The sequence below is a fragment of the Salvelinus fontinalis genome, chromosome 42, assembly GCF_029448725.1.
Source record: "Salvelinus fontinalis isolate EN_2023a chromosome 42, ASM2944872v1, whole genome shotgun sequence".
Classification (NCBI taxonomy): domain Eukaryota; kingdom Metazoa; phylum Chordata; class Actinopteri; order Salmoniformes; family Salmonidae; genus Salvelinus; species Salvelinus fontinalis.
In genome coordinates this window covers 19209554-19281642 of record NC_074706.1, presented here as the reverse complement: position 1 = coordinate 19281642, position 72089 = coordinate 19209554, and the positions used below count along the sequence as shown (strand labels likewise).

The 72089-nt window shown below is 43.9% G+C and overlaps 2 protein-coding genes across 3 annotated transcripts; both read right to left on the bottom strand.

The window, feature by feature from the left end:
• Positions 1 to 9588: 9588 nt before the first annotated feature.
• Positions 9589 to 18929, bottom strand: LOC129841436 (uncharacterized). The gene is made up of 7 exons (XM_055909699.1): positions 17917 to 18929; positions 17427 to 17557; positions 17081 to 17254; positions 13926 to 14078; positions 13424 to 13535; positions 13070 to 13197; positions 9589 to 11630 (listed from the first exon to the last, which is right to left on the bottom strand). Exons 1-7 carry the CDS (start codon positions 18191 to 18193, stop codon positions 10722 to 10724), a joined length of 1884 nt encoding a protein of 627 aa, XP_055765674.1. The 5' UTR covers positions 18194 to 18929; the 3' UTR covers positions 9589 to 10721.
• Positions 18930 to 30773: 11844 nt separating this feature from the next.
• Positions 30774 to 62105, bottom strand: LOC129841434 (uncharacterized). 2 transcript variants are annotated; one of them, XM_055909697.1, is made up of 7 exons: positions 61587 to 62105; positions 61054 to 61184; positions 60683 to 60844; positions 52239 to 52403; positions 51760 to 51868; positions 45803 to 45927; positions 30774 to 37037 (listed from the first exon to the last, which is right to left on the bottom strand). In XM_055909697.1, exons 1-7 carry the CDS (start codon positions 61861 to 61863, stop codon positions 36111 to 36113), a joined length of 1896 nt encoding a protein of 631 aa, XP_055765672.1. In that variant the 5' UTR covers positions 61864 to 62105; the 3' UTR covers positions 30774 to 36110. The 2 variants fall into 2 exon arrangements, with proteins under 2 accessions (XP_055765672.1, XP_055765673.1); XM_055909698.1 differs by lacking the exon at positions 30774 to 37037 and having other exon boundaries at positions 44573 to 45927.
• Between the last annotated feature and the right edge of the window lie 9984 nt (positions 62106 to 72089).

The window sequence follows — 72089 nt, the reverse complement described above, 5'->3', positions numbered from 1 at the left end:
CATCTGATGAAAATAATCAAAGGTTAGTGATTCATTTTATCTCTATTCTGGTTTTTGTGAAGCTATCTTTAGCTGGAAAAAATGGCTGTGATTATTGTGGTTTTGTGGTGACCTAACATAATTGTTTGTAGTGCTTTCGCTGAAAAGCCTATTTGAAATCGGACACTTTGGTGGGATTAACAACAAGATTACCTTTTAAAATGATATAAGACACATGAATGTCTGAGGAATTTTAATTATGAGATTTCTGTTGTTTTGAATTTGGCGCCCTGCACTTGGACTGGCTGTTGTCATATCGGTCCCGTTACCGGGACTGCAGCCATAAGAAGTTTTAAGGAGCTCCTTTAGCACCTCGGACTCCGTGACTGCCTGTAGGGAGAAACTTTGTAGTGGGGCAGGGGAAAAGAGGGAGAAGCATCGGGGATAGTCGCATTAGAAGGGGTGGGAGATTAGGAAATGTTGGAAGGGCAGGGAGGCATGGCTGAGTCAAATAGGAATCCTGACTTAATGAAGTGGTGATTAAAGAGCTCAGCCATGTGCTTCTTGTCAGTAACAATCATCAATATTAAGGGACATGGGCAGCTGTAAGGAGGAGGGTTTATTCTCCAGGTCTTTAACCGTTTTCCAGCTGTCATGAGTGGCTACTTTGAAGAATCTTAAATATAAAATATATTTGGATTTGTTTAACACTTCTTTGGTTACTACATGATTCCATATGTGTTATTTCATAGTTCAGTTTCATACTACTATTATTCTATTATTCACTATTATTCTACGAAGACATCAAGGTTTATGGCCATAGGCTTTACGTTTGTGGATAAATTACCAATATCTACAATCTGAGTTCTAGCAAGGTGGGGGTCAAATACAACAACCTCAGATTTTTTTATTATCTTTGAGCCGGAGAAAAATGGTAAAATACCCAACATTTGATGTCAGCAAGATACTTGTGAAGGGTAGGTACGCTAGCTTGGTCACTGATTGGTAAATAGAGCTGCATGTCATCCGCATAGCAGTGAAACTGAATGTTATGATTGCGGGTGATGTCAACCAAGGGGAAGCATATACAGGGAAAAAAGGATGGGGCCCAGAATTGACCCCTGAGGTACACCAACAACATGCTCAATTGTCTTAAACAGAATTTTCATGTTGTGGGAGTTCTTAGAGATCGGGGTTAAGAAGTAGATCAGGGTAGAGAAGTAGTTTAGTGTAGAGAAGTAGCATAAGAGCAACATTATAATTTCTTCATTATCCTTCATTATCTCATAGAATACTTGAAGTTTGCAGCCCTTCCATTTATGTTCAGCCTTTCTAAGTTCATTTTTTCAACCACGAGTGTATTCATTTAATTTGGGTGAGACACTTGCAGACAATTTTAACTGAGTCTAAAGCAGCCTGACATACAGTATGTCATTGAAACTGTTCACCAAATCATCAGTGTGAAGAAAATAACAGGATCAGTGGTAAGGGATAGAAAAGCATTTGTAAATTTACAAGCAGTTGTGGAGTTAATGATGCGAGAGCGAGTGAGGACAGACATGTTTAGGAGGAGGAGGAGAAATGCAATGCCCCGTCGGGTCCTGGGCGGCGCTGGTCAGGTCTTCCGTGGCTACAGGATGCGCTTCAGCAGCTTCAGTCTGGATGTCTCTCCTTCAGTCCTCTCCTGCTTGACCAGAGACGATCCTCCAGGACCTGCAGCCTATGCAACTGCAGACTGACAAGAAGAGAGGAGGTTATTACCGGTACATGAGTTGATTGACTTCAATGAAAGTTAACCAGAGACTCTGATGAACCCTACAGGACGATCGAGGATTCCAACAGAGAAGACAACAACGACATATGGGCGTAAATATATATACATTGCAATTATTCTTGAATGAGCGGCCGTTCATGTGAAAAGGATTAGCATTTCAATTAATATAATTGTAGACTCCATGTCGTGAATCCATGTTGTCTTTCCCGCTCTTTCTCAGTCCACACCACTTTCCCTTTGTCTAACAAGCCGTCATATCGGCTTAGCCCACTAGGGACTTTTCTATCATTGTTAGTAACCAATATCTACTGTTTGTTTGTTATGTATTCTGTGATTATTTAGTTAGTTAGTAAATAAATAATTAAGCCAATTTGTATATTGCGGATTCATAATTTATACTAGGGTTTGTGCAGATAACCAAGAATTTTACGATGTTCCGATGAGACTGATAGAAGGTAAAGAATAATTAATGATTGACTGCTATTGATATAAAATATCGTCAGATCTGTGGATTCGGAAGATAGCCGCTCTTTTTAAACTAATGCTTCCGTGGTGCCCCGGATTTTTAATGAGTTAGTTATTGCCTGATTAATTTAATCAAATAATTAAACATTAGGTAATCGATTTGAAAATGTCATCTCATTTAATCACAGTAAAGACACAACACTACTGTCAATGCTCAAAGTTATATTGCACACTATTATTTGACACTGTCTAGAATTGGCAAGGATGGAAGGTACACTTCGCATTACTTCTTGATATACTATTCATAGATCGATTGATTATGTTCCATGCATCATATTGTTTTAAATTAGTAAATAATAGGAAATGCAGGTAAATGAAGAATGTGGTTAGAATATGATATGGTGTGTTTGTGCAAGATCGCAAAGTAATCAGGGGAATTATTGCATACTATCCAAAAACTGACCAAGACCCAACTCTGGTTAACCATATGTGGTTAACAACTGGGCAATTCCACAGTAACGGAATTGCGCTGAGACTTAGAATTTTCCGCTAAAATGTATGCCAAACAAAAACCATTGATTGAACAGTTTAACAAACCATACAACTCTATGCATAAGGACTACTTTTAACAATGTATAGGAACATTTGTACAAAAACACATTTACTGGAGGAACTGTGCAGATGAAAAGTTAAGTAAAAGAATTTCGGGAAAATCTCCCTCAGTTTGTGTGACCACGTTTTCCAAAATCATAAATATCTGCTTCAAAGATGTCTGCAGAAAGAATGGGGTGTCAGCTATGACATGACACCTTGAGTTGAGAAAAAAAATATTTTGGTTTTTGAACCACAGTAAGTGAAGTGGATTTATACCCGGTAACAGAATTGCGGTAAATTAATTTCATCATGGCTCTACTAGCTATACAGAAATGCATATTTATTGAAATTAATGTAATTCTCTTCATGGTGATGTATCAAATTGGTTCACTGAGATAGAAATAAGTAATATCCTCCTTTGCATATTTGGGTATTATTCTACATACAGGCCATTATTTTAATGAGCTCTGCCATAAAACAAGACCAAATTGGTTGGTCCAGCCCAGATCAAATCTGAACCAGCTATTGACCTCTATGTTTCACAAGTTTGAACATCAAAGTACAACACAGTAGAGCTCAATAGAGTACAGTACATTAGTGTACTCAACTCCAGTGTGCTCTTCTGAACACTACAGGACTGAACTATACTCTACTTGTATTTACTGTGCTCTACTGTATTGTCCAAACTTGTGAAACATAGACGTCTGTGACTGGTTCAGAATTGGTCCGGACGGGACAAAATCTGAACCAATCATGAACGTCAATGTTTGGAAAAATGAAGGCCGGTCCAGACGTCTACGGACATTAAAATAAAGGCTGGTCCGGACAGGACCAGAAACTGGCGTCTGTGGACTTTGAAATCAAGGCCAGGTAAGACAGAATAAATTTAGACATCCGGTGTCAGTCAGTGCTCAGTGAGTGAGCAAGCTGGTTACAGTAAATGGAAAGAGGGGCCTCATGGGTAGGTGTCAGTAAGAGCCAGGAGGGGTGACATAAATTGGAGATTAATGTCAGACTATTCACACACTTACTTTGACCACCAGGTGTCAGAAAGAGAAAGAAAACAGTTATCAGCTGAACATAACAGTATGCCACTGGGAGGACAGTAGCAGGTGACTCGACTGTGGTTTGTGACAACTAGGATATCTCATTGCAGCCAATTCAATTGCCGAAATTCCATTAGTGACTTTATATATCGAGTTTTAATCACTTAATAATTCAGAAACAAAATTGATATCAGTAAAAACAATAAATAATTGATAGGTCTACCTTCACTTATTACTTTTGAACTTTTATTTGATCCTCGCTCCTCATGAGGGAGAGAATATCTTAAAGATGTTGGTTTTTAGTAACGGAATTTCAATCCACAAGGCAATGTTGGCATGGGTCTTCAACATCATCGTGTTTTGATGTATTTCTAATACCTTTTAAGACATTCTGGTAGACATTTTCTAAGGCCCCTTATCCATCTGTTTGACAAGAAATCAAAGCTTTTGTTTATTCAACATTTTGAGGTTGGAAAATTAGTGAACATGTATATATGCCTTAATTTCAGAAAAATATAGACAGCTTTCATTTGACATGCTCCTATGAACGTCACATGTTGGTGCTCATTGATCCATGCAAGTCACACATGCGCAAGAGGCCCCGCAACCTGGTCGTCACTAGTTACCAAAGCCACAAAGTCATAACCCCACCCCCCATCCTATTTCTACAATGTATCTTCTTAAAATGTGATTTTAAACCTAAACCTAACTAGAAATTAAGATCAAAAAGCACATTATTGTGTTTATAAATTGTTACAATATTGACTTTGTGATTGTGGTAACTAGTGGAAATGCCACAAGTCGGCCTCGGCCTTCCGCAAAATGTACGAACCTCTGTCCATTCCAGGTGGCACGGGAGTTTGCAGGGGACAATGCAAGAGCCCGTCATCCCAGTAGTGTCAAGATCCTCGGTATCTCCTCCAATACCGAGGATCTTGACACTACTGGGATGACGGGCTCTTGCATTGTCCTCTGCGAACTTCCGTGCCACCTTCAGTTCCAGCAGCTGTAGTTTACTCCACAACACCCTGTTATGTTTCACTATATTGAATCACTCCGATATACTGGTATCACTCTGCGACAGAGGGATACATCCAAGGCGAGGATTTACTCCGGTGTACACCTGTGTCACGGCTGGGGTCCGCCCCTATATATAGATTCCATGGACGCGACACACGTTCTCTTTCATTTTCTCGGCGGACGTTCATATGGTTTGAGGTACAAACTTCCTGAAGTTCGCTTGGTAAGTCACTGGTAAGTGTAATATGTGTAAGTGTATTAATAATAATAAGTGTCTTAATATCTTGCGTGGAAGTAAACTCACTGGCTGTTTGCAGCTGGCCACGTGGCCAGCCCCTCTTGAGTGCTCCACTTGCTGCGCACGGTTGATGTGTTTCTTCCGCAGGTGGTTTGTCGTACTTGTGTTTCGTTAGAGTCCTGTTCACCCAGCTCATTGGTAGTACCTCCGATTCGCTTTTGAAGGGAAGGCTTACGAATTCAGGATCTTCCCTTTGGGCTCACCTTGGCACCCCGCACTTTCACAAAGTTCATGGATGATGTCCTGGCACCTCCCAAGTCCCGAGGATTGTTGATCCTCAATTATCTGGACGGTTGTCTGGACCCAGGTCCTGTCAGACAGAGACATGCTCCTGACCCACATCGGCGGGCTGGGCATTACTGTAAACGACAAGAGTCATCTAACGCCCACCCAGAGGGTTACCTTCATTGTCATGGAGCTGGACACAGTCCTCATGAGCATGCCTGCCCTCCAGAAGGGTTCAGGTGAACTTATCTTGTCTCAACCACTTTTAGCAGGGGTGGGTAGAATCCGCCTTGACCTGCCAACGCCTGTTGGGCTTGCTGACGGCGGCCTTGTTGCTGATTCCCCTGGGCCTGCTTCAAATCCGGCCTCTTCAATGGTGGTTCAACTCACACTGGCTGCACCCGAAGCGCCACCGCACAGTGCTTCAGGGCATTGTTGAGGTGGCGCTGTCGCTCCTTTCTCTCAGGTGGGGTGGAGATGCTGAGGATGTGCCGCCGGGAGCTGGTCAACACAGACGGGCAAGGGCACCGGCTACAACCGCGGCATACCAGTTGCGCTGGCGGTTGTTCTGCTCTTGGTGCACTGGTGTGGAGGTTGTGCCCGAGTCATGCGTGGTGCAGTATGTCCTCCAATACCTGCAGTCTGGTTTGGATGAGGGCTTGGCAGCCTCTACACTGAGGGTATTTGGCTGCTATATCTGCCTGCCATGTGGGGTGGATGGACAGGCCAGTGGGGTGCCATCCCTTGGTCTCCAGTTTTATGAAGGGGGTTTGTCACCTGCGTCCAGCTAGGACCCTCTCAATGGTGAGCTGGGATCTGTATGTGGTCTTGGCAGCTTTGGCAAAGCCGCCTTTTGAACCAGTGGGAGTCTGCCACCCTGAAACACCTCTCTATGAAGGTGGCTTTCTTGGTAGCGATTACTTCCATGAAGAGGGTGGGTGAGCTCCATGCTCTTTCGGTAAGTTCTGAGTGCTACCGGATGGACCCCGGTGGGAGGAGTATATATCTTCGCCCCAACCCTTCATTCCTCCTGAAGGTTCTGTCAGACAGGGATGCGAACATCCATTTTATCCTGTCTGCTTACGACCCCCCGGCAGTGGCGGGGGAGTCTGGGCCTCCCTCCGGCATGCTGTGCCCTGTGCAGGCACTGGCTGCCTATGTGGAGCAGATATGGTCAATGTGAACAACAGACCAGCTCTTTGTCTGCTATGGTAAAAGAGTCCTGATGCCTGGGCTATCAAAGCAGAGGCTCTCTCACTGGATCGTGGACACGATTACGACAGCATACCGCCTGGCTGGCAGGCCAGTGCTGGGATCTGTGGTGGCACAATCAACACGAGGTGTAGCTGTGTCCTGGGCTCTACTGAGAGGAGTGCCCCTCTCTGATATCTGTGCTGCGGCCAGCTGGGCTTCCTCTTACACCTTTGCTAGGTACTATCGGGTAAATGTGGCACCTCCCTCTGCGGTTTGTTCAGCAGTCCTCGGCGTCGCCGCATCGTCCCGGGACTGTGCCGGGACCCCCCTTCCACATTGACGGCTCTTGCATCTCGATCCTGGGACTTCGCTGCTGGCTGGCCAGGTCCCTCTAGCACCGACTAAATCGGGTACGGGTATACCAATATATTGTAGTGATCCAATATAGTGAAACATAAAAGGTTACGTATGTAACCACGGTTATGTGAGCTATATGGGTTACTCCAATCCTTTACGGTGCTAGTGGCGCCTCAAATTATGTAGAGAACGTGTGTCGCGGCCATGGGGTCTATATATAGGGGCGGACCCCAGCCGTACACAGGAGTAAATCTGTAAATCCTCATCTCGGATGTATCCCTCCACCACGTAGTGATACCAATATATTGGAGTGATCCATATAGCTCACATAACCGTGGTTACATACGTAACCTTCGTTATTGGTTGGCATTGTCACGTTCCTGACCTGTTTTCTGTTGTTTTTGTATGTGTGTGATGGTCAGGGCGTGAGTTTTGGGTGGGCAGCCTATGTTTTCTGTTTCTATGTTGGTTTTGGGTTGCCTGGTATGGCTCTTAATTAGAGGCAGGTGTTTTGCGTTTTCCTCTAATTGAGAGTCATATTTAGGTAGGGTGTTCTCACTGTTTGTTTGTGGGTGATTGTCTCCTGTGTCGTCCATGTCTGTACCATACGGGACTGTTTGGCTGTTCGTTCGTTTGATGTAGTCTGTTCCTGTCCGTGAGTTCTACGTGTAGTTATGTAAGTTCATGTTCAGGTTTCGTCTACGTCGTTTTCTTATTTTGTAATTTTCCAAGTGTTTTCGTATTCGTCTTTGTGTTTCAATAAATATCATCATGTCATCATACCTTGCGGCGTATTGGTCCACTGATCCTTCTCTCCTCTCCTCGTCTGAGGAGGAGGAGGACAACAGCCCTTACAGAATCACCCACCAAACTAGGACCAAGCGGCAAGGGAAAGCTCAACAGAGCAACCAGGACTCCTGGACTTGGGAGGAGATCCTGGACGGTAAAGGACCCTGGGCTCAGCCAGGGGAATATCGCCGTCCCAAGGCGGAGCTGGAGGCAGCGAAGGCAGAGAGGCGCTGGTATGAGGAGGCAGCGCGGCGACGTGGTTGGGAGCCCGTGAGTCAGACCCAAAAATTTCTTGGGGGGGGGGGCACACGAGGAGTGTGGCAAAGCCGGGTAGGATACCTGAGCCAACTCCCCGTGCTTACCGTGGAGTGAGAGGGCGTCGTACTGGTCAGACACCGTGTTATGCGGTAAAGCGCACAGTGTTCCCAGTACGCGTGCTTAGCCCAGTGCGGGCTATTCCACCTTGCCGCACTGGGAGGGCTAAGTTGGGCATCGAGCCGGATGTCATGAAGCCAGCCCAACGCATCTGGCCACCAGTGCGTCTCCTCGGGCCGGCATACATGACACCAGCCTTACGAATGGTGTCCCCGGTTCGTCAGTATAGCCCAGTGCGGGCTATTCCACCTCGCCGCACTGGCAGGGCTACGGGCACCATTCAACCTGGTAGGGTTGGGCAGGCTCGGTGCTCAAGAGCACGTGTCCTCCTTCACGGTCCGGTATACCCGGTGCCACCTCCATGTACCAGTCCTCCGGTGGCAGCCCCCCGTACCAGGCTGTCTCTCCGGGTTCTCTCTCCAGCTGTTTCCTCCTCTCCAGTGCAGCCAGTGCCTATACCACGCACCAGGCTGTCTCTCCGTCTCCTCCCTACAGAGCTGCCCGTCGGGCCAGAGCCGTCCAGCCAGGACCAGCCAGAGACGTCCAGCCAGGACCAGCCAGAGCCGTCCTGCCATGACCAGCCAGAGCCGTCCTGCCATGACCAGCCAGAGCCGTCCAGCCAGGACCTGCCAGAGCCGTCCAGCCAGGACCTGCCAGAGCCGTCCAGCCAGGACCTGCCAGAGCCGTCCAGCCAGGACCTGCCAGAGCCGTCCAGCCAGGACCTGCCAGAGTCCGTCCAGCCAGGACCTGCCAGAGTCCGTCCAGCCAGGACCTGCCAGAGTCCGTCCAGCCAGGACCTGCCAGAGTCCGTCCAGCCAGGACCTGCCAGAGTCCGTCCAGCCAGGACCTGCCAGAGTCCGTCCAGCCAGGACCTGCCAGAGTCCGTCCAGCCAGGACCTGCCAGAGTCCGTCCAGCCAGGACCTGCCAGAGTCCGTCCAGCCAGGACCTGCCAGAGTCCGTCCAGCCAGGACCTGCCAGAGTCCGTCCAGCCAGGACCTGCCAGAGTCCGTCCAGCCAGGACCTGCCAGAGTCCGTCCAGCCAGGACCTGCCAGAGTCCGTCCAGCCAGGACCTGCCAGAGTCCGTCCAGCCAGGACCTGCCAGAGTCCGTCCAGCCAGGACCTGCCAGAGTCCCTCAGCCAGGACCTGCCAGAGTCCCTCAGCCAGGACCTGCCAGAGTCCCTCAGCCAGGACCTGCCAGAGTCCCTCAGCCAGGACCTGCCAGAGTCCCTCAGCCGGGAGCTGCCAGAGTCCCTCAGCCGGGACCTGCCAGAGTCTCTCAGCCGGGACCTGCCGCCCCTTATCCCGGTGCTGCCCCTTGTCCCGGTGCTGCCCCTTGTCCCGGTGCTGCCCCTTGTCCCGGTGCTGCCCCTTGTCCCGGTGCTGCCCCTTGTCCCGGTGCTGCCCCTTGTCCCGGTGCTGCCCCTTATCCCGGTGCTGGCCCTTATCCCGGTGCTGGCCCTTATCCCGGTGCTGGCCCTTATCCCGGTGCTGGCCCTTATCCCGGTGCTGCCCCTTATCCCGGTGCTGCCCCTTATCCCGGTGCTGGCCTTTCATTTAGGGGGTTTTAGTTGGAGGGTGGTCATTGGGAGGGGAATACAGAAGCGGGGAGTGACTATGGTGGTGTGGGGACAGCGTCCGGAGCCTGAGCCACCACCGTGGTCAGATGCCCACCCAGACCCTCCCCTGGACTTTGTGCTGGTGCGCCCGGCGTTCGCACCTTGAGGGGGGGGTTCTGTCACGTTCCTGACCTGTTTTCTGTTGTTTTTGTATGTGTGTGATGGTCAGGGCGTGAGTTTTGGGTGGGCAGCCTATGTTTTCTGTTTCTATGTTGGTTTTGGGTTGCCTGGTATGGCTCTTAATTAGAGGCAGGTGTTTTGCGTTTTCCTCTAATTGAGAGTCATATTTAGGTAGGGTGTTCTCACTGTTTGTTTGTGGGTGATTGTCTCCTGTGTCGTCCATGTCTGTACCATACGGGACTGTTTGGCTGTTCGTTCGTTTGATGTAGTCTGTTCCTGTCCGTGAGTTCTACGTGTAGTTATGTAAGTTCATGTTCAGGTTTCGTCTACGTCGTTTTCTTATTTTGTAATTTTCCAAGTGTTTTCGTATTCGTCTTTGTGTTTCAATAAATATCATCATGTCATCATACCTTGCGGCGTATTGGTCCACTGATCCTTCTCTCCTCTCCTCGTCTGAGGAGGAGGAGGACAACAGCCCTTACAGGCATCATAGTTCAAAGGTGCAGTTAAATGAAAAATGGATGCGTGCTGTTCTTGGAAGTATGGTACTGCTTATTTTGTTACACATCAAATCTCCTATGAGAAGTACTGTATCTTTCAAGCTGAGAGCAGACTTGTTTAGAAAAGTATAATTACTTTATTCCATTTACATTACCTCAGTAAGGTAAATATTAAACTGTCTTTGTTCTATCCTAGATGTACTGTCTCTTAAAAACAAGTATTTACACAAGCCTGTTTTTAAATTACAATTTAATGAGGGGTATGTGATTAATTATCCTCTTACCCCAAGACACTTCACATGAGAACTATATTTCAGCTAAAGAATAGTTCCCAGACATCCCCTGCGTACTTCTCAAGCCACACTGCTATGATTTTTCCCCTTTGTGGACACTCTTATGTCTGATAAGGCTAGTCAAGAAGGAGAAGCTCTTGTAACATAGTTTGCACTTGAAGGGCTTCTCCTTGGTGTGAACGGTCTGGTGCCTCTTCACATAATTTGCATCAGCGAAGCGCTTCCCACATGTGGGGCAGGCGTATGGCTTGTCGGCGTCCGTCCTAATACTCAGCCTCCCACATTGTGACCCAATGACACTAGAGGTAGAAGCAGGAGCGACCACCCTCAGGTGGTTAGTCTTTGAGTTCCCTCCTTGACCTCTAGCCATTGTTTGGGTATTGTTGGGATTGTGTGCTGTGTTATAAGCTAGATACCTCTTGTGATGAACACCCATTCTGACCCTTTCTGTATTGGTGGGGTAACCATGAAGTAACTGAGGAAGCCTAGATCCAGGTCCAGACCTTCTATGAACCAAGTCACCAGGCATTATATGAAACCCTGAAGGAGAAGACAGACCTGCTGATAGACTACCACCAGGGTAGTCTCCCACTGCTCTCTGTGAAGGCTGAAGCCCAGGGTGACCTGCTCTGTTCCTCATGGATACTGTGGTGTTTGTATCATAGGAACAGGAGGGTCGATCTCTATCAGCCCCAGGCCCTGTATCATCCCTGCACTGAGACTGTGAAGAGAAGGGTCTGGGCTGCAGACTGGATCCCTGACTGGAGCCTCTGTCTTTTTGATATCCACCAGGACTGAGGTTGTTCAGTCCACCTGTCCACTGGTTTTGTTCTGTGTGGTGGTGGAGTCTCTGTCCCTTGTGGTTCTGTCCTGGTTTCAACCCGGGAAGGAAGAGCGATGGCTCCGGACCCAGGGTTCTGATCCGGGGCCAGTCTCTCCTACAAGCAACACCAGATATCAACTGGTCCTCGTGGACTGCAGACTGTAAACACAAATTGAACAGAAAAGCATAAAGGTTTATATAAGAAACTCTTTGTTGTACATACAGAAACATGACATTATAAAATGGTAACCACAGTCAAACACATCCCTAACACTGATTGAAATACTGTACCTAACAATATGGAGCCATTGGTGTTTATTATAAAAAACAATTCCATATGCGTTGATTCAAGAATTAAGTATGTTTTGGTTCAACTGAGAAGGAAAACTCAGTCCCTGCAATGATCCATAAATAACCAAGTCAGTCAGCACAGACTCAGTTTTGTATTAAATTTCATTAACTTTGAAGAACAGTACTTTTATTGCACAAAATGATACGTGACAAGTAGAATAACTTTTCTCACTATGGTAACACTTAACATTTTCTGTAAATATGGTACCCTCGCAATGATAAAATTAATTTTAGAATACTATGGTAAAGGTTAAACATTACACTCACAGCTTCACCACTTCATGCCAAATAAACATGAATTAAGGCACTATAATTTCCTCATTATAAAACACCAGCATCAACCAACAGGATAAGGTTGTAACTTTTCATTAGTGAAGAATTTTTATAGACATCATCACCATATCATCTACTCTACCTCATCATACTCATTCTTTCCTCAGTTCACCTCATCCAGTTCCCTATACCTCTAAAACCAAACTAATTGACTACAAAGTAACTAGTTCATGTCTCCCGTGTGGACCATTCAGGTGCATCTTTAACTGGTGCTGGTGGGAGAACCTCTTCTCAAACTGGGGGCAGCTGTAGGGTTCCTTCCCTGTGTGGACCCTCTGGTGCCTCTTCAGGCTGGACGATTGGGAGAAACTGCCCTGGCACAGGTGGCAACCAGATGGTTTCTCCCCCGTGTGAATCCTCTGGTGAATCTTCACCTGTTGGGGGAAGCTGAAGGCTTTCCCACAGAACGAACACGGGAACTGCCTCTCTGTGGCGCTGCCACCTTTACGGATTCTGTCTCTACTACTGTTATTTGTCAATGGGCTTGTGTAGCTATTTAATGTTGAGGTACTGACATTGTCTGAGGTCTGGTTTAACATTAGGAGAGTGTGAGGAGAACGAAGGCCAAGAAGTGTCTGTGTTGTCGCAGGGTCCATGTTCCAGTTGCTAGATCCTATAGAAGGCAGGCTGAAGGCAGCACCTGTTAGGGGGTTAACCTGAGATGCCATCAGTCTCTCTGAATCACAACTATAGGAGCAGGATGGAGCGTCGCTAGCAGAGTCTGTGTCTGTTTTCTCCCGCCACATACCGACACCTCCCCGTCCCCGCAGACCAAATCGACACCTCACCCTTGCCTCAGACAATCTGTTGTCATGGATACTAAGTTTGGTCATTGTTTTGTGTTCGACAGTCTGTTTCTGGTTAACAGTGTTGTTCACCAGCCCAGAGTTGAGGACACTGTCCCATCCACTGACCTCCACTCTGTCGTCACTGGTCCTGGCCTGCTCAGTGATGTTGTCCCCTGGAACCTTAGCTGCACCGGTCGGGGTCTGGAAATCCAAGATGGCCGCCCAGTCTCCTCTGTTATTATCCAGCCAATCACCTGAAGGTTACAAAATAGACTTTACAAACATGGCAGAGAACTGTACATATGGAGTTTTATGTTGTTGTCAATTACCTGGTGAAGTTCATACATTGTGTGTTTTAGTATGTAAACATACATTTTACTGATTTCATTTTATGAGTGAAGAAAAAATAATAGCCAGGTGCGTCACTATTCCTATTGAAGATCTATTACTGTATGTAGGCTAAATGTATTTCTATCTTACCTTGCTCCACCATCTTTAGTCCACTCAGCAGGTCAATGCTCTCTGGTCCGTCCTCTATCGTCTCCTCTTTGACCAACAGCAGATCAATCTTCCCATCCTCCATGTCTACTGACTGTAAGAGATACAGAGTGAGAGGATGTTGGATCAAGAAATCTGATATGAGCACCCAGCTATGGAGCATCTTCTGATTGGGCAATGAGGGATTGATGTGATACTATGCAAACGTGTTAGTTGAATTGATTACTTGACACTATTGGTTTGATAATTGAAAGGCATGGTCCCACACTTAAGACAAAATTAATCAAGACCTGGGCCCTTATCAATAAACAGTCTCAGCGTGGGAGAATTGATCGAGGATCAGGTCCCCGCTTGTCTATATAATATTAGTCATTATGATCTAAAAGGCAAAACTGATCCTAGATCAGCAATCCTACTCTGAAAGGCTTTGTGGATACGGGCACTGACCTAATAACATTCAGACTGTAGTTTACAGTGGGCTTACCTCTGTGAGACTGTGTGTTGTCCTATGCTGCTCAGCTGGGCGTTCAGGAGGAGGTGTAGTCTGGTTGTCTTCCATGACAATGGTCCCCTCAGGGTTTTCCAGACCCTCATCACATCCCTCCTCCTTCACCAGCAGCACCTCTGGACCCTCATCCTGGAAGAGACAGCTTATACAGATTACATACATACACTCCCTCAGGTATGTACATATACACACAGATAAAACACGCTTTCAATATGGAGTGTTTACCCATCCCCACTATGTTTGAGTCCTATACTGTAGTTACAGAATGACTTCATGGGAGACATACAGTGCCAGTCAAAAGTTTGGACATACCTACTCATTCAAGGGTTTTTCTTTATTTTTACTATTTTCTACATTGCAGAATAATAGTGAAGACATCAACTATAAAATAACACATCAAATCATGTAGTAACCAAAAGTGTTCAACAAATCTAAATATATTTTATATTTGAGATTCTTCAAAGTAGCCACCCTTTGCCTTGACAGCTTTGCACACTCTTGGCATTCTCACAAGCAGCTTCATGAGGTAGTCACCTGGAATCCATTTCAATTAACAGGTGTGCCTTGTTAAGTTATTTTGTGCAATTTCTTTCCTTCTTAATGCGTTTGAGCCAATCAGTTGTGTTGTGACAAGGTAGGGGGGAATACAGAAGATAGCCCTATTTGGTAAAAGACCAAGTCCAAGAACAGCTCAAATAAGCAAAGAGAAATGACAGTCCACATTACTTTAAGACATGAAGGTCAGTCAATCTGGAACATTTCAAGAACTTTGAACGTTTCTTCAAGTGCAGTCGCAAAAACCAATCGAGCTATGATGAAATTGGCTCTCGTGAGGACCGCCACAGGAAAGTAAGACCCAGAGTTACCTCTGCTACAGAGGATAAGTTCATTAGAGTTACCAGCCTCAGAAATTGCAGCCCAAATAAATGCTTCAGAGTTCAAGTAACAGACACATCAACATCAACTGTTCAGAGGAGACGTCATGAATCAGGCCTTCATGGTCAAATTGCCACTACAAGAAACAACTACTAAAGGACATGAATAAGAAGATTTGCTTGGGCCAAGAAACACAAGCAATGGACATTAGACAAGTGGAAATCTGTCCTTTGGTCTGATGAGTCCAAATTTGAGCTCTTTGGTTCCAACCGCTGTATCTTTGTGAGACGGAGAGTAGGTGGACGGATGATATCCACATGTGAGGTTCCCACTGTGAAGCATGGAGGAGGTGTGATGGTGCTTTGCTGTTGACACTAAGTGATTTATGTAGAATTCAAGGCACACTTAATCAGCATGGCTACCACAGCATTCTGCAGCGATACCCATCCCATCGGGTTTGGGCTTAGTAGGACTATCATTTGTTTTTCAACAGGACAATGACCGAACACACCTCCAGGCTGTGTAAGGGCTATTTGACCAAGGAGAGTGATGAAGTGCTGCATCAGATGATCTGGCCTCCACAATCACCCAACCTCAACCCAATTCAGATGGTTTGGTATAAGTAGGACCACAGAGTGAAGGAAAAGCAGCCAACAAGTGCTCAGCATATGTGGAAACTCATTCAAGATCGTTGGAAAATCATTCAGGTGAAGCTGGTTGAGAGAATGCCAAGAGTGTGCAAAGCTGTCAAGGCAAAGGGTGGCTACTTTGAAGAATCTAAAATATATTTTGATTTATTTAACACTCTTGGTTACTATATGATTCCATGTGTTTTATTTCATAGTTTGTCGTCTTCACTATTATTCTACAATGTAGAAAATAGTAAAAAATTGGGAAAACCCTTGAATGAGTGGGTGTCAAGTTGACTGGTACTGTAAATATGACGTTGTTGGTCAAGTCATCAGACAAACCTGACTAAACTATTTTAACATGTACAGTAGGTGTTTGTTAGTGTGTGGGTCTAGAGTCAATGAAAGTCTTAGAATAAAAAGTTACATTTTTTGTTTATTAAACAAACAAGTGTTAAATACACCATATGAAAACCACACAACCACACAACTAAATCAGCATGAACATGATAACATTCTCACTAATTTTCTTGGGAAGGTTTGAACATCATATTGCCTACACAGCACAAATAATATGAAATACTTTTTAGGCTTAAATATGACAATCTGTGGATCTTTTCTGCTGACAACATTTAAAAATTTTAAAAATGCCATTTGATCTAAAAGTCAGAAGATTGTATGGAACGGTTACTTTCTATGCTATAGAGTAGAATGGTTTTTCTGCTGGTGTATCCTGAGGTATCTCCTCTCTGAGAACCTCTTCCCACAGTGCGTACAGGCGAACGGCCTCTCTCCCGTGTGGACTTTCAGGTGCATCTTCAGATGGTCCTGGCGGGAGAACCTCTTCTCACACTGGGTACAGCTGTAGGGTTTCTCCCCTGTGTGGACCCTCTGGTGCCTCTCCACCTTCTGGAGGCAGCTGAAGCCTTTGTTACAGAACATGCAGAGGAACCGTTTCTCTTTACTATTGCCTGATGTGGCTCCCCCTCCCTGAGCCGGGACTCTAGCCCTGTCGTTTGAGTTCAATACCTGATCGAAAAGGACGTGGCTGTGTGAATCGGAAGGCCCCATCGATGTGGACACTGGGTCTAGATCCCCGAACAGGTGTAAAGGGGAGTGGGTGGTGACATTTAGATCAGTCTCTAAGCTTTCCCTATAATCTAAGAAATCTCTGCCCCGTGAGTGTCCGTCTCCAAGGTGACTATCTGCATTCCATGTGGGAGGAGCTTCGCCCTCCACTTTCACAGTCACTTCATCTACCACTATAACCTCCCCTTCCTTATCTAGGCGCCCTTCAGAGTATACACTACTATTGTACTGGTTCCAGTCCCGTCTAGACAGATTAGTCTGTGTCTCTAATCCCAAGGGCATGTTGCCACGGTCCATTTCTGTAGTGTAAGAATAAGACGGATCATCACCGCCAGTGTCTAACACATCACTATCACCACGGGAATGAACCATCCTCTGACTATGGTGAAATACTGGTAAATACTCTGAGCCGGGAGCAGGAGGACAGCCCAGTCTCTCTGGGTCTGATCTGTGGTCAGATCCTGTGTTTAAGAGCCTGTGTGTTACAGTTAAAGTCTTGGTCTCTGACTTGAGGACGGCGTTCTGCGTTCCACTGACCTCCGTGATGCTGCATCTGATCCTGGGCTGCGCTGGGACGGTGGTGGGGTCCTCCGTGTCTACAGGGGGTGCTCCAGCTACTCCAGTCTGGATGTCTCTGCTGTGCCATGGGTCCTCCTCACCTTCAGACCTCTCCTGCTTGACCCCAGGACCTGCAGCCTCTGCATCTGCAGACTGACACAAGGATATCAATGTTGTAGGGAAGTTTCATAAGCTCCCCTATGGGAGATAAATGAGGATGTACATGTAAGCAAGTGAATAGCTGAGGGGAGCCTTTCTGAAATAAATGGGCCACATTTGATTTCCAAAGTAATTGTAATTTGTAATGAAACACTTTTACACTAACCTCGATCACAATAACGTGCTGGTTTGAGGTTCCACCACCCTCATCAACAGTGATTGGTTGGTCATCTCTCCATGTATTGTGTCCCGCTGGCTTCACAAAGCTCCTTTGGCCTCCAGTGGGATGTCCTTCACCTGAGCGTGATTGGGGTGAAAGAGGTGGTTAGGTTAGCTACTGTCAATGCTATACTGTACACTATTAACAATGTCTACAATTGGCAGGGATGTAAGGTAACACTTCTCATAACTTCCTGGAAAACCATTTATTGTATTGATCAATGTATTATGCATCATTGTTTTTGAGTAAATAGTCAATGCAGTAAATCAATGTTTAGAATATGATAGTCTCCTTGCGCAAGATTGCTAAGTAATCAGGTGAGTTATTGCATACAGTCCAAAAATTGACCAAGAACCAATTATGGGTAACATTTTAACAGAGGGTAACAGGCACTGGGCTATTTATAATCCGCGACAGGCCACGCAGCAAAACGTACCTCTTGCCATTCCTCTGTATCGGTCAAGGATCTTGACACTACTGGGACGACTGGCGAGGACGCGCTCTCGCATTGTCCTCTCAGCGCGCTCCCGTGCCACCTTCAGTTCTAGTAGTTTCCTCCGCAATGCCCTGTTTTCTTTCCGGCTTTGAGTTATTTCCAAACGAAACACTGCATAGTCGTCGTCCACGAGTTTACAGATCTCTGCCACGGCTGCATTCGCTAGCACCTCCATAATGGAGGCTATTTGAGTGTGAAAAACCATACAGTTAGCCATTGTTAGCAGCTTAGCTAGCGTTACCTAGATAACATATATCAACCAAGTTCTGTCTCTAGAGCGAATTAAACACCACATGGGGTAATTATTCGATGCTGTGCAGTTAAATGAGTCATATTATGAGTTACAGGTTGTTAATAAACGTCTAAATAACAACAAAAACGCTAACGTGGAAATTGTTTCTTGGTCACTGTTCACTTCCCTTTCTTCTTCGTATGCGTTTCCGGTAGGCTAGAAGATGTGTGGCGTAACCTATTGCTGCTGCCTTTTACAGATCGGAGTGTGAATTGCACATTTTGTCACAAAAATGGGAGGGGGGCACAGCAATTGCTCCATCCAACCCTACACATACACTGAGTGTACAAAACATTAGGAACACCTTCCTAATATTGAGTTGCATCCCCTTGTGCCCTCAAAACATCCCCAATTAGTTGGGTATGGACTACAAGGGTTTGAAAGCATTCCACAGGCATCCTGGCCCATGTTGATTCCAATGCTTCCAACATTTGTGTCAAGTTGCCTGGATGTCGTTTGGATGGTGGACCATTCTTGATTCCCATGGTTAACTGTTGAGCGTGAAAAACCCAGCAGTGTTCTTGACAAACTCAAACCGGTGTGCCTGGCACCTACTACCATACCCTGTTCAAAGACACATATTTTGTGTTGCCCATTCACCATCTGAATGGCACACAAAAATGTCTCAAGTCTTAAAAATCCTTCTTTAACCTGTCTCCTCCCCTCCATCTACACTGATTGTGGATTTAACAGGTGACATTATTAAGGGATAATAGCTTTCATCTGGTCAGTCATGTCATGGAAAAAGCAATGTCCTAATGTTTAGCACACAGTGTATATACAGTTGAAGTCAGAAGTTTACATACACTTATGGAGTCATTAAAACTCATTTTCAACTACTCCACAAATTCCTTGATAACAAACTATAGTTTGGGCAAGTAATTTTTCCAACAATTGTTTACAGACAGATTGTTTCACTTATAATTCACTGTATCACAATTCCAGTGGGTCAGAAGTTTACATACACTAAGTTGACTGTGCCCTTAATTTTCTGGAATTTTCCAAGCTGTTTATGTAATGGCTTTAGAAGCATCTGATAGGCTAATAGACATAATTTCAGTCAATTGGAGGTGTACATGTGGATGTATTTCAAGGCCTACCTTCAAACGCAGTGCCTCTTTGCTTGACATTATGGGAAAATCAAAAGAAATCAGCCAAGACCTCAGAAAAAAAGTTGTAGACCTCCACAAGTCTGGTTCATCATTGGTAGCAATTTCCAAATGCCTGAAGGTACCACGTTCATCTGTACAAACAATAGTACGCAAGTATAAACACCATGGAACCATGCAGACCCTCAGCCATCGCTCAGGAAGAAGACGCGTTCTGTCTCCTAGAGATGAATGTACTTTGGTGCAAAAAGTGAAAATCAATCCCAGAACAATAGCAAAGGACCTTGTGAAGATGCTGGAGGAAACCGGTACAAAAGTATCTATATCCACAGTAAAACAAGTCCTATATTGACATATCTTGAAAGGCCGCTCAGCAAGGAAGAAGCCACTGCTCCAAAACCGCCATAAAAGAGCCAGACTACGGTTTGCAACTGCACATGGGGACAAAGATCGTACTTTTTGAAGAAATGTCCTCTCGTCTGATGAAACAAAAATAGAACTGTTTGGCCATAATGAACATCGTTATGTTTGGAGGAAAAAGGGGGAGGCTTGTAAGCCGAAGAACACCATCCCAAGCGTGAAGCACGGGGGTGGCAGCATCATGTTGTGGGTGTGCTTTGCTGCAAGAGGGACTGCTGCACTTCACAAAATAGATGGCATCATGAGGCAGGACAATTATGTGGATATATTGAAGCAACATCTCAAGACATCAGGCAGGAAGTTAAAGCTTGGTCGCAAATGATTCTTCCAAATGGAGAATGACCCCAAGCATACTTCCAAAGTTGTGGCAAAATGGCTTAAGGACAACAAAATCAAGGTATTGGAGTGGCCATCACAAAGCCCTGACCTCAATCCTATAGAACATTTGTGGGCAGAACTGAAAAAGCGTGTGCGAGCCAGGAGGCCTTCAAACCTGACTCAGTTACACCAGCTCTGTCAGGAGGAATGGGCCAAAATTCACCCAACTTATTGTGGGAAGCTTGTGGAAGGCTACCCGAAACGTTTGACCCAAGTTAAACAATTTAAAGGCAATGCTATCAAATACTAATTGAGTGTATGTAAACTTCTGACCAACTGGGAATGTGATGAAAGAAATAAAAGCTGAAATAAATTATTCTCTCTACTATTATTGACATTTCATATTCTTAAAATAAAGTGGTGATCATAACTGACCTAAGACAGGGAATTTTTACTAGGATTAAATGTCAGGAATTGTGAAAAATGGAGTTTAAATGTATTTGGCTAATGTGTATGTAAACTTCCGACTTAAACTGTACCACTATACCCCAAAACCCCACCACCCCTATCCCACTACTTTAACCCTACCAGATCCTACTCCAGGCCAACAGCCTTGGAGGATGGAACCCCTGTCGCCTTCTCTTAAACGCCCTGTAGATGTTCTGCACTAAAATCTCTTACACCTGCTGCCACTACCACATCTATTTTCTGGGATTTACATTCCATCAATGCAGTACAATTAATAACCATAGCACCCTAACATACTAATACTCAGCCTCTTTTTTCAATGTGTCAATCACTCTTGAGTCATCTGGGACCCACGAGCTAAGCCCAAGGGACTACTAGGGGGGCACTTGAACATTCGTAGTGTCATTCCAAAAAGTGATCAAATTCAACATCTAGTCACAGACTCCAACCTTGACTTCCTCTGCCTCTCAGAGACATGGCTCCATAAAAACTCTCCATATGCTGCTTTGATTGTGCCTGGCTACAATGTTTTCAGGAGAGACATGATTGAAGGAAGAGGAGGGTGTGTGATGATTTACATTAAAGAACATATCCGATGTAAACAAATTGAGTGGTCATGTGATAATGAACTAGAATGTATTGGCCTGAACGTTACACTGTCTCCCCAAATGTCTTTTACCCTTATTGGAATGTATAGGCCACCTTCCACCAAAAGTGTGTTTTTTGATCAGTTTAATAACATGCTTAGGGAATGTGATTTTGGGAAAGAGGTCATCTTAATGGGAGATTTTAATATTAATTATGAAGACAAGTCTTGTAGGAAAACCCTCAAACGGATCACTAATACCTTTGACCTTACACCGCTAGTTAAAGGGCCAACCAGGGTGACTTGTTGCTCTAAAACACAGATTGATTTGGTGTTCAGTAATAAACCAGAGATAGTGACTAAATCATTCAATATGGTTACTGAGCTATCTGATCATAATCTGACACTTATAGCCAGAAAGCTGTCTAAGAGCAGGTTTAACCTCTCTACTGTTAGAAAGCCGGATCAACTAAGAATACCTAAGAGTGAATTAAACTATTTTAAAAACACAATTAAGGGAATTAACTGGAATGATCTCTTGTCCTATACAGACGTGGAAGCTGATAGTCAGGTTTTTCTATCCGCAATCCAGACTACAATAAATGGTTTCCTTAAGAAAATCAAATCCAAACCTGGCCAAAAGAGCACTCTTCCTTGGCTAAATGGAGAAATCCATAATTGGTGAAGCAAAGGGAAATTCTAAATTGATCTGGGAGAATCTAAAAAAGTTAACAGGGAAATACCATAGTAACACTGCAAAAGACTAGAAATCATGGTGAATAACAATCTAACACAGGATGCAGTCGAAATAGCAATAGCCTTCAATTCCTACTTTATTGACGCTGTCAGGGTACTGACACAGAACCCCTCCACTGGTTTCTTGGGCTCAGTGCTAGTAAATGACACTCAACCTGTCTTCATCATAAGGGAGGTTTCTGAGTCAAAGGTGAACAAGGTGATTAGCTCACTAAAGAACTCTAAAGCCAAAGATGTGTTTGGGCTGGACTCTACCTTTCTTAAAAACTACAAAGAGTCACTCATTGGCCCCATTACTAAGGTCACCAACACATCTATTGGTCTCGGGGTGTCTCCAAAAGTATGGAAGTCGGCCATAATAACGGCCATCTTTAAATCGGGCAACCCTGCTTACGTGAGTAACTACAGGCCCATTAGTATACTACCTGTGGTGTCAAAGGTTGTTGAAAAGTGTGTAGCAGAACAACTGATTGCCCACCAAAACAACAGCCCCTTCACAGTACACTCCATGCAGTTTGGCTTCAGAGCGAAACACTCCACAGAAACGGCCAACTGCTTTCTAATTGGAAAATGTGAAGTCCAAGATGGACAATGGGGGCGTTGTTGGGGCTGTGTTTCTGGACCTAAGGAAGGCTTTTGATACTGTTAACCATGAGATTCTCATCACAAAATTGTCCAAGTTCAACTTTTCCCCCGATGCCTTGAGACGGATGAAATCATACCTTGAAGGCAGAACTCAGTGTGTCAGAGTGAGCAATGAGCTGTCGCCCACCCTTAGCTATGATGTGGGCGTGCCCCAAGGGTCAATACTGGGGCCCCTCCTGTTCAGCCTGTACATTAATGATCTGCCTTCTGTCTATACTGGGTCTGGAGTTCAAATGTATGCAGATGATACAGTGATATATATGTGCATGCAAAGAGCAAACAACAAGCTGCACAAGAACTCACTACTGTAATGGTCCAGGTTACAAAGTGGCTTAGTGACTTGTGTTTGCATCTCAATGTGAAAAAAACTGTTTGCATGTTCTTCAAAAAGAGGGCAACAGATGCTACTGAGCCAGATGTCTATGTGTCAGGGGAGAAGCTCCAGGTGGTATCTGATTTTAAGTACCTTGGCATCATACTTGATTCCAACTTCTCTTTTAAAAAGTATGTGAAAAAGGTAATTCAGATAACCAAATTCAACCTAGCTAATTTACGATTTATACGAAATTGTTTGACTACAGAGGTAACAAACTGTACTTAAAATCTATGATACTCCCCTACTTAAAATACTACTTAACTAGTTTGGCCCAAGCTTGCTTTACAACATTAAAACCCATTCAGTCTGTCTGCAAACAGTCTCTCAAAATGCTTGATAGGAATGCCCTGCCATTAGACACACACAACTGTGATTAATGTGCACTATCCCTGTAAAATAAAATTAACTCAACCTGCAATCCACTTTACTGACCTGACATTGTTCCACGTAATGGAAACAGATTATAATGTTAGAATACATTACCTTCCTGCTCAAATTCACTGGTGTTACCTAAACAATCAAACCAAGAATCAATAACCAGAAACTATCACAAAACTTTTTACCATTCAACTATTCAGACCTGAATCCCTTACCGCCAAATATATAGCCCAGCGAGCACAATTAGCTCACCTATTCTTACCAGTAGGCGAAAATATAACCCCTACTCAAACAACGTTCTGCCTTACCTCTATCGTAAGATTTTAGAAAAAAAATCAACTTCCTCTTCTCTTTCGGCTTCACACTTATGAAATGTCCAAGACTTAAAAGTAACATGTAATTCGGAAAATTTATAACCTACATCAGTCAATCCATAAGAATAAAAAAACACATTTCGGTGGGCACAACTCTATCGCAATTATCTCGCCGCTATTATTTAGAATTCATTAGATTTAGGTAACTGTCTCTTCTATGATTCAGTAATTTAAATACGATTCCATTCTCAATACGTTATTCCAGCAGACCATTTAGGCAACAGACAACGTACTACTTCGAAATCGCCTCGCTATTATTTAGAATGAATTAGTCTTTCAATCAATCTAGGATCAGCGTGCCGCTAGCGGCACACCCCCCCCCCCCACTGAAAAACCAGTGCCGCGAAATTCAAAAAATATATATTTTTAAAATATTTAACTTTCACACATTAAAGTCCAATACAGCTAATGAAAGACACAGATCTTGTGAATCCAGTCAACATGTCCGATTTTTAAAATGTTTTACAGGGAAGACACAATATGTAAAGATGTACATCTATTACCTAAAAACACATTAGCATAATCCACCATCTTTTATTTGTCCACCAACACCAGTAGCCATCACCAATTCGGCTAAACTAAGATATTTATAGCCCCTAACCAACAAAAAAACTCATTAGATGACAGTCTGATAACATATTTATGGTATGGGATAGGTTTTGTTAGAAAAAAGTGCATATTTCAGGTAGATGGCATAGGTTACAATTGCACCCACCGTCACAAATGGAATAGAAAAACTACTTAGAGCAACGTGTTTACCTACTTACTAATCATCAAACATTTCGTAAAAATACACAGCATACACGAATCGAAAGACACAGATCCTGTGAATACAGACAATATTTCAGATTTTCTAAGTGTCTTACAGCGAAAACACAATAAATCGTTATATTAGCATAGCACATAGCACATAGCAGCCCAGCATTGATTCTAGCCAAAGTGAGCGATAAAAGTCAACATCGCCAAAAGATATTAATTTTTTCACTAACCTTCTCAGAATTCTTCCGATGACACTCCTGTAACATCATATTACACAATCCATATAGAGTTTGATCGCAAATGTTTATATTTAGCCACCAAAATCATGGTTAGACAATGTGAAATGTAGACAAGCTGGTCAGAAAATGTCCTTGCGCCACTTAGACAGTGATCTACTCTTATACATAAATACTCATAAACGTGACTAAAAAATATAGGGTGGACAGGGATTGATAGACAATTTAATTCTTAATACAATTGCGGAATTACATTTTTTAATTTATCCTTACTTTTCAATACAGTTTGCGCCAAGCGAAGCTACGTCAAAAAACATGGCGTCCTAAGCCACTAAAATGTTTCGACAGAAACACGATTTATCATAATAAAAATGTCCTACCTTGAGCTGTTCTTCCATCAGTATCTTGGGCAAAGGATCCTTTCTTGGGAGTAATCGTCTTTTGGTGGAAAGCTGTCCTCTTGCCATGTGGAAATGCCAACTGCGTTCGGGATGAACTGAAAAGCGTGCCCGGCTATTCACATCGTTTCAAAAATAAATGTCCCAAAATCGCACTAAACGGATATAAATTGCTATAAAACGCTTTAAATTAACTACCTTATGATGTTTTTAACTCCATAACGAGTGAAAAGATGACCGGAGAAATATAACAGGCTAAACTAACGCTTGGAACAGGAGCGGGTCGCGCATTACGCACCAAGAAAAGACTTGCTAGCTACAGGGTTTTTTCATTTGTAGTGCCTGTGAACGCGCAATCGACCCCATTGGAATCGTCATCACGTAAAGGCATCCAGGGGAAGACGTAAGAAGTGTCCGTATAGTCATAGCAATAACAGTGCCCTTTTAACTGACTTCAGAACAGTGGCCAACATTTCTCAAATCTGACTCCATGTCAGGGAAATTGCTGTAGAATGGGCTCTGTTCCACTTAGAGACAAAATTTCAACTCCTATAGAAACTATAGACTGTTTTCTATCCAATAATAATAATAATATGCATATTGTACGATCAAGGATTTTGTGGGAAGCCGTTTCAAAAATTACCCAATTAGCATAAATAGTCTAAACAGCGCCCCCATCCCCAACAGGCTAAACAAGCTTTTAAAACGTTCAGTTTATATCTTAAACAAACACTAACAACCATACCTTTCCAGGCAAAACATATCAATAGTTGAATTACAATCAGAAACCCAGATTTTAGTCAATGTGTGGTAGGTGAAAATTATACCCCTGGACCACCAAAGCTATTGAACTGATGAAGACTCCTCGCCAATAACCCTATTTATAATTGTCTGTAGTCGTAAAATCAGGCACGTACTACCGAGACAATTCCCAGAAAATAGCCCTAATTTAAAGGTCCAAGCATTTCTCCGGCGATGATTCTCGTTGTCTCTGCCTCTCTCTTTCTCTCTGTATGTCCCCTTATCTTCTCTTTTCCTTTCCTCTCTTGACTTTTTTCACTCTCTCTATCTCCTACTCAGAATTTAGGAATAATTACTATTGTGACTTTTGATAAGTTATTAGGTCTCACACACACATAATTTTTCCCCTGCTGATATCCTTCTTGTAACTTTCTCTCACCCTTTCTCTACACTTACCTTCTTACCTTCTTTTCCGGGCTTCAGACAGCCAGGTTTCTAACCCTCAACCTGCTGTTTCCCTTGACTATCTACACATGTCTTATGTATCTACTTTATCATTAATTCTAATTTTTCTACATCTAGACGTCTCTCAAATTCATACTTCTTTATCCATTTTGGGCATTAGATTTACCTCTCATCCCCGGTTAATTCCGGGACCTCCTTTGAGGATTTACTACCCATGTTATTCAATTACCTTTCCTTGTTATTCTGCTTCTTCTCACGATCTACAGTATATCACAAAAGTGAGTACACCCCTCACATTTTTGTAAATATTTGAGTATATCTTTTCATGTGACAACACTGAAGAAATGACACTTTGCTAACAATGTAAAGTAGTGAGTGTACAGCTTGTATAACAGTGTAAATTTGCTGTCCCCTCAAAATAACTCAACACACAGCCATTAATGTCTAATCCGCTGGTAACAAAAGTGAGTACACCCCTAACTGAAAATGTCCAAATTGGGCCCAATTATCCATTTTCCCTCCCCGGTGTCATGTGACTCATTAGTGTTACAAGGTCTCAGGTGTGAATGGGGAGCAGGTGTGTTACATTTGGTGTCATCGCTCTCACACTCCCTCATACTGACTGGTCACTGGAAGTTCAACATGGCACCTCATGGCAAAGAACTCTCTGAGGATCTGAAAAAAATAATTGTTGCTCTAGGCTATAAGGCCTGGGCTATAAGAAGATTGGCAAGACCCTGAAACTGAGCTGCAGCACGGTGGCCAAGACCATACAGCGGTTTAACTGGACAGGTTCCACTCAGAACAGGCCTCGCCATGGTCGACCAAAGAAGTTGAGTGCACGTGCTCAGGGTCATATCCAGAGGTTGTCTTTGGGAAGTAGACATATGAGTGCTGCCAGTATTGATGCAGAGGTTGAAGGGGTGGGGGGGTCAGCCTGTCAGTGCTCAAACCATACGCCGTACACTGCATCAAATTGGTCTGCATGGCTGTCGTCCCAGAAGGAAGCCTCTTCTAAAGATGATGCACAAGAAAGCCCGCAAACAGTTTGCTGAAGACAAGCACACTTAGGACATGGATTACTGGAATCATGTCCTGTGGTCTGATGAGACCAATATAAACTTATTTGGTTCAGATGGTGTCAAGCGTGTGTGGCGGCAACCAGGTGAGGAGTACAAAGACAAGTGTGTCTTGCCTACAGTCAAGCATGGTGGTGGGAGTGTCATGGTCTGGGGCTGCATGAGTGCTGCCGGCACTGGGGAGCTACAGTTCATTGAGGGAACCATGAATGCCAACATGTACAGTGACATACTGAAGCAGAGCATGATCCTCTCCCTTCGGAGACTGGGCCGCAGGGCAGTATTCCAACATGATAACGACCCCAAACACACCTCCAAGACGACCCTTGCCTTGCTAAAGAAGCTGAGGGTAAAGGTGATGGACTGGCCAAGCATGTCTCCAGACCTAAACCCTATTGAGCATCTGTGGGGCATCCTCAAACAGAAGGTGGAGGAGTGTACGGTCTCTAACATCCACCAGCTCCGTGATGTCGTCATGGAGGAGTGGAAGAGGACTCCAGTGGCAACCTGTGAAGCTCAGGTGAACTCCATGCCCAAGAAGGTTAACTTCTGGCTGCAAGGGAAAGTGTTGAGTAGCCAGTGAAATCGTGCCCATTTCAAACGGCCTCCTACTCAATTCTTGCTCGTACAATATGGATATTATTATTAATATTGGATAGAAAACACTCTCTAGTTTCTAAAACCGTTGGAATTATTTCTCTGAGTGAAACAGAATTCCTTTGACAGCACTTTCCCTGACCAGGAAGTGAAATGTCAGAAATATGTGTTCTGTTCAACTTGATGCCTATATATGGTCATGACACGTAGGAGTCTACTTACACTCCATACGCCTTCCTCTTGGTCTCAAGAGGATGTGAGAGAAGACATTTTGTGTTCATCTTGGTCAGGGGTGGAATAAAAGCTATTTCTTTGACGTGACCGTCCACTTCCGGTTCTCTGAAACGCGCGACAAGGAAGTGCCATTGCCTTCTGTTTTGCTGCCGTAATAGACGAAAACTATCCCCGGCTCTGAATTTTTTTGATACATGTGAACATATCATCGTAATGTATGTTTTTTCAATATAGTTTAATCAGATTATTGAAATTTTTTCGGGAGTTTTGCCGTGTTCCGTCCTCTGACTGTGTTTACGTCGGAGAGATTTGTGCCACTCGGCTAGTGCCAATGCTAAGTGAAGAGGGAAATTTGCCATTCTGAATCCAAACAACGACTCATCTGGACAGAGGACACCTTGTTCAACATTCTGATGAAAGATCAGCAAAAGTAAGAGCCAATTTATGATGTTATTTCATATATCTGTCGTGCATGTTGACTGGTCGTGGGCGCCCAAGTTTTTCTGTCTATTGCTGCTATGCTAATATCACGCTACATTTTGTTTGCGCTGTAAAACATTTAATAAATCGGAAATATTGTCTAGAATCACAAGATGCCTGTCTTTCAATTGCTGTACACTATGTATTTTTCAGAAATGTTTTATGATGAGTAATTAGGTATTTGACGTTGGTGTCTGTAAATATTATGGCTGCTTTCGGTGCAATTTCTGATTGTAGCTGAAATGTAAACTATGAATTATACCTGAAATATGCAAAATTTTTGAAAAAAACATATGCTATACAATAAATATGTTATCAGATTGTCATCTGATGAGGTTGTTTCTTGGTTAGTGGCTATTTTTATCTTTATTTGGCCTAATTTGTGATAGCTACTGATGGAGTAAAAAACTGATGGAGTAAGAAAAGTGGTGTCTTTTGCTAACGTGGTTAGCTAATAGATTTACATATTGTGTCTTCCCTGTAAAACATTTTAAAAATCGGACATGTTGGCTTGATTCACAAGATGTGCACCTTTCATCTGGTGTCTTGGACTTGTTAATGTGTGAAAGTTAAATATTTAAAAAAAATATTTTTTGAATTTCGCGCCCTGCACTTTGAGCTGGATGTTGTTATAAGTGTACCGGTGTCGGGCTGCACCCCTAACAGGTTTTAAGGCAGTGCTGGAAAATGATGGTGGCCACACAAAATATTGACACAGGGCCCAATTTGGACATTTTCACTTAGGGGTGTACTTACTCACTTTTGTTGCCAGCGGATTAGACATTAATGGCTGTGTGTTGAGTTATTTTGAGGGGACAGCAAATTTACACTGTTATACAAGCTGTACACTTACTACTTTACATTGTTAGCAAAGTGTCATTTCTTCAGTGTTGTCACATGAAAAGATATACTCAAATATTTACAAAAATGTGAGGGGCGTACTCACTTTTGTGATATACTGTATGTGTATGTGCTTTTAAAACTCTGATCTCTTCTCACAATCTATGTGTCTCGCAATTGATGTGTATGTCACTACTCCCTATGTGTGTGCTCCCACTCTATGCTCACAATCTATGTGTATCTCTTAACCTATGTGTGCATTTCCTTTCTTGAAACTTTATCTATAGAGGTGTTTTTTCCAGGGGTCGTAAGGCCCTAGTTAGCAGCCTATTTTTCTCTTGTTCCTTGTGACTTTTGACTCGTTAATATCTCGTATCTCACCCCGCTATTTTAGGCTTCACTTTTCCTTTCTTCCTTTTTGGACTTTATTTCAGTATTGTCTTTTGAATCGGATCTATGGTTAATTCACTCTTGTTAATTGACCACTTGAGTTATTTTGTTCGCATAGAATTACCGTCCTATCTCTATTTCATATCCTCTCCTCTCCTCAATTTAGGACTTTATTTAGCTATGTCTTTTGAATCGGATCTATGGGTAATTTACCACATGTTAATTAACCATTTAAGTTATCCTATTTGCACAAAATCACCGTCCTCTCACAGCACCTATTTTATATCCCTTGTTAATAACCTCTCTGCCTTTTCTCACAGACCTCAATTATTAAGCTAGTTTTATTTATGGTCGTGCACATGTACCTCAGGTCTTCGCGGACCTGATTGATTTCGTTAATACACAAAGTATTAAACCGTCACGGTGAATCTGTTTAGAATACCTAAGTTCCTATCCTTGATTAATTCTATGTGTTTAGAATTTCAAGTCCAAGATGTCTTAAAATATTCCCCCAAATTCGTGAATAAAGATTTACTGACCTTGTCTTGTAGACTGGGAAAAGCAATGTCGGTAGGATTCCGTCACTGTCTCTGTCACCCTTATATATATACCGGCCTGTTATGGAACCCCACTGTCAGGGGACAGGTCTTTAATTTACGGGTCAAAGACCCGCCCGTGCACGGTTTTCTGCGTGTTACCTTCGGATGACAGGGACAGGTATTGGAATCCGTCTCGAAGGACCAAATTGTTATGAGAATTTTGTTATCAATGTTCATAAACTTCAATTAATCTACCCAGTCTGCAACCCAGAGTTTGTAAGATTCTGGTTGAATGAAACAGATAAGAGTCCCAGCACAATAGTCAAAATGTTTATTCACGGGAACGTTCCAACATCAAAAATGCAAACCCAGTCTTTATAACACACACTGTAGCGCCACAACACAAACAAGTTAAAATCTTAAGCTACGCCTTGCTCAGACAGTCGGTGTTTTTCCATTACACAGATACATTGTTTAATCTGCAACATGTTTCATAATTTTCTGCAAGCCTAACAGTTTCTCCCCTCCACGGGTGGAGACAGAATGTCCTGTAAGGAACACAGAGGTACAGCTTGTCTGTCGATAGCTCCTCTTATCATTTGTTTCACACTTGCACCATGCTTACATACTAAAAAGGAACAAAAGGTCCTTCTAATTCTGACTAAAACTACACACATCATCAGATTATAGTTTTATGATTCTAATACATTTTATACAATTATATGGTTTCAGAGTGGAATTATTTAATCATTATCTTTAAACATATAAATTATTTTATCAATAGCCCAGGCTGTGGAAACGTACCGATCTACATGGGAGTTGCTAAAAGGGGACAAGGAGGACCGGAAGGACTCTGCCAAGACCGTTCCCCGATTAACCCCGACATGTCCGCCACCAAAACCAAACATCCAAACCCGCTCCGGACGTGGGAGAAGTCATCCCCCACACAGCAGGGTCGGTGCTATAAATGCCCGTCTCCGGACCATTATGCCCCACAATGTCCCTGAAAGGACGAGGCCATGGCCACTGAGTCATCGCTGCCCTTCCCCACACAGCCCTGTCCGAGAGGGCAGGATCGCCCCTGTTGGTTAGCAGAAACAGCCCCAGCCCCAGAGATTCCAGATCAAATAGAAGGATGAGACGTGGTAGCCATTCCCGACTCCGGAAGTATGGTTCCGTTAGTGGAGGAGCAGATGGTGACCACAGCAATACTGCTACCAGACAAAGTAGCCGTGTCCTGTATCCATGGAGACATCCACTATTATCCCATCGTGAGTCTGTCTATTCTCCCCCCGAATGGAAGGTGTACAGTCAGGGCCGGTAAAGTACCCCAGCTGAAGGTGCCATTATTGATCAGTAAAGACTGTCCCCTATACAAGGAGCTTCGGCAGATGACTTTACGCACCGTACAAAGGGGATCAGGTCTCTCTATCACATGCCAAAGTCCGGGCCACCGTAGGGGGGCAGGAAAGCAGAGAAAGAAAATCCAAGTCCAAGCCCGAGGAAACGTAGCCTCGTCCTCTGGAGCAGAGGAAGACATACAAACCCAACGCCTCCAACAGCTATTCCAGGAAACCTCAGATGAAGACACCTGCGAAGTGTTATACATGACGGAGGAAGGAAGGAGCAACCAGAGGCTACGGGATATATTTGAAGCCCCGTCAGAGGAGGGAACCTGGAAGGGATTCTCCTGGGCACCCCCGACGGAGATGGGAAACAAACTCCACACCCCTTTACCGAGGTCGACCTGCCCCAAGAATTAAAGGGACAGTTCGGCACCGTTCAGCATAGAGACCCAGACCTACGGGATGCCATGAGGAAGGTGAAGGGGATCGATGGGAGAAATATCGACGGATCAAGTGAGAGCCCTCTCTTCCCTACTATGCAATCAGGTGGGGCCTCTTGTATTGGGTCGTGCAACGAAGGGGGGAAAACAGGAATTACTAATGGTGCCTAGACCATACAGGGATACTGTCCTACAGTTAGCCCATTCTCACATCCTAGGAGGAAACCTGGCACGGGACAAAAACGATTGACAGAATCATGCAGAGGTTCTATTGGCCCCGTGTCACCCGAGATGTGGCCAGGTATTGTAGGATGTGTGATCAATGTCAGCGTATGGCCCCACGGCCACACCTGTGATTCCTCTTCCATTATAGAGACCCCTTTCGAACGCATAGCTATGAACCTCGTGGTACCTCTCCCGAAAATGCCAGAGGACACGAATACATCCTGGTTGTCGTAGAGTATGCTACCAAATTCCCTGAGGCCATACCCCTTCGCAACATGTCGTCAAAGGGAATCGCCAAGGAATTGTTCATGCTGTTCTCCCAAGGGGGGCCTTCCCAAGACGATCCTAACCGACCAGGGAACCCCGTTCATGTCCCGGTTGATGAAGGACCTGTGTCGGTTATACCAGGTTCAACAGATACATACAAGCATATTCCACCCACAGACAGACGGTTAGTGCGAACGCCTGAACAAAACTATTAAAAGCATGTTGAGAAGAGTGGTGACCAGAGCGGGAAAAACTGGGACATGCTTCTGCTCCACTTAATGTTTGCCCTGCGAGAAGTACCCCAGGCGTCCACAGGGTTTTCCCCGTTCTAATTGCTGTACGGCAGACCATGTCGAGGGATCCTCGACTTAGCCAAAGAGACCTGGGAGGCCCAACCCTGCCCATTCCGGTCGACGATAGAACATGTTACCCCTGATGCGGGACCGCCTGTTGGCAGTCTGACCCATGGTAAAGGAGCATATGGAGAAGGCTACGATAAGTCAGCGACACCCAGGGAGTTCACCGTGGGAGAGAAAGTTACGGATACTCGTGCCCACGGCCAAACACTGCTTGCTGACACAATGGAGGGGGCCCTACGAGGTAACGGAAAGGATCTCACTGGTCAATTACCGCATCAAGCAACCTGACAGGAGGAAGAAGGTCCAACTCTATCATATCAACCTGCTGAACAAGTACCATGGAAGAGAGGGTGTGTCTTCGATGGCAGTGGAGGACAAGGAAAAAGAGGAGGCCCCACTACAGGTGCGCCATTGCCAAACTCTCCAGCCGGAGCAGTCGAGATGGCTAGACAAGCTGATTATGCAATTTGGCAGGGTATTCTCTCCCTTACCAGGGCAAACACCATATCCACACCGAACCCGGCAAGAAGGTGCATATCCGCCCTTACAGGAGGCACGCCGAGTCAACGCAAAGAACGAGGTAAGGGAGATGCTGAGGATGAGGGTGATCGAGCCATCTATGAGTGAGTGGTCCAGTAACATAGTCCTTGTCCCCAAACCCGATGGTAATATGAGGCTCTGCGATGACATTAGCGGCGTAAACGCCATCTCTACGTTTGACGCGTGTCCCACGCCCCGCGTGGATGAACTCTTGGAGCGCTTGGGAAAGGCCAAGTTCATCACCACCCTGGAACTGACGAAGGGATATTGGCAAGTGCCTGTAGCTCCGGAGGACCGCCCAAAGACTGCCTTCGCCACACTGGAGGGGCATTTTCAGTATGTGAGGATGCCCTTTGGACTGCATGTGGCTGCGGCGACTTTCCAACGCCTCATGGATAACATTCTACGGCCCCATCAAGAGTACTCAGCGGCGTACATAGACGATGTGGTCATCCACAGTGAGGACTGGGATAACCACCCCCTGCGACTGCGGTGCTCGTGAGCCTGGAGACTACAGGGCTGACAGCCTATCCAAAAAAATGCTGCCTGGGTCTGTCCGAAGCGGAATAGCTGGGATACACTGTGGGGAATAGAAAAATACGCCCACAAGACCAGGGCAATTCGGGACTGGCCTCGGCCCCAGACGAAGTGGGACGTCCGAGCCTTCTTGGGGATAACGGGATATTATCGCAGTTTCATCCCAGGATATGCAACCATTGCAACCCCCCTCATAAACCTCATTAAGAAAAACCTGCCAAACTGTGTAGCGTGGAAGGATGAGACGGAAGATGCCTTCCAGTTGCTAAAAGATAGCCTGTGCTCTGATCCCGTCATGCAGGCTACTGACTCTCCCAAGAGTTCACTGTGAAGATAGACGCTCAGGGTGAAGGCGAAGCAGAGAGGCCTATTTTCTTCATAAGTAGAAAGCTCTGTGATCGGGAATGGAGATATGCTACCGTAGAGAAAGAGGCCCTAGCCATTAAGTGGGCCCTCGAGTATCTCCGATACTACCTACTCGGGCGTAGGTTCACCCAAGTTACTGACCATGCTCCCCTCACGTGGATGGCCGGTAAGAGAAACAATAACAACAGAATAGCCAAATGGTTTCTTGCATTACAACCGTAATTATGTTATAGTTAAAAGTTGTGTTCCTTGTTCCTGTAAAGAAGAAGACTTCTGTTTTCCTTGTGAGATCATCCTTGATTGTGTGGGATTGTTTGAGAAGAAAGAAAGACATCAATAGAGAACTTTGTTCAATGTAAGAAAACCTGCTCCCGACTTGTTTATTCCACCTTTCCGCTTTAGAGCAGCCTCAAAGTAGTTGGTCTGCTCACACCATAAACAAACATTGGTAGTGGAATGACCTTACTGAAGAGCTCAGTGCCTTTCAACGTGGCACTGCCACAGGATGCCACCTTTCCAACAAGTCAGTTTGTCAAATTTCTGCCCTGCTATAGCTGCCCCGGTCAACTGTAAATGCTGTTATTTTGAAGTGGAAACGTCTAGTAGGAACAATGGCTCAGCAGCGAAGTGGTAGGCCGCACAAGTTCACAGAACTGGACCGCTGAAGAGCGTAGCGTGTAAAAATCGTCAGTAGCAACACTCACTACCCAGTTCCAAGCTGCATCTGGAAGCAACGTCAGCACAAGAACTGTTCGGGAGCTTCATGAAATGGGTGTCTATGGCCGAGCAGCCGAGCAGCCGCACACAAGCCTAAGATCACCAGGCGCAATGCCAAAGGTTGGCTGGAACGGTGTAAAGCTGCCGCCATTAGACTCTGGAGCAGAGGAAACGTATTCTCTGGAGTGATGAATCACGCTTCACAATCTGGCAGTCCAACTTCACCATCTGGCAGTCCGACAGACAAATCTGGGTTTGCCACGAGAACACTACTTGCCCGAATCCATAGTGCCAACTGTAAAGTTCGGCTGTTTTTCATGGTTCGGGCTAGGCCCCTTAATTCCAGTGAAGGGAAATCTTAACGCCACAGCATGCAATGCCATTCTAGACGATTCTGTGCGTCCAAGTTTGTGGCAACAGTTTGGGGAAGGCCCTTTCCTGTTTCAGCATGACAACGCCCCTGTGCACAAAGCGAGGTCCATACACAAATGGTTTGTTGAGATCGGTGTGGAAGAACTTGACTGGCCTGCACAGAGCCCTGACCTCAACCTCATCTTACACCTTTGGGATGAATTGGAACGCCGACTGCGAGCCAGGCCTAATTGCCCAACATCAGTGCCCGATCTCACTAATTATTTTGTGGTTGAATGGAAGGAAGTCCCTGCAGCAATGTTCCAACATGTAGTGGAAAGCCTTCCCAGAAGAGTGGAGGCTGTTATAGCAGCAAAGGGGATATCAATATTAATGCCCATGATTTTGGAATGAGATGTTCGATGAGCAGGTGTCCACATACTTTTGGTCATGTCAGCTAAAGAATGGTTCTCAGATATCCCTTGTGTAAAACTCAAGCCACACTGCTACGATTTCTCTCCTTTGTGGACACTCCTATGTCTGGTAAGGTTAGTCAGGAAGGAGAAGCTCTTGTGACATAGTTTACACTTGAAGGGCCTCTCCTTGGTGTGAACGGTCTGGTGCTTCTTCACATAGGTCGCCTCAGTAAAGCGCTTCCCACACGTGGGGCAGGCGTACGGCTTGTCTGCGTCTGTCCTAAAGCTCAGCCTCCCAATGACACCAGAGGAGGTAGAAGCAGGAGCCACCGCCCTCAGGTGGTTAGTCTTTGAGCTCCCTCCTTGACCTCTTGTCATTGTTTGGGTGTTGTTGGGATTGTGTGCTGTGTTATAAGCAAGGTACATCTCGTGGTGAACGCCCATCCTTACCCTGTCTGTATTGGTGGGGTAACCATGAGGTAACTGAGGAAGGCTAGACCCAGGTCCAGGACTTCTATGAACCCAGTCACCAGGCATTAGACGAGACCCTGAAGAAGACAGACTTCCTGAAAGACAACCACCAGGGGGGTCGCCCACCACCCTCTGTGAAGGCTGAAGCCCAGGGTGACCTGCTTTGTTCATCATGGATACTGTGGTGTTTGTATCATAGGAACAGGAGGGTATGTCTCTATCAGCCCCAGGTCCTGCTTCATCCCTGAACTGAGACTGTGAAGAGAAGGGTCTGGGCTGCAGACTGGATCCCTGATTGGAGCCTCTGTCTCTCTGATGACCACCAGGACTGAGGGTGTTCAGTCCCCCTGTCCACTGGTTGTGTTCTGTGTAGTGGTGGAGTCTCTTTCCTTCATGGGTGGGTCCTGGTTCCGACTTGGGAAGGAAGCGTGACAGCTCCTGATCCACTGTCCTGATCTGAGGCCAGGGTTTGTGTCCAGCCGCCTCAGAGGTCCAGTCTCTCCCGCCAGCAACACCTGATATCTGCAGGTCTTCATGGACTGCAGACTGCAAACACAAATTGTACAGAAAAGAGCATATTTAGGTTTATATAAGAAACAATTTGCTGTACACCCGTGCCCAACTGAAATGTCATGTTTAGCAACAGAGGCCAGAACAAATAGATGCGTTTCGCCGGCAGCCTTCATCAGCGGCACCCACAGAACTTTTGTCACTATGAACATTTGAGCTGAGCACACCCATTTCTCTTTCTATGATTAGAAAACATTAACCATCAGAACAAGCTCCCCAAGGAGCGAAAAGATGCAGAAACGAATCTATGGACATTTGATTTGGAATGTACTACAGCCCATCAACAAGAAATGATCAATGTTAGAAGTTGTGTGCAAATGGACAGTGTTTCCTCCGACACATTGGTGCGGCTGGCTTCCGGGTTAAGTGAGCAGTGTGTCAAGAAGCAGTTCGGCTTGGCAGGGTTGTGTTTCGGTGGACGCATGGCTCTCGACCTTCGCCTCTTCCGAATCTGTAGGAGAGTTGCAGCGATGGGACAAGACTAACTACCAATTGGATATCACGAAATTGGGGAGAATAAGCAGTAAATGTACAATAACAAAAATGTGTGCACAAATATCTGACCTAGCAACCAGTCTGGAATTCAGCCAGCTCCAAATAAAATACCAGATCAAAGACAAGCTACAGCTCAAAGGTAATGTCAAAACATTCACAACTACTGTTAATTCATTATCAAGTGACAAAATGCTCAAATAAATATTATTTCTCTAGAGTTTAAGACTGGGGGGTTATTATTGTTCTAAGATGGTCATACCGTGGATTATTTAGCTATTTGATTTTGAAATTGTAGGTCTAAAAATAGATATACAGTACCAGTCAAGTTTGGACACACCTATTCATTCAAAGGTTTTTATTAAATTTTCTACATTGTAAAATAATAGTGAAGACAGCAAAACTATGAAATAACACATATGGAATCATGTAGTAATGAAAAAAGTGTTAAACAAATGTAAAAAATATATATATTTGAGATTCTTCAAAGTAGCCACTCTTTGCATTGTATCGCTGCAGAATGCTGTGGTAGCCATGCTTGTTAAGACTGCCTTGAATTCTAAACAAATCACAGACAGTGTCACCAGCAAAGCACCCCCACACCATCACACCTCCACCGTTTCACGGTGGGAACCACACACGCGGAGATCATCCGTTCACCTACTCTGCGTCTCACAAAGACACAGCGGTTGGAATCAAAAATCTCTAATTTGGACTCATCAGACCAAAGGACAGATTTCCACCGGTCTAATTTCCATTGATCGTGTTTCTTGGCCCAAGCAAGTCTCTTCTTCTTATTGGTGTCCTTTAGTAGTGGTTTCTTTGCAGCAATTTGACCATGAAGGCCTGATTCACGCAGTCTCCTCTGAACAGTTGATGTTGAGATGTGACTGTTACTTGAACTCTGTAAAGCATTTATTTGGGCTGCAATTTCTGAGGCTGGTAACTCTAATGAACTTATCCTCTGCAGCAGAGAACTCTGGGTCTTCCATTACTGTGGCGGTCCTCATGAATCAATTTCATCATATAGCTTGATGGTTTTTGCGACTGCACTTGAAGAAACTTTCAAAGTTCTTAATTCTCCAGATTGACTGACCTTCATGTCCTAAAGTAATGATGGACTGTCGTTTCTCTTTGCTTATTTGAGATGTTCTTGCCATAATATGGACTTGGTATTTTACCAAATAGGGCTAACTTCTGTATACCACCCCTACCTTGTCACAACACAACTGATTGGCTCAAACGCATTAAGAAGGAAATTAATTCCACAAATTAACTTTTAACAAGGCACACCTGTTAATTGAAATGCATTCCAGGTGACTACCTCATGAAGCTGGTTGAGAGAATGCCAAGAGTGTGCAAAGCTGTCATCAAGGCAAAGGGTGGCTACTTTGAAGAATCTCAAATATAAAATATATTTAGATTTGTTAAACACTTTTTTCGTTACTACATGATTCCATATGTGTTATTTCATAGTTTTGATGTCTTCACTATTATTCTACAAAGTAGAAAATTTGATCAAATATAGACTTTGGCCTTTAGTACCAAATCCCATGAAAACGCATTGAATAACACATTCATATATGGACAAAATAAATAAAAAGGAATAAGGTTTTGAAGTGTCTGTCCTAAATCTAGGAGATATAAGAAAGCTCAGGAAATATTTGTGCTTTTCTTTTACACATATTTAACCACTTTTTTGTGGTAGACACAAAACTACCTCCATACTTCCGTTAATTTAAAAAAACTGGTTCCAGTTACATTCAGACGAGTCCCATGACACTTGTTGGGATCGTAGAGCAAAACGGATCGTTTTCGTGATAGTCTCATCTTTCCATATTCGCTTTGTATGCCAAACCGTACAGCCGTTTTCATGAGAAGACCAATTTTCGGGATGTCTCATGGTCTGACAAACACCGCTGTAGCTTGGCCACCTTCCACCGCAGATACGGATGTGATGGATTGAGACGCAGCCTATGCCACAAAACAGATATCTCTAGCTTAAACTGAAAGATTTTGATGGGATTTTTAAGTGTTACTTATTGGTGTATCAATAGACTCTAGGGGGATTTATTAGACCTACAGTCCCATTCGATGAGAGAGAATCTGGTTTTCACAGGTTTTTCTGAGAATAATGATGGAAATTCTTAGGAAAATATGTTATACAAACAAAACTATATATCCTAGCAGATGAGGTATTGAAAATTGCCCCATCGTGGCCAAATTCGGTCATTGGAGAAAAAGAAAAAGTACCAGTTAAATCCAAGGGTAGACTATTACAAAGTACAAACTTTGGACTTAATGACCAGTTTCCTAAAGAAAGAAATAACAGGTGGAAAATATCCTACCCAATGCTTAAATATGCACTATGAAGCACTGGTTGCTAAAATTCTAATAGTTTGCCTAATTTCAGTTTGTGACAAAATAAGAAATCAGTGTAGAGAATCATTGTACTATCTAAACCAATGTGAAATATCTTTTCAACTGTCTGAAGCTGTTGCACAAAACCGAAAGTAAAAGATGCAAAAACTAAACTTAAGAAATTCGCACATAGAACAGATCTACCGCTTCTTAGACTTGCTTTCAATGAGATTGACAGATCTATAACGCACATTTCTATATGAATTTGATTGGGTCGCCCAAAATATTATTGCAGCTTTAAGGAAGATAGACTTGGCTTGGTGCTTATATTGTTGTTGACAAGCTCTATATTAACAGCATGCTATACTGAGATGAAAAGGATACACCTTAGCTTTCTATGTGAATTTGGTCGGGTCACCCAAAAAGTTACATATTGCAGCTTAACAGAAATACAAATAGCATCCTGTGAGGGGTTGATCGCTGACGATGAACTAGTAATAGCAATTAACTCATTCCAAACGGGTAAATCTCCTGGCTTTGACGATATACCAATTGAGGTGTACAGGGTATTTTAACAGAAAACTAAGAACCTTTGCTCACATGCTTACATTTTTAATTTGAACAGGGGGAATGATCAACATCCCAAAGAGAGGGACTGATTACATTACTATTGAAGCAGGAAGCAAATGGCCATTATATAAGCCCTGTGCAGCTCAAACTGAAGACCCCTCACTTTGTGCTGTGACACCCATATTCTATCAAGATGTTTAGCACTTAGAATGAAGAAAGTAATAAGCAAAGTGAGCAATCTGGCTTTATTTAGGGTTGCTACATAGGTGTCAATATTGGTTATTTTTTGTAAACTATTGAACATTGTGAAATAGAAGAAAAGACAGGTGCAGATTTTGAGGAGGCTTTTGATCGTCGTTTATTCAATGATTTAGAGTATTATATCAGAAACCGGTGAGTAAAGTAGTGAATATTGGGTATTTATTTATTTAGAGGGGTCTGACAAGGGGATCCAGTTTCGCCTTATTTATTCTTATTGGCTATCGAGATTCTGGTCATCCCAATCAGGAACAATTCCAATATATACTGAACAAAAATATAAACACAACATGTAAAGTGTTGGTCCCGTGTTGGTCCCGTGTTGGTCCCATGTTGAGCTGAAATAAAATATCACAGAAATGTTCCATACACAAGAAAATACTATTTCTCTCTAGTGAGTATTTTTCCTTTGCCAGGATAATCTATCCACCTGACAGGTGTGGCATATCAAGAAGCTTATTAAACAGCATGATCATTACACAGGTACACCTTGTGCTGGGGACAATAAAAGGCCACTCTAAAATGTGCAGTTTTGTCACACATTACAATGCCACAGGTTTCTCAAGTTTTGAAGGATTGTGCAATTGGCATGCTGACAGCAGGAATGTCCACCAGAGCTGTTTCTAGAGAATCTAATGTTCATTTCTCTACCATAAGCCACCTCCAACGTCTCTTTAGAGAATTTGACAGTACAGGATCTCCACATCTGTCTTCTTTACCTGCGGGATCACCTGAGACCAGCCACCCAGACAGCTGATGAAACTGAGGAGTATTTCTGTCTGTAATAAAGCCCTTTTGTGGGGAAAAACTAATTCTGATTGGCTGCGCCTGGCTCCCCAGTAGGTGGGCCTATGCCCTCCCAGGCCCACCCATGGCTGTGCCCCTGCCCAGTCATGTGAAATCCATAGATTAGGGCTTAATGAATTTATTTCAATTGACTGATGTTCTTATATGAACTGTAGCTAAGTAAAATCATGAAGTTGTTGCTTTTATTTTTGTTCAGTATAGTAGGTCTGTGTATCAGTGGTATTGCAACCAAAATGTCCTTATATGCAGATGATACAGCATTTGCCTTTCAGCCTCAACAATCATCACTAGATGCTCTTATTGAAGATTTGAATGACTTTTCTAATTTATCGGCTCTGAAACCAAATTATGAGAAATACACCTTTTTGAGAGTGGGTTCCTTAAGAAAGTCCAACTATCTTTTGCCCTGTTGCGTACCAATGAAGTGGAGCAATGGCCCAGTGGACATGCTTGGCATCCACACTCCAAAAGAATGAAGGATCTTGTAAAGGAGAACTTAGATGTGAAACTAGCCAAGATTGACAAAATACTATTGCTGTGGAAAGGCAAAGCTTTGTCTTTATATGGCAGAGTGACCTTGAAAAACACCTTCATTGCCTCTGTTTATCTACAGTGCCTTCAGAAAGGCACACCCCTTTACAGCCTGAATTTTGTGTCACTGGACTACACACAGTGAACCCTTTGGAATTACCTGGATTTCTGCATAAATTGGTTATCAAATTTAATCTGATCTTCATCTAAGTCACAACATCAGACAAATATAGGGTGCTTAAACTAATAACACACAAATTATTGTATTTTTCTTGACTATATTGAATACATCATTTAAACAATCACAGTGTAGGTTGGAAAAAGTATGTGAACAGGCTAATGACTTCTCCAAAAGCTAAATTAAGTCAGGAGTCAGCTAACCTGGAGTCCAATCAGTGAGACGAGATTGGAGATGTTGGTTAGAGCTTTGCCCTATAAAATAATAATCTATACACCCAGTCACTACAAAGATGCAGGTGTTCTTCCTAACTCAGTTGCCGGAGAAGAATGAAACTGCTCAGGATTTATCAGGATAAAAACATTAATGGAATGGAGCTAAGCACAGGCAAAGTCCTAGAGGAAATCCTGGTTCAGTTTGCTTTTCACCAGACACTGGGAGATGATTTCACCTTTTAGCAGGACAATAGCCTAAAACACAAGGCCAAATCTACACTGGAGTTGCTTATCAATGAAGATAATGAATGTTCAGTGTGCAATAATAGTGTTTACCATACTTGTTGAATGACTACCTCATCTCTGTACCCCACACATACAATTATATGTAAGGTCCCTCAGTTGAGCTGTGAATTTCAAACAAACACTGATTCAACCACAAAGACCACAGAGGTTTTACAATGCCTCGCAAATAAGGGCACCTATTGGTAGATGGGTACATGTTTTAAAAAGAAGACATTGAATATACCTTTGAACATGGTGAAATTATTAATTTAACTTTGGATGGTGTATCAATACACCGTCACTACAAAGACACAGGCATCCTTCCTAACTCAGTTGCCGGAGAGGAAGGAAACCGCTCCATGAGGCCAATGGTGGCCAATTTCACCATGAGGCCAATGGTGACTTTAAAACAATTACAAAGTTTAATGGCTGTGAGAGGAGAAAACTGAGGATGGATCAACAACATTGTAGTTTCTCCACAATGCTAACCTAAATGACAGAATGAAAAGAATGAAGCCTGTAGATAATAAATATATTCCAAAACATGTTGCAATAAGGCACTAAAGTAAAACAGCAAAACATGTGGCAAAGAAATTAACTTTATATACTGAATACTAAGTGTTATGTTTGAGGCAAATCCAACACAACACATCACTGAGTAGCAGTCTTCATATTTTAAAACATGGTGGTGGCTGCATCATGTTATGGGTATGCTTGTCATCGGCAAGGGACTTTTTTTTTAGGTTAAAAAGAAACTGAATAAAGCTAAGCACAGGAAAATCCTAGAGGAAAACCTGGTTCAGTCTGCATTCCAACACACTGGGATACAAATTCAGCTTTCAGCAGGACAATAACCTAAAACACAAGGCCAAATACACACTGGAGTTGTTTACCGAGATGACATTGAATGTTCCTGAGTGGCCTAGTTACAGTTTTGACTTAAATCAGCTTGACAATATATAGCAATACTCCAAAATGGCTGTCTAGCTCTGATCAACAACCTACTTGATTTTTTTTGTTTAAACAATGTGCAAATATTATTCAATGCAGGTGTGCAAAACTCTTAAAGACTTATCCAGAAAGACTCACAGCTGTAATTGCTGCCAAAGGTGATTTTAACATGTATTGACTTGTGGGTGTGAATATTTCTGTAAATTATATATTTCTGTATTTCAGAAATATGAAATACAGAAATATGACAATTCTATTTGTTTATTTTTTGTTTGTTTGTTGAGTTGTATTTATTGTGGTTGTTTTGTATTTTTGTATATGATTCCTGTTTATGTCCTTTTCTAGTTTAAGGTAATTGCTTCTTTGCTTTTGTGTGTCCACCACACCGAGGTAGTGGACTGAAGAGTGTAGGGTGGTCTGGGGGAGATGTTGCGGGTAGTCTGTGGGAACATGAACCTTTAGCTCCCACTTCCCTATTGTGGGATGGTTATTTGTAACATCTGTCAATGATTTTACATGCCTATGATTGAAACAAATACAAGGAAAGAAAAAACCCCAAAAGAAAGAGGACGGCTCCTTGAAAAAAATAATATATATATTTAGAATAATAAATAGTTGTATAATAAAAAATTGTTTAGTTCCCCCAAATGTGGGAAGGTGGAGGTCGGTAAAACATTTATTTTTTAAAATTAAGTCTAGTCCATCTCGAACACTGTGATTCAAGTACCTAACAATATGGAGCCATTGGAATTAATAATGAAACATTTTTTTCCATATGTGTTGATTCAAGAATGAAGTATAATGTGTTGGTCAGACTGAGATAAAGGAAACTCAGTCCCTAAAATGATACAAAAAACACCAAGTAAGTCAGCACAGAGTCAATTTTTAATTTAATTTCAACAAAATGGTCATACACTCACATAACATGAAGTACAGTACTTTTATTGCACAAAACGATACGTGACAAGTAGAATAACTTTTCTCACTATGGTAACACTTTACAACTTCTGTAAATCTGGTACCCTCGCTTTGATAAAATTCAGTTGAGAAAACTTTGGAAAAGTTCAACATTACCTTTCACATATTTTCAATACTTTATACCAGTGAAGAGTTTAAACAGACACCTTCCGACTAACCATCACCATATCATCTACTCTGCCTCATCATACTCATTCTTTCCTCGGTTCACTTCATCCAGTTCACTACTACATCCAAAACCAACAGAATTAATTACAAACTAACTAGTACTACATTGCTACACACTATACATGGGCCGTGTGCATTTTCTGCTGGTGTATCCTGAGGTAGCTCCTCTCTGAGAACCTCTTCCCACAATGCGTACAGGCGAACGGCCTCTCTCCCGTGTGGACTTTCAGGTGCATCTTCAGCTGGTGCTGGTGGGAGAACCTCTTCTCACACTGGGGGCAGCTGTAGGGTTTCTCCCCAGTGTGGACCCTCTGGTGTCTCTTTAGGTGACCAGCCTGGGCGAAGCGCATTTGACATTGGGTACAGCTGTAGGGTTTCTCCCCCGTGTGCATCCTCTGATGGATCTCCACCTGTTTGGGGAAACTGAAGGCTTTCCCACAGAACAAACACGGGAAGCGCTTCTCTTTGCCACCGGATCTGCAGATAGAGTTACTGCTACTGTCATTTGTCAATGGGCTTGTGTAGCCATTTGGTGTTGAGGCACTGGCATTGTCTGAAGTCTGGTTTAACATTAAGAGAGTGTGAGGAGGATGAAGGCCAGGAAGTGTTTGTGTTGTTGCAGGGTCCATGTTCCAGTTGATAGATCCTATAGAAGGCAGGCTGAAGGAAGCACCTGTTAGGGGGTTAACCTGAGGCGCCACCATTGTCTCTGAATCACAATTATAGGAGCAGGACGGAGCATCGCTAGCCCAGTCTGTGTCTGTTGTTCTCTCCCCTCGCATACGGACACCTCCCTGTCCCCGCATACCAAATCTACACCTTGCCCTGGTCTCAGCCAGTCTGTTGTCATGGAGACTAAGTTTGGTTGTTTTGTGTTCGACTGTCTGTTTCTGGTTAACAGTGTTGTTCCCCAGCCCAGAGTTGAGGACGCTGTCCCATCCACTGACCTCCACTATGTCGCCTCTGGTCCTGGCCTTCTCAGTGATGTCCCCTGGGCCCTTGCTTGCACCCGTCTGGTTCTGGGATTCCAAGATGGCCACCCAGTCTCCCCTGTTAGCCTCCAGCCAACCACCTGCAAGAAGAGGTTAGAATATAGACTTATTTTGAAGTTTTTTTTGTCAGTTACCAGGTCAAGTTCATTCATTTACAATTTGAGTTTTTGTATGTAAACATAAGTTGTATTGATTTAATTGTATGAATTAAGAATAAAAAAAATAGCCAGGTGTATGCATCACTATTCCAATGGAAGATCTATTACTATATGTAGGATGTATGTACACTGAGTATACAAAACAGGCTCTTTCCTTGACATAGAGATGACATAGACTGAAAGGGAGGAGACAATTGAGACATGGTTTGTGTAAGTATGTGTGCCATTTAGATGGTGAATGGGTAAGACAAAATATTTAAGTGCCTTTGAACGGGGTATGGTAGTAGGTGCCAGGCATAGTGCTGTTGAGGTGACCGTATTACCGCCACACCGGCGGTCACGAGTTATGAAGGCAGTCAAATTCGACGTGACCGTTTAGTCATAGTAACTAAGCTTCTCCAAGCTTTGATGCTGCTGCTGGTCATTAGTGGCCTACCAAACTTGCTAACTGCCTGGTACTCAGCACTCTATTGTCCTTCTAATCACTCTGACAATGCAAATGTATTCGAAAATCAAATCAAACACTCAATGAGAGCCCATGAGCTCATGTTGCGCAACAGTTCAATAGGCTATGCAATTGCGTGATGGCCTCTTAAAAAGAGGAGGAACCCATCAGCTTTCTATAGGCTAGGCCACTATATTTATTTCTCAACTTACCTAATATTAAGAACATTTCTTATATTTACAACAGGAGTATAGCCTACCTGGCTGGCATGAAAATAAATCACAGGGAAAAACATCCTCCATTTGCTACTTACAGTAAGTGCATAGATTACATGTATTTTTTCCCACTGCCCCTGTTTCGAAACAGGTGCATGATAATGGTCCATTCTAAATCAACACAAATTTCACACATATATTATTTAGTATATGTACAGACAAGATTAAATCAAGAATAGTCTGATGGGTGACAATATTAGCCTATCACTTGTGAATGATGCCCAGCATTGTCACGGCTGTCAATGTCGTTCTCCTCCTCAGACGAGGAGGAGCATGGATCGGACCAAGATGCGGAGTAGGAGGTATTCATGATTTTAATGGCAAACCAACAAACACTACAAATTAACAAAACAACAAACGTGACTAACCTGCAACAGTCCTGTGTGGCCCAAACGCTAACACAGGAAACAAACACCCACAAAACACCAGTGAAACCCTGGCTGCCTTAGTATGACTCTCAATCAGAGACAAACGATACACACCTGTCTCTAATTGAGAATCATACCAGGCCGAACACAAAACCCCACATAGAAATAGAAAACAGACTGCCCACCCAACACTCACGCCCTGACCAATAAAGACATATAAAACAAGAGAAAACAGGTCAGGAACGTGACATAACCCCCCCCTTAAGGTGCGAACTCCGGGCGCACCAGCACAAAGTCTAGGGGAGGGTCTGGGTGGGCATCTGACCACGGTGGTGGCTCAGGCTCTGGGCGAAGTCCCCACCCCACCATAGTCACTCCCCGCTTCCGTATCCCCCTCCCAATCACCACCCTCCAACTCAACCCACCTAAATGAAGGGGCAGCATCGGGATAAGGGGCAGCAGCTCCGGGATAAGGGGCAGCAGCTCCGGGATAAGGGGCATCAGCTCCGGGATAAGGGGCAGCAGCTCCGGGATAAGGGGCAGCAGCTCCGGGATAAGGGGCAGCAGCTCCGGGATAAGGGGCAGCAGCTCCGGGATAAGAGGCAGCAGCTCCGGGATAAGGGGCAGCAGCTCCGGGATAAGGGGCAGCAGCTCCGGGATAAGGGGCAGCAGCTCCGGGATAAGGGGCAGCAGCTCCGGGATAAGGGGCAGCAGCTCCGGACTGAGTGGCAGCTCATGACTGGAGGGCAGCTCATGACTGGAGGGCAGCTCATGACTGGAGGGCAGCTCATGACTGGCGGGCAGCTCATGACTGGCGGGCAGCTCATGACTGGCGGGCAGCTCATGACTGGCGGGCAGCTCATGACTGGCGGGCAGCTCATGACTGGCGGGCGTCTCTGGCAGCTCCTGACTGGCGGGCGTCTCTGGCAGCTCCTGACTGGCGGGCGTCTCTGGCAGCTCCTGACTGGCGGGCGTCTCTGGCAGCTCCTGACTGGCGGGCGTCTCTGGCAGCTCCTGACTGGCGGGCGTCTCTGGCAGCTCCTGACTGGCTGGCGTCTCTGGCAGCTCCTGACTGGCTGGCGTCTCTGGCAGCTCCTGACTGGCTGGCGTCTCTGGCAGCTCCTGACTGGCTGGCGTCTCTGGCAGCTCCTGACTGGCTGGCGTCTCTGGCAGCTCCTGACTGACGGACGGCTCTAGCGGCTCCTGACTGACGGACGGCTCTACTGGCTCGGGACAGACGGGCGGCTCTAATGGCTCGTGGCTGACGGATGACTCAGACGGCGCTGGGCAGACGGATGGCTCAGACGGCGCTGGGCAGACGGATGGCTCAGATGGCGTTGGGCAGACGGATGGCTCAGACGGCGCTGGGCAGACGGATGGCTCAGACGGCGCTGGGCAGACGGATGGCTCAGACGGCGCTGGGCAGACGGATGGCTCAGACGGCGCTGGGCAGACGGGCAGTTCAGGCGCCGCTGGGCAGACGGGCAGTTCAGGCACCGCTGGGCAGACGGGCAGTTCAGGCACCGCTGGGCAGACGGCAGACTCTGGCCGGCTGAGACGCACTATAGGCCTGATGCGTGGTGCCGGAACTGGAGGTACCGGGCTGAGGGCACGCACCTCAGGGCGAGTGCGGGGAGGAGGAACAGGGCTCTGGTGATGCACTGGAAGCCTGGTGCGTGGTGTAGGCACTGGTGGTACTGAGCTGGGGTGGGAAGGTGGCGCCGGATATACCGGACCGTGAAGGAGGACACGTGCTCTTGAGCACCGAGCCTCCCCAACCCTACCAGGTTGAATGGTCCCCGTAGCCCTGCCAGTGCGGCGAGGTGGAATAGCCCGCACTGGGCTATGCAGGCGAACCGGGGACACCACCTGTAAGGCTGGTGCCATGTACGCCGGCCCGAGGAGACGTACTGAAGGCCAGATACGTTGGGCCGGCTTCATGACATCCGGCTCGATGCCCAACCTAGCCCTCCCAGTGCGGCAAGGTGGAATAGCCCGCACTGGGCTAAGCACGCGTACTGGGGACACCGTGCGCTTTACCGCATAACACGGTGTCTGACCAGTACGACGCCCTCTCACTCCACGGTAAGCCCGGGGAGTTGGCTCAGGTAACCAACCCGGCTTCGCCACACTCCCCTTTAGTCCCCCCCCCAAGAAATTTTTGGGTGAGCCTCTCGGGCTTCCAGCCTCTCTTACGTGCTGCCTCCTCATACCAGTGCTCCTGGGCTGTGGCTGCCTCCTTCTCCTCCCGAGAGCGGCGATTCTCTCCCACCTTAGCCCAGGGTCCTTCTCCGTTGAATATTTGCTCCCATGTCCATTCTTCTTCTCTCCATTGCTTTTGTTCTTGCCGTCCTTCTCCAATCCGCTTGGTCCTGGTTTGGTGGGTGTTTCTGTCACGGCTGTCAATGTCGTTCTCCTCAGACGAGGAGGAGCATGGATCGGACCAAGATGCGGAGTAGGAGGTATTCATGATTTTAATGGCAAACCAACAAACACTACAAATTAACAAAACAACAAACGTGACTAACCTGCAACAGTCCTGTGTGGCCCAAACGCTAACACAGGAAACAAACACCCACAAAACACCAGTGAAACCCTGGCTGCCTTAGTATGACTCTCAATCAGAGACAAACGATACACACCTGTCTCTAATTGAGAATCATACCAGGCCGAACACAAAACCCCACATAGAAATAGAAAACATAGACTGCCCACCCAACACTCACGCCCTGACCAATAAAGACATATAAAACAAGAGAAAACAGGTCAGGAACGTGACAAGCATAAGAACAATGACTTTTGTTTGCGACTTTTTCAAATCATAGTCACACACCTCATGTGGCCTAGCCCATGGGCCTATATGTTTTAATAAGGTTTGTATCACAACTAAAGTGGCCAAATAACTTCTTAAAATTAAGCACATTAATCCGCTTTACAAGGGGTGTACAGCCTAACTGGCATACATAAGCAGCGCGTGATTTTCAAGTTTGGGTTAGATCATTTTCACCATAAAAAAAATAAGTATAATAAAAGCATGCATAATTTCATTTGTGGTCACTTTTGACAAAGGTGTATTCCGCTAATGGAACATTTGCGCTATAGCCTAATACCATGTGTGCATTGCTGCGCTTATAATGTTAAAAAATTGCCTAACATTTTAAGCTAAACATTCTGATTTGTTGCGTCAGCCACATTGCGCAATTTTTTTGTTGTTGATGCAAGTGGTTGTATTAATTTGGGATCTATCGCATCCAACAACTGTCCCAGACTATGTTTGGAATATTTATTTCTTGCACAGAATAGTTCGACTTTTGTCCTATGGAGGATAGTAGATTGACAAAGGCTAGTGCTTTTGCTGTTCGTTAGGCCTACTCATCTTGTTGGCTGACAAAAAGTAAATGTGGACAGTTCTTCCAACATCTTCAATATGCACCTCGGAATTGAATTAGGATGCGCCCAGTTGCGTCCCCGATGTGTCGGTCTTCACTTGTAGCCTGTGAGAAAGACCCGATCACGTGATGGAGCACGCAGCACTCAGGGAGAAGGGCACAGTGGCCACTGGCTGCAAAAGGCATGGATTTTTTTAGGGTGCATTACGGCCACACAAATGGGTTGCCGCAGTAAAATTCTAGGCATTATCAAGTGCTTGTCAAATTGTGAATAATGTAGTGTGTACAGTCTGCGCAAAAAACTAAGCAGAGCTCATGCCTTTCAAGCTATTTTTTTCAAGTAATCATTAGAGTCGCATCATGCAGCCTTACAATGTATTACAAATCAAAACCTATATGTTTTGATTTGTAATACATTGTAAGGCTGCATGATGCGACTCTAATGATTACGTTTGTATCACAACTAAAGTTACATTAATAACTATAAATTAAGCATATAGAAGTACCTATTTCTTTGTTAACCTCTCAACACAGAATAGCCGCATGTGCGCACTCCCTCAAAAATATCCTTTCTATTTTATTCAGCTTTGTTCAATTGCATTCTTCATACTATAAAATAATGCCACGGAATTCTAAGCAAATCTTGTCTGCTAAATGAACTAGTGTAGCCCACAGCCATTTGGCATAGACAGATCAGGACCTAACATAAGGACAACTATTCTGTTCTTCTGAAATAGACTACATTTTCTTCATATCATGCTTCTTTAGACCTGTCTAAAATAAATAATGGATTTATTGTGATGGTGTAGGCTATATTAAATGGATTTATTATACTTTTTAAAGTGTAGATGTTCCAAAGTTCAACATCAGTAACTTGTAGGCAATGTGTGGTAGCCAGGAGATGCTAAATATGTTTATGTTAATTAACAGTCAATTACCGTGAGACACAGTCATTTGCTTGGCAATCTCCAGCTGACAAAATTTCGCAACCACCAAAGCCTTAGCCAGGCACACCGGTTTGTGTCAAGAACTGCAACGCTGCTGTGTTTTTCAAGCTCAACAGTTTCCCGTGTGTATCAAGAATGGTCCACCACACAACTTGACACAACTGTGGGAAGCATTGGAGTCAACAAGGGCCAGCATCCCTGTGGAACGCGTTCGATACTTTGTAGAGTCCATGCACCGACGAATTGAGGCTGTTCTGAGTGGGGAGGGTGCAACTCAATATTAGGAAGGTGTTCTTAATTTTTGGTACACTCAGTGTATTTCTCCCTTACCTTGCTCCCCCATCTTTAGTCCACTCAGGTCAATGCTCTCTGGTCCATCTTCTATTGTCTCCTCTTTGACTAGCAGCAGATCAAGATTCCCATCCTTCATGTCTACTGACTGTAAGATACAGAGTGAGAGGATGTTGGATCAAGAAATCTGATATGGAGCATCTTCTGATTGGGCAATGAGGGACTGCTATTAATAATATGCAAATGTGTTAGTTGATTTGATTACTTGACACTCTTTAATGGTTTGATAATTCAAAGGCATGGTCCCACAATTAAGACACAATTAATTAAAAGAGTCTGAGTAAGAGTCTGAGTAAGAGTCTGAGTAAGAGTGCTGATCTAGGATCTTTCCATATAATCTTATTCATTATGATCTAAAAGGCTAAACTGATCCTAGATCAGCACTCCTACTCTGAGAGGCTTTGTGGATACAGGCCCTGACCTAATAACATTTAGACAGTAGTTTACAGTGGGCTCACCTCAGTGAGACTGTGTTTGGTCCTGTGCTGCTCAGCTGGTTCCTCTGTGGGCTCAGGAGGAGGTGTAGTCTGGTTGTCCTCCATGACCATGGGCCCCTCAGGGTTCCCCAGACCCTCCTCACACCCCTCCTCCTTCACCAGCAGCACCTCTGGACCCTCCTCCTCCTGGAAGAGAGAGGTGATACAGACATACACTCCCTCAGGTATATACACACACAAGATAATAAACACACTCAACATGGAGGGGCCAAACTTGCAAACATAAGCAAGCATTTAAAGTTAAACAGGTTAACACGCAGAAAATGCACATAAGCCAATTAAAATGTTTGTTTTACTTGCAAGTGACAGAAAGCTAAATTGTAACTGGTCCCATCAGATAACACAGATAACACACATTAGCCCTTTGCTAATCTCACCAGGTGGCAGTGATTACATCCTGGCACAACTTCTGCAGTCAATTAAAGTCGTAGATGTAGTTGGACGTGTTCATGGAAGCATCCTTAACGCACGTCAGTCCAAAAGCACGTTCTGATCAGAAAAGCAACAAGGCTATCGTGTGTATTTCATTGACTGGTGAAATTGCTCTCTGTCTAAAGTGCCTAGTCCATGTAATAGTCGCAGATTGTGAACAAACTGCTACTGCCAAATAATAAATCATATTGCATATGATTACATGGATGCATTTACATGGATGTTTTATATGCATTTTTATAATCTGCTTTGTCATACGTATTTTTTCACTCGAGGAAGATGATCTAAATTGTACAGTAGAATAGTTTGCACTCTCGTTCTCGTCCTACAGGTGGCAGTGTTGCAGCTTGAATCAACAGTCTTAATGGGACATTTCAAAATGTTTTTATTTTATTTAACCAGGCAAGTCAGTTAAGAACAAATTCTTATTTACAATGACAGCCTAGGAACAGTGGGTTAGCTGCCTTGTTCAGGGGCAGAACTACAGATTTTTACCTTGTCAGCTAGGGGATTCGATCTAGCAACCTTTCGGTTACTGGCCCAACACTCTAAACACGAGGCTACCTGCCGCCCGCTTCTACTTCATATTCATCTCCAGCACCACCCCAACATCAACAAATGTGAAAATGGTGCTTTCTATGTTTTGTAGTAAAAAAGATAGAGGAAGATAAGTGTTTCCAGTGACATCATCAACCAATTAGTTGACAATTAGTAGGCAATGCCTACTTATAATTGGTTAATAATCACGCAATGCACACCGATGATGTCATTGGAAACACTTATCTTCCTCTATATTTTTTACTACAAAACACAGAAATGCGCCATTTTCACATTCTGTTGATGTTGGGTTGGTGAATATGAAGTTGAACATTTTAGAAATATCCCTTTAATGTAGGAAGAGTATATTTTTATGTAGGCTACACTTGCAGTACCAGTCAAAAGTTTGGACACACCTACTCATTCCAGGGTTTTTCTTTATTTGTACTATTTTCTACATTGTAGAATAATAGTGAAGACATCAAAACTATGAAATAACACATATGGAATCATGTAGTAACCAAACAAGTGTTAAACAAATCAAAATATATTTGATATTCTTCAAAGTAGCCACCCTTTGCCTTGATGACAGCTTTGCACATTCTTGGCATTCTCACAACTGAAAATGTTAGAAATGTCCCTTTAATGTTGGAAGATACTTGGCTGTCATCAGTATATTTTATGTAGGCTACACTACAATGTTTTATAGTTTATTATAATATTCCAATTCATCACATGTGCTTTGAATCAAGCATCAAGGACCGACATTGAACAGTTTATTCCTCAACAAAAAAGCTTGATGTGAGGTTACAAGTCAACTTCTTTAGCAACCACCTAGAGGTGATGAGGATGGCAATAGCCTTCATGACTGGTATTTGACAAATCCATAAGGCTCTTGTTTTTGTTTTTTTACGATAAACTTTCTTGTAAGGACCTCCTTTATCTTTTTTCATAAAAGCACATGGGTGTGTGAAACAGATAAACCAAAAATGTGGATTTTGTCATAATGTTGAAACGCTGAAAATGTTGTCTAAGACATCTAGCTAATCTAAAAAGCAGTAGCTCTGTTCTATGTGCTCTATTTCTATGCTTCAGTTCTTAAGTTTAGATTTTGCGTGTCTTACTTTCGGTTTTGTACACCAGCTTCAAACAGCAGAAAATTCAATATTTTTTGGTTTTGATAAATATATTTCACAGTGGTTTATATGGTACAATGACTCTCTACACTATACTTGCTTGTTTTGTCACATAAACTTAAATTAGGTAAACTATTAGAATTTTAACAACCAGGAAATGGCAGAGCGATTTTTGCATAGTGCATATTTTAGGCTGAAGCAGAAGTTGTGCCAGGATGTAATCAGTGTCACCTGGTGAGGTCAGCATACTGTAGGGCTAACTTCTACCATGTTATCTGATGGGACCAGTAACAAGTTTGCGTTCGGTCACATGGAAGTTAATCAACTATTTTAATTGGTGCCGAAACGTTACTGGGAATGTATACACTGCTCAAAAAAATAAAGGGAACACTAAAATAACACATCCTAGATCTGAATGAATGAAATATTCTTATTAAATACTTTTTCTTTACATAGTTGAATGTGCTGACAACAAAATCACACAAAAAGTATCAATGGAAATCAAATTTATCAACCCATGGAGGTCTGGATTTGGAGTCACACTCAAAATTAAAGTAGAAAACCACACTACAGGCTAATCCAACTTTGATGTAATGTCCTTAAAACAAGTCAAAATGAGGCTCAGTAGTGTGTGTGGCCTCCACGTGCCTGTATGACCTCCCTACAACGCCTGGGCATGCTCCTGATGAGGTGGCGGATGGTCTCCTGAGGGATCTCCTCCCAGACCTGGACTAAAGCATCCGCCAACTCCTGGACAGTCTGTGGTGCAACGTGGCGTTGGTGGATGGAGCGAGACATGATGTCCCAGATGTGCTCAATTGGATTCAGGTCTGGGGAACGGGCGGGCCAGTCCATAGCATCAATGCCTTCCTCTTGCAGGAACTGCTGACACACTCCAGCCACATGAGGTCTAGCATTTTCTTGCATTAGGAGGAACCCAGGGCCAACCGCACCAGCATATGGTCTCACAAGGGGTCTGAGGATCTCATCTCGGTACCTAATGGCAGTCAGGCTACCTCTGGCGAGCACATGGAGGGCTGTGCGGCCCCCCAAAGAAATGCCACCCCACACCATGACTGACCCACCGCCAAACCGGTCATGCTGGAGGATGTTGCAGGCAGCAGAACATTCTCCACGGCGTCTCCAGACTCTGTCACATGTGCTCAGTGTGAACCTGCTTTCATCTGTGAAGAGCACAGGGCGCCAGTGGCGAATTTGTCAATCTTGGTGTTCTCTGGCAAATGCCAAACGTCCTGCACGGTGTTGGGCTGTAAGCACAACCCCCACCTGTGGACGTCGGGCCCTCATACCACTCTCATGGAGTCTGTTTCTGACCGTTTGAGCAGACACATGCACATTTGTGGCCCGCTGGAGGTCATTTTGCAGGGCTCTGGCAGTGCTCCTCCTGCTCCTCCTTGCACAAAGGCGGAGGTAGCGGTCCTGCTACTGGGTTGTTGCCCTCCTACGGCCTCCTCCACGTCTCCTGATGTACTGGCCTGTCTCCTGGTAGCGCCTCTATGCTCTGGACACTACGCTGACACACACAGCAAACCTTCTTGCCACAGCTCGCATTGATGTGCCATCCTGGATGAACTGCACTACCTGAGCCACTTGTGTGGGTTGTAGACTCCGTCTCATGCTACCACTAGAGTGAAAGCACCGCCAGCATTCAAAAGTGACCAAAACATCAGACAGGAAGCATAGGAACTGAGAAGTGGTCTGTTGTCACCACCTGCAGAAGCACTCCTTTATTGGGGGTGTCTTGCTAATTGCCTATAATTTCCACCTGTTGTCTATTCCATTTGCACAACAGTATGTGAAATTTATTGTCAATCAGTGTTGCTTCCTAAGTGGACAGTTTGATTTCACAGAAGTGTGATTGACTTGGAGTTACATTGTGTTGTTTAAGTGTTCCCTTTATTTTTTTGAGCAGTGTATATATATAAATTACTGGGAGTTTATATATATACAGTGGGGCAAAAAAGTATTTAGTCAGCCACCAATTGTGCAAGTTCTCCCACTTAAAAAGATGAGAGAGGCCTGTAATTTTCATCATAGGTACACTTCAACTATGACAGACAAAATGAGAAAAAAAAATCCAGAAAATCACATTGTAGGATTTTTAATGAATTTATTTGCAAATTATGGTGGAAAATAAGTATTTGGTCACCTACAAACAAGCAAGATTTCTGGCTCTCACAGACCTGTAACTTCTTCTTTAAGAGGCTCCTCTGTCCTCCACTCGTTACCTGTATTAATGGCACCTGTTTGAACTTGTTATCAGTATAAAAGACACCTGTCCACAACCTCAAACAGTCACACTCCAAACTCCACTATGGCCAAGACCAAAGAGCTGTCAAAGGACACCAGAAACAAAATTGTAGACCTGCACCAGGCTGGGAAGACTGAATCTGCAATAGGTAAGCAGCTTGGTTTGAAAAAATCAACTGTGGGAGCAATTATTAGGAAATGGAAGACATACGAGACCACTGATAATCTCCCTCGATCTGGGGCTCCCCGCAAGATCTCACCCGTGGGGTCAAAATGATCACAAGAATGGTGAGCAAAAATCTCAGAACCACACGGGGGGACCTAGTGAATGACCTGCAGAGAGCTGGGACCAAAGTAACAAAGCCTACCATCAGTAACACACTACGCCGCCAGGGACTCAAATCCTGCAGTGCAAGACGTGTCCCCCTGCTTAAGCCAGTACATGTCCAGGCCCATCTGAAGTTTGCTAGAGAGCATTTGGATGATCCAGAAGAAGATTGGGAGAATGTCATATGGTCAGATGAAACCAAAATAGAACCTTTTGGTAAAAACTCAACTCGTCGTGTTTGGAGGACAAAGAATGCTGAGTTGCATCCAAAGAACACCATACCTACTGTGAAGCATGGGGGTGGAAACTAAAGCATCATGTAATGTTGTGGAAACATCATGCTTTGGGGCTGTTTTTCTGCAAAGGGACCAGGACGACTGATCCGTGTAAAGGAAAGAATGAATGGGGCCATGTATCGTGAGATTTTGAGTGAAAACCTCCTTCCATCAGCAAGGGCATTGAAGACGTGGCTGGGTCTTTCAGCATGACAATGATTCCAAACACACTGCCCGGGCAATGAAGGAGTGACTTCGTAAGAAGCATTTCAAGGTCCTGGAGTGGCCTAGCCAGTCTTCAGATCTCAACCCTATAGAAAATCTTTGGAGGGAGTTGAAAGTCCGTGTTGCCCAGCAACAGCCCCAAAACATCACTGCTCTAGAGGAGATCTGCATGGAGGAATGGGCCAAAATACCAGCAACAGTGTGTGAAAACCTTGTGAAGACTTACAGAAAACATTTGACCTCTGTCATTGCCAACAAAGGGTATATAACAAAGTATTGAGATAAACTTTTGTTATTGACCAAATACTTATTTTCTACCATAATTTGCAAATAAATTCATTAAAAATCCTACAATGTAATTGGTGGCTGACTAAATACTTTTTTGCCCCACTGTATATATATATTTTTTTACCTTGATTTAACTAGGCAAGTCAGTTAAGAACAAATTCTTATTTTCAATGACGGCCTAGGAACAGTGGGTTAACTGCCTTGTTCAGGGGCAGAACGACAGATTTGACCTTGTCAGCTCGGTGATTCGATCTTGCAACCTTTCGGTTACTAGTCCAACGCTCTAACCACTAGGCTACCTGCCGGGTGTGTGACTATTTATTTTTAAACCCATCATGGTGGACATAAATATGTCAGCTATGATAAGTCAAAAGTAATCAGCAGACAAATGTGACTAAACTATGATGTGTACAGTAGGTGTTTGTTAGTGTGTGGATGTGTGTAGGTATATTTAGCAAGTGTATATTGGTTATAAAGTGCCGTCGAGTGTATGCAGAATTGGGTGAGATCAGATGTGATGTACACTGAGTATACCAAACATTAGGAACACCTTCCTAACATTTAGTTACCCTCCCCCCTATTTTGTGCTATCAGAAAAACTTCAATTTGTCGGGGCATGGACTATACAAGGTGTTGAAAGCGTTCCACGAGGATGCTGGCACATGTTGACTCCAATGCTTCCCACAGTTGTGTCAAGTTAACTGGATGTCCTTTGGGTGTTGGACCATTCTTGATACACACAGGAAACTGTTGAGTGTGAAAAACCCAGCACCGTTGCAGTTCTTGACACAAACTGGTGCGCCTGGCACCTACTACCATACCCTGTTCAAAGTCACTTAAATCTTGTCTTGCCCCTTCACCCTCTGAATGGCACACATACACAATCCATGTCTGAATTGGCGTAAAAAAATTGGCGTAAAAGTCCTTCTTTACCCTGTCTCCTCCTCTTCATCTACACTGATTGAATTGGATTTAACAAGTGACATCATTAACGGATCATAGCTTTCACCTGGTCAGTCTATGTCATGGAAAGAGCAGGTGTTATTAATGTTTTGTATACTCAGTGTATATTAAAGGGAGTCTCAATGAAAGTCAGAATAAAAAGTCCCATTTTGTGTTTATTAAACATAAACAAGGGTTAAATGCACCATATGAAAACCACACATACACATGTCTAAACTAAAACTGCATTCACTTTCTTACTAAAAAAGTATCTTGGGAAAAAATGTATTGTTGAATGGAAGTAATGAAATAGACATTTGTAAACATTACAGTACAAACACTATGTAAAAGACTTTTCAGGCTTATATATGCCTTACATATCACACATCTGGGTGCAATATTCTACCCAGGAATATTCAACACTGAAATCTGTGACTCTTGTTATTCCAAATGCATCTGTGGATATTTTCAGCTGACGTTCTTTTTATGCAGGGTTTGATATAAACGTCAGAAGCTATCAAGTGGAGGGCCTCCCGGGTGGCGCAGTGGTCTAAGGCGCCAGAGACTCTGGGTTCGAGCCCAGGCTCTGTCGCAGCCGGTGGCCTAGCGTCGTCTGGGTTAGGGAGGGTTTGGCCGGTAGGGATATCCTTGTCTCATCGCGCAATAGCGACTCCTGTGGCGGGCCAGGTCGCTAGGTGTACGGTGTTTCCTCCAACACATTGGTGCGGCTGGCTTCCGGGTTGAATGCGCGCTGTGTTAAGAAGCAGTGCGGCTCGGAGGATGCATGGCTCTCGACCTTCGTCTCTCCCGAGCCTGTATGGGAGTTGTAGTGATGAGACAAGCCAGTAACTACTAACAATTGGATACCACGAAAAGGGGGATTAAAAAATATATATATATAGAAGTTATCAAGTGGAATGGTTACTTTCTATGTTATAGAGTGGAATGTTTTTTCTGCTGGTGTAGCCTGAGGTAGCTCCTCTCTGAGAACCTCTTCCCGCAGTGTATACATGCAAACGGCCTTTCTCCTGTATGAACCTTCAAGTGCATCTTAAGTTGACCAGCCTGTGCGAAGCGCATGTGACACTGTGAACAGCTGTAAGGTTTCTCCCCTGTGTGGATCCTCTGGTGCCTCTTCAGGGTGTCCTGGCGAGAGAACCTTTTCTCACACTGGGTACAGCTGAATGGTTTCTCTCCTGTGTGTACCCTCTGGTGCCTCTCCACCTTCTGGGAGCTGCTGAAGCCTTTGTTACAGAACATGCAGAGGAACCGTTTCTCTTTACTATTACCTGATGTTGCTCCCTCTTCCTGAGCCTGGGCTCTAGATCTGACGTTTGAGTTCAATACCCGATCGAAAAGGACACAGCCGTGTGAATCAGAAGGTGCCACCAACGTCGACACTGGGTCGCGATCCTTGAACACGTGTAAAGGGGAGTGGGTGGCGACATTTGGATTTGTCTCCAAGCTTCCCCTGTAATCTAAGAAATCTCTGCCCTGTGAGTGTCCATCTCTAAGGTGACTATCTGCATTCCACGTGGGAGGAATGTCGCCCTCCACTTTCACAGTCCCCTCATCTGCCAATATAACCTCCTCTTCCTTATCTAGGCACCCTTCAGAGTATACACTACTACTGCGCCGGTTCCAGTCCCGTCTAGACAGATCAGTCTGTGTGTCTAAACCCAAGGGCATGTTGCCAGGGTCCATCTCTGTAGTGTAAGAACAAGACGGACCATCACCGGCAGTGTCTAACGCGTCACCATCACCATCCCCGCGGGAATTACCCGTCCTCGGGCTCTTGTGAAATACTGGTAAATACTCTGAGCTGGGAGCAAGAGGACTGCCCAGTCTACCCAGCCCCAATCTCTCTGGGTCTGATCTGTGGTCAGATCCTGTGTGTAAGAGCCTGTGTGTTACAGTTAAAGTCTTGGTGTCTGTCTCTGACTTGAGGACGGCGTTCGGTGTTCCACTGACCTCCGTGATGCTGCGTCGGGTCCTGGGCTGCGCTGGGGTGGTGGGGTCCTCCGTGGCTACAGAGGGCGCTCCAGACTGAATGTCTCTTATGTTCCGTGGGTCCTCCTCTCCTTCAGACCTCTCCAGTTTGACCCCATGACCTGCAGCCTCTGCATCTCCAGACTGACACAAGAAGATAACAATGTCGTAAGGAAGTCTCACATGCTCCCCAGATAACTTCTTTTTTTTCTCTTTCCTTTATTTAACTGAGGATAAATGAGGACGTTACATGTAAGCAAGTGAATAGCTGAGGGGAGATTTTCTGAAATAAACGGGACACATTTGATTTACAAAGTAACTCATTGTTTTTAATGCAACACTATTACACTAACCTCTATCATGATAATGTGCTGGGTTGAGGTTCCACTCCCCTCATCTACAGTGATTGTTTGTTCATCTCTCCATGTATTGTGTTCCGCTGGCTTCACAAAGCTTCTGTGGCCTCCAGTGAGATGTCCTTCACCTGAGAGAGTGATTGGGGGAAATGAGCTGGTTAGGTTAGCTACTGTCAATGCTATATTGTACACTTTTGACACTGTTAACAATTGGTAAGGATGTAAGGTAACACTTCTCATAACTTCTTGAAAAACAATTTATTGAGTATGGATTATGTTCCATGCATCTAATTGTTTAATTTAATAAATAATAGAAAATGCAGTAAATCAAGAATCTGGTTAGAATATGATTGTGTTTCTCACAAGATAGCTAAGTAATCAGGGGATTTATTGCATATGATCCAAAAACTGATCAAGACCCAATTCTGGGTAATATCTGAACACATGTGCAGAGGGGAACGGTTCGACAGGCACTGAACTATATATGAACGGCAACAGGTCGCACAGCCTCTGCCTTGTGCAAAATGTACCTCTTGCCATTCCTCTGTATCGGTCAAGGATCTTGACACTACTTGGGCGACTGGCGAGGACGCGCTCTCGCATTGTCCTCTCTGCGCGCTCCCGTGCCACCTTCAGTTCTAGTAGTTTCCTCCGCAATGCCCTGTTTTCTCTTTGGCTTTGATTTATTTCCAAACGAAACACTGCATAGTCGTCATCTACCAGTTTACAGATCTCTGCCACGGCTGCATTCGCTAGCACCTCCATGATGGAGGCTATTTGAGTGTGAAAAACCATACAGTTAGCCATTTTGCTAACGTTAGCAGCTAGCTAGCTAGCGTTTCCTAGATAACAGCTATCAACCAAGTCCTGTCTCCAACGTGAATTAAATACTACATGGGGTATGATGGTATACAGTTAAAGGAGTCATATTTTGAGTTCCAGTGTGTCAATACACGTCTAAATAAAAACGATAACGTGGAAAATAATTTGTAATAACGGTTCACTTCCGTTTACTTCTTCGTGTGAGTTTCCGGCAGACTAGATGTTGTTTTGCGTATATCCGCTTTCACAGGGGTTCCACTAGTTACCACAGCCACAAAGTCAAAATTGTCTATATCGTAAAGGTTCATGTAAATAAAAACATATATTTGTTCGTCTTAATTTAAGGTTAGGTTTAAAATCAGATTCTAAGAAGACAATTTGTAGAAATAGGCGGGGTTTTGACTTTGTTACTGGGGTAAATAGTGACGACCCTTTTACACGTCGGCGGAGTCTTGGGTAACTGCATACATGGAGTGTGTCTATAAGTGTGCGTGTCAACATACAGTATTAGGGGTAAGGTGACTAGGCATCAGGATAAATGATAAACAGAGTGGAAGGAGCATTATTTTATTGAACTTTTACTTTAACAGAATACATATTGTGCCTTGTATAATATACACATTATACACTCACACACATTATATATTATATATATATATATATATATATATATATATATATATATATATATATATTCACAAACATTAAAATACAAAATCACAGGCATGGGAAGCACAAATAAAACATCATAAATCACCCTGAAAAACAGTTACATTCCTCCACAAAATCCCCAATCAATACTTTAAATGGCACCAGAAGATCAGATGAAATGTGTTTTGAATTTTGTTCCAGCAATACAGTGCAATAAAACTAAAAGCAGATTTAACCTAGCTCTGAGGAGACCCTAGGAACCTCAAGAGTTAATCAATCCTGTGAATGGGTTAGGCAACACAGGTGCCTTTGTAACGGATGTGAAATGGCTAGCTAGTTAGCGGGTACGCGGCTTTTGTGGAGCGATGGGTAACGACGCTTCGTGGATGTCAGTTGTTGATGTGTGCAAAAGGTCCCTGGTTCGCGCCCGTGTCGGGGCGAGGGGACGGTTTAAAGTTATACTGTTACATTGGTGCCGTGACCCGGATCACTGGTTGCTGCGGAAAAGGAGGACGTTGAAAGGGGGGTGAGTGTAACGGATGTGAATGGCTAGCTAGTTAGCGGGTACGCGCTAGTAGCGTTTCAATCAGTTACGTCACTTGCTCTGAAACCTAGATGTAGCGTTGCCCCTTGCTCTGCAAGGGCCGCGGCTTTTGTGGAGCGATGGGTAACGACGCTTCGTGGGTGTCAGTTGTTGATGTGTGCAGAGGGTCCCTGGTTCGCGCCCGTGTCGGGGCGAGGGGACGGTTTGAAGTTATACTGTTACACCTTTAATTCAACAACAAAGTTAGATAAAACTGACATTTATGTAGGGCCTTGTAAAGAAAAAGGGAGTAATGTAGAAATCTATGGGTCTTTAGCGAAGAACAGCAAACTTTTGATACAGGATGCAGTGATGAGTATCAAAACTGTAACCTGTAACAAAATGAAGGACGCTATGGTAGATTACATGTAAGAGTCGTAACATCTGCACTTTGATCAATAATATCACATTAATCAAGAACAGATTCAAAGGTTGACTGAATAACCTGCTTCCTACTGCTTAGAGAAAGGCACAATTTGTTTCTTGACTTTTTCCACATTTTGTTACATTACAGCCTTATTCTAAAATTGTTTTCCCCCCTTCATCAATCTACACACAGTATCTCATAATGCAAAGCAAAAACAGGTTATTAGACATTTGGGAAAATGTATAAAAAATGGAAATATCAAATTTACATAAGTATTCAGACCCTTTACTCAGTACTTTGTTGAAGCACCATTAGCAGTGATTACAGACTCGAGTCTTCTTAGGTATGACGCTACAAGCTTGGCACATTTGGGGAGTTTCTCCCATTCTTCTCTGCAGATCCTCTCAAGCTCTATCAGGTTGGATGTGGAGCATTGCTGCCCAGCTAATTTCAGGTCTCTCCAGAAATGTTCGATCAGGTTCAAGTCTGGGCTCTGGCTGGGCCACTCAAGGATATTCAAGGACTTGTCCCAAAGCCACTCCTGCGTTGTCTTGGCTGTGTGCTTCAGGTCGTTGTCCTGTTGGAAGGTGAACCTTTGCCCTAGTCTGAGGTTCTGAGCGCTTTGGAGCAGGGTTTGATCAAGGATCTCTCTGTACTTTGCTCCGTTCATCTTTCCCTCAATCCTGACTAGTCTCCCAGTCCCAGCCCCTGAAAAACATCCCCACAGCATGATGCTGCCACCACCATGCTTCACTGTAAGGATGGTGGCAGGTTTCCTCCAGACGTGACTCTTGGTATTCAGCCCAAAGAGTTCAATCTTGGTTTCATCAGAGCAGAGAATCTTGTTTCTCATGGTCTGAGAGTCCTTTGGGTGCCATTTGGCAAACTCCAAGCGGGCTGTCATGTGCCTTTTACTGAGGAGTGGCTTCCATCTGGCCACTCTACCATAAAGGCCTGATTGGTGGAGTGCTGCAGAGATGGCTGTACTTCTGGAAGGTTCTCCCATCTCCACAGAGGAACTCTGGAGCTCTGTTAGCGTGACCATTGGGTTCCTGGTCACCTCCCTGACCAAGGCCCTTCGCCGCCGATTGCTTAGTTTGGCCAGGTGGCCAGCTCTAGGCTCCAAACTTCTTCCATTTAATAATGGTGGAGGCTACTGTGTTCTTGGGGATCTCCAATGCTGGAGAAATGTTTTGGTACCCTTCCCCAGATCTGTGCCTCGACACAATCCTGTCTCGGAGCTCTATGGACAATTCCTTCGACCTCATGGTTTGGTTTTTGCTCTGATATGCACTGTCAACTGTGGGACCTTATATAGATCTGTTCACCCCGCTATCATCCAGAAGGCGAGGTCAGTACAGGTGCATCAAAGCTGAGACCGAGAGACTAAAAACCAGCTTCTATCTCAAGGCCATCAGATATATACCCATCACTAGCACAGATAGGCTCCTGCCTATATACACAGACTTGAAATCATTGGCCACTTCAATAATGTCACTTTAATAATGTTTACATATCTTGCATTACTCATCTCATATGCATACTGTATTCTATATTATTCTACTGTATCTTAGTCTATGCCGCTCTGACATTGCTTGTCCATATATTCTTAATTCCATTCCTTACTTAGATTTGTGTGTATTGGGTATATGTTGTGAAATTGTTAGATATTACTTGTTAGATATTGCTGCACTGTCGGAACTAGAAGCACAAGCACTTCACTACACCCGCAATAACATCTGCTAAACAAGTGTATGTGACCAATAACATTTGATTTGATTTGATTTTGTGTGCCTTTCCAAATCATGTCAAATCAATTGAATTTACCACAGGTGGACTCCATTCATGTTGTAGAAACATCTCAAGGATGATCAATGGAAACAGGATGCACCTGAGCTCAATTTCGAGTCTCATAGCAAAGGGTGTGAAGACATATGTAAATAAGGTGTATATATATATATATATATATATATAAAAAAAAACTAAACCTGTTTTAACTTTGTCATTATGGGGTATTGTGTGTAGATTGATGAAGTAAAAAATTAAGTCTGTAATGTAACAAAATGTGGAAAAAGTCAAGGGGTCTGAATATGTTCTGAATGCACTGGAGATTAAGTTTACAATTTTTATCAGATTGACCCATGTGGTACACCTTTATGTATTAAATAACCCCATCAATCACAATGGCCTGAGTTCTGAAACCATGAACAGGCGTCAGAGCTCAGGCCTATCGATTACAACTTATTCAATAAAATGGCATGACAAGCCCACAAACAAAGCAGCATATTTATTTTTGTGTCTAAAGCATTGACCAGATCCATGCCAACTATAGTGGTGGCTGTAGTAGTGCTCTGCCCAGGCCTAAACCCTGATTGGTTTACATTCAAAATACATTTCTCAGATAGAAAATAGCAAAGTTTTACATTTACCAAGGATTCCAGAATCTTAGCTTTTTTAATATATTTGTATTTATTATTTAACCTTTATTTAACCAGGTAGGCCAGTTAAGAACAAGTTCTCATTTACAACTGTGACCTGGCCAAGATAAAGCAAAGCAGTGTGACACAAACAACACAGAGTTACAAATAGGATAAACAAATGTACAGTCAATAACACAATAGAAAAATCTGTATACAGTGTGTGCAAATGTAGTACGATTAGGGAGGTAGGGCAATACATAAATAGGCCATTGTGGCGAAATAATTACAATTTAGCATTAACACTGGAGTGATAGATGTGCAGAAGATGAATGTGCAAGTAGAGATACTGGGGTGCAAAGGAGCAAAACAAGTATACAAATATGGGGATGAGGTAGTTGGGTGGGTTATTCACAGATGGGCTGTGTACAGGTGCAATGATCGGAAAGCTGCTCTGACAGCCGATGCTTAAAGCTAGTGAGGGAGATGTAAGGCTCCAGCTTCAGTGATTTTTGCAATTCGTTCCAGTCATTAGCAGCAGAGAACCACAAGGAAAGGCGGCCAAAGAGGAATTGGCTTTGGGGATGACCAGTGAGATATACCTGCTGGAGCGCGTGCTATGGGTGGGTTTTGCTATGGTGACCAGTGAGCTGAGATAAGGTGGGGCTTTACCTAGCAAAGACTTATAGATGACCTGGAGCCAGTGGGTTTGGCGACGAATATGTAGCGAGGACCAGCCAACGAGAGCATACAGGTCACAATGGTGGGTAGTATATGGGGCTTTGGTGATAAAACAGATAGCACTGTGATAGACTGCATCCAATTTGCTGAGTAGAGTGTTGGAGGCTATTTTGTAAATGACATCGCTGAAGTCGAGGATCGGTAAGATAGTCAGTTTTACGAGGGTATGTTTGGCGGCGTGAGTGAAGGAGACTTTGTTGTGAAATAGGAAGCCGATTCTAGATTTAATTTTGGATTGGAGATGTTTAATATGAGTCTGGAAGGAGAGTTTACAGTCTAGCCAGACATCTAGGTAGTTGTAGTTGTCCACATATTCTAAGTCAGAACCGTCCAGAGTAGTGATTCTAGTCGGGCGGGCGGGCAGCAAACGGTTGAAAAGCATGCATTTATTTTTACTAGCGTTTAAGAGCAGTTGGAGGCCACAGAAGGGGTGTCGTATGGCATTGAAGCTCGTTTGGAGGTTTGTTAACACAGTGTCCAAAGAAGGGCCAGATGTATACAGAATTGCATCGTCTGCGTAGAGGTGGATCTAACCAGACACCTAGGTATTTGTAGTTGTCCACATATTCTAAGTCAGAACCGTCCAGAGTAGTGATGTTAGACGGGCGGGCGGGTGCGGCCCATAGTTTAGTAGAGCTAGCAGCCCCCCCATCCCTTCCAGTCTATAGTTTAGTAGAGCTAGCAGCCCCCCCATCCGATCGGTTGAAGAGCATGTATTTAGTTTTACTTGCATTTAAGATCAGTTGGAGGCCATGGAAGGAGTGTTGTATGGCATTGAAGCTCGTCTGGAGGTTTGTTAACACAGTGGTCAAAGAATGGCCAGAAGTATACAGAATGGTGTCGTTTGCGTAGAGGTCGATCAGAGAATCACCAGCAGCAAGAGCGACATCATTGATGTATACAGAGAAAAGAGTCGGCCTGAGAATTGAACCCTGTGGCACCCCCATAGAGACTGCCAGAGTTCCGGACAACAGTCCCTCCGATTTGACACACTGAACTCTATCTGAGAAGTAGTTGGTGAACCAGGCGAGGCAGTTATTTGAGAAACCAAGGCTGTTAAGTCTGCCGATAAGAATGTGGTGATTGACAGAGTCAAAAGCCTTGGCCAGGTCGATGAAGAAGGATGCACAGTATTGTCTTTAATCGATGGCGGTTATGATAACATTTAGGATCTTGAGCGTGGCTGAGGTGCACCCATGACCAGCTCGGAAACCAGATTGCATAGCGGAGAAGGTACGGTGGGATTCGAAATGGTCCGTGATCTGTTTGTTAACTTCGCTTTCGAAGACTTTGGAAAAGCAGGGTAGGATAGATATAGGTCTGTAGCAGTTTGGGTCTAGAGTGTCTCCCCCTTTGAAGAGGGGGATGACCGCGGCAGCTTTCCAATCTTTAGGGATCTCAGATGATATGAAAGAGAGGCTAGTAATAGAGGTTGCAACAATTGCGGCGGATCATTTTAGAAAGAGGGTCCAGATTGTCTAGCCCAGCTGATCTGGAGGGGTCCAGATTTTGCAGCTCTTTCAGAACATCAGCTATCTGGATTTGCAGGTGGAAAGCATGGCCAGCCGTAGAAAAATGCTTATTGAAATTCTCGATTATCGTAGATTTATCGGTGGTGACAGTGTTTCCTAGCCTCAGTGCAGTGGGCAGCTGGGAGGAGGTGCTCTTATTGTACCTGGTAGGTTCCTTGATAATTTCTGTGAGATTGAGGGCATCTAGCTTAGATTGTAGGATGGCCGGGGTGTTAAGTAAATCCCAGTTTAGGTCACCTAACAGCTAGACAAGGAAGCTTGAAATGAGGTGATAACTATTAAGATCACTATTATCCCCACCTTTATGGAGTGGCAGCACGAGCTGATTTCTATACTATTTTAATATTTCCTGATAACAGTGTTAAATAAAACATGTGGGTTATTGACCCAACAATGATGGGCGCTGCACACTTATGCAGACCAGGATCCAATTGGTCAGCCCCTGTGGATTTATTGTTGTCTATTGCTTTCAAAGCATCCAGGACTTACTGTAAATAGCGTAAAGAAAAGCTTTGACTGTCATTAGTGTGATCATTCAGCAAGTATCGCCTATCAGCATCCAGTCCAATATCATTGTGAATAGGCTTCAAAGTTATTTTCAAGAGATAGCCCACTAAAATAAAATGGTGATTAAATGCATCAATGATGGATTTTTTCCCATAAAAGAGGCCAGTGTCTGAATTATTTTGTTCTGGCAGAGAGGAGGAAGTAGAATCTTTCAGGGATTTGACAGTTTTCCAGAATTTAGCCGGGTTCCATTCCAATCCAAAAGAGCGTTTACATAATCAGATTTAGCCTTTTTGATTTGTCTTACACAATGATTCCTCATTCCTCAAATGATGACTATATGTGATTGTGTGTGCGTATGTGTAGAGTTTTTCCCATATGGAAAAATTGTCAGAGTGTGCGAAGGAAGTCAGGTGCAGGAGAGCAGAGGTGACTGAACAGGCACACTTTATTCAGGCAGAGGAAAACAGCCAGACGCAACTGCGTCACAACACTCCGGCCCAAGGGAAAAAGCATTAGCGCACAAAATTACACAAATATGTACAAAAAACAAAACCATGGGTTACAACAATACCCGGCGCAAAACCAGCCTGTAGCGTCACACACGTAACGAACAAACAATAGCACACACAGACATGGAGGGAACAGAGGATAATATAGAGTAATGAGGGGATGTAAACCAGGTGTGTGGGAAAACAAGACAAAACAAATGGAAAATGAAAGGTGGAGCGGCGATGGCTAGAAGACCGGTGACGTCGACCACCGAACGCCGCCCGAACAAGGAGGGACCAACTTCGGCGGGAGTCGTGACAAAAATAATATATTCAAATGTATTTAAAATAAATTAAAATATATGTACATATATTTGGAAAATGTATTTATCAAATATATACATAAAGAAAATATATCTACATATACAGTTCATTCAGAAAGTATTCAAACCCCTTTTTCCACATTTTGTTGTTACAAAAATGGATAAAAATGTATTTAATTGTATTTTTTTGTCAACGATCGACACAAAATACTGTAATGTCAAGGTGGAAGAAAAATGGGTAACACTTAGTTTAAGGGGTCCTTATTACAGTGTAATTACATATGTAACTCCACTGTAACAAGTATTGTAATTAATTGTTATATTTTATAGTTACACTGTAACAACATTTAACTGGTGGTAATTGCAGTCTGTAATTACAGGGGTGTAACATTGAATGCTTGTTACCATGTTTGTTACAAATGTTAAAGTTTCTGATAGCATCCCAATGCATCATACACCAGGCTGCAAAAAGCCTGTGTTATCCAATTGAAAACCGACCACCTCATTGCCACAACTCTGATGCCCAGGCCCAATGGCAAAAACAGGTTCACAAATGGTTCACATAAAAAAAATATTTAAATTGTTAAATCATTTAATGGTGCTTTTGACAATGGGTCCATTATTTTAACCATCAATTAAACATTTTTAGACACATTAATAAAAAGTGATGGTTAAAATTGTGAGAATCATATGTGCTTGTAAAATTCTAAGCCTATTAAGCTTGGTTGAATAATTGTTTATAAATGCACTTAAAATGGTCATAAGACAAACTCTTATTCCATCATGCAACCTTTCAAGGTTTTCACTGTTGAGGAATATTCTCACTTTTGGATGCGATGCATTGCTGCAATTATTTAAACCCAGGAATAAGGCATCATGTCAAGATCTGCCCATCTGCACAAAACGCTTTAAATAACGCCAACATCGAACTTGCTCACATATGTTGACACTGACATCAATGTAACAATGCACAAAGAATGGGGTCGAAAAGAAGGTAAGTGTGCAAAATCCAGACATGAAAAATTGCTGTGAAAGAAACAAAAGTATTGTAGATCAAAAACATCAACACAGGAGATAAAAAGTAAGTTTTCTATGCACTTTGTTTAGTTTTTTTGGATACATGAATTCAGCTGGACGATTTAGCATAGGTAGTTCGCTAGAATTTGCTCGCCAGCTAGCCTAGTGCTGTTAGCTAGCTAACTGTAGCTAACTAGACTGAAAACATTAGCTGGAGTTTTTGTTGGGCCTACCAACTAGGCTAGCTAGTTAGCATCTACATCTAGACTTTCCGTTCAATCTCTTGAGTTTTTGAGGATTAGCTAGCACGCTAGCTAGCCAGCAAGTTTTTTAACCTTGACTAAAGCTAAAGCTGGCAAATATGCTATAATCGCTGCTAGCTAACGTTACCTGGGCTCGATAGTCTTATCTTCCCTGAACCTTTATCTCACAGTATCTGTTACCCAAGAGTATTATGTGAGTAGGCCTATATATTTGTTTAATCTAATAATGAATTATTAATCTAACAATAAAAATCCTTCTTATTTTGTGAGAAATGTAATGTCTTTTTACATATTGCAAAAAGGTTTACTAAAGTAGAAGCTCATCTTTTGTTTGTAGGTATTTCTTGGTAATGAGTAATAAGTAATTAATTAACAAGGGACTAAAGTAATTCTGCAAGAAATGTGTCAAAGAAAATAACTTTTTGGCCTGAATACAAAGCATAATGTTTGGGGAAAACCCAACATACCACATCACGGATTACCACTCTTCATATTTTCAAGCATCAAATCAAATCAAGTTTATTTTATATAGCCCTTCGTACATCAGCTAATATCTCGAAGTGCTGTACAGAAACCCAGCCTAAAACCCCAAACTGCAAGCAATGCAGGTGTAGAAGCACGGTGGCTAGGAAAAACTCCCTAGAAAGGCCAAAACCTAGGAAGAAACCTAGAGAGGAACCAGGCTATGAGGGGTGGCCAGTCCTCTTCTGGCTGTGCCGGGTGGAGATTATAACAGAACATGGCCAAGATGTTCAAAATGTTCATAAATGACAAGCATGGTCAAATAATAATCAGGAATAAATCTCAGTTGGCTTTTCATAGCCGATCATTAAGAGTTAAAAACAGCAGGTCTGGGACAGGTAGGGGTTCCATAACCGCAGGCAGAACAGCTGAAACTGGAACAGCAGCAAGGCCAGGTGGACTGAGGACAGCAAGGAGTCATCATGCCCGGTAGTCCTGACATATGGTCCTAGGGCTCAGGTCCTCCGAGAGAGAGAAAGAAAGAGAGAAGGAAAGAATTAGAGAGAGCATACTTAAATTCACACAGGACACTAGATAAGACAGGAGAAGTACTCCAGATATAACCAACTGACCCTAGCCCCCCGACACAAACTACTGCAGCATAAATACTGGAGGCTGAGACAGGAGGGGTCAGGAGACACTGTGGCACCATCCGAAGATACCCCCGGACAGGGCCAAACAGGAAGGATATAACCCCACCCACTTTGCCAAAGCACAGCCCCCGCACCACTAGAGGGATATCTTCAACCACCAACTTACAATCCTGAGACAAGACCGAGTATAGCCCACAAAGATCT

Excerpts from the sequence above, each read along its gene's own strand:
- LOC129841436 (XM_055909699.1), bottom strand. The coding sequence starts at position 18,193 with ATGGCTAACTGTATGGTTTTTCACACTCAAATAGCCTCCATTATGGAG. Across the intron at positions 14,079-17,080 it reads TCAGATGCAGCATCACGGAG|GATGAGGGTCCAGAGGTGCT; the intron begins GTCAGTGGAACG and ends TGTCTCTTCCAG. Across the intron at positions 13,536-13,925 it reads CAACACACAGTCTCACAGAG|TCAGTAGACATGGAGGATGG; the intron begins GTAAGCCCACTG and ends TATCTCTTACAG.
- LOC129841434 (XM_055909697.1), bottom strand. The coding sequence starts at position 61,863 with ATGGCTAACTGTATGGTTTTTCACACTCAAATAGCCTCCATCATGGAG. Across the intron at positions 45,928-51,759 it reads ACTAAAGATGGGGGAGCAAG|GTGGTTGGCTGGAGGCTAAC; the intron begins GTAAGGGAGAAA and ends CTCTTCTTGCAG. Across the intron at positions 37,038-45,802 it reads CCAGAGGCGACATAGTGGAG|TCTGCAGTCCATGAAGACCT; the intron begins GTCAGTGGATGG and ends TTGTGTTTGCAG.